The 72,089-nt window shown below is 40.9% G+C and overlaps 1 long non-coding RNA gene across 1 annotated transcript; it reads left to right on the plus strand.

Moving 5' to 3' along the window:
• On the plus strand, positions 25,576–45,099 carry LOC108634073. Its single transcript, XR_001917353.1, has 3 exons — positions 25,576–25,744; positions 39,669–39,785; positions 44,404–45,099. It is a non-coding gene; the product is annotated as an uncharacterized LOC108634073 (long non-coding RNA).

Genomic DNA, 72,089 nt, shown 5'->3' on the forward strand with positions numbered 1-72,089 from the left:
GCTTCTGTCTTACTCCGCATCTCCTGAAACTGGCCGGAGCATGGTAATACACCGTCTGACATCTTCCAAATCTCTACAGAAAGGCTTGAGCTTGCTCCTAAGTGTGAAAGTGTGAGTTGTTCAGCCTTGTCCAACCCAAAGACTGGGACCTTTGGGACCCCAGGGACCATTTCCCGCCAGCCTTCTAAGTCCATGGGATTCTTCAGCAAGAATACTTGAGTCTGTTGCCATTCCCTTCACCAGGGAATCTTCCGACCCAGAGATCAGACCCAGGTCTCCTGCATTGCAGGCGGGTTCTTTACCATCTGAGCCACCTAGGTTTGCCGCATTCTGCTGAATTGATCACTTCTTTCAATATCCACAGCCATTTCCTTAAAAAGGTTGGGGGAATGTTGTCTAAGTCTTATGCAACAGGATTTAGCAAAACATATGAATAATTCCTAAATCATTTTGTCTTGGGAGACCAAGAGCCTGAGAATCCTAGATAAATATCAGTCCTCCAGCACCTCATTAAATGAACTCTCACTCAAGGAACTCTCTTCTCCATTTCCTTGGCAGCCTAATGTTCTTGATCACTGATACATCTCCCCTTCCTTCCTAATTATTTCACCTGGAAGTCCTGCTTTTAACATAACTTTCCTGGCTCCTCCAACTTTCCTTATTAATTTTCCCTTAAGTTCTGTATCTTGGAGGCAGCCCATCCATCTTTCCTGGGCTGCATCTCTGCTGACATCCTCTTTCTGCCCTTCGCTCCAAAGTTTGCTCTCTAAGATGCTGCTGGTTCCAACGCATAGTGCCAAGCTGCTTCAAAATAATTTCTGAAAACTTACCATTTTGCTGAAAGTGTGTTTCTTTAGTGAAGTCTCCAGTGACAGATGGTCCATTTCAATTTTCTCCTGCCCGCAGAAAAATCCCTGTAATGACGGACAAGAAATGTAAGGAACGCTCCCTTGGTGGACTTTGGGTTTAGCTTCTTTGCCTGTCTTCTTCACTTGCTGGAAGCCCTTTAGGCGATGGCTGTGTCCTGTAGAGCTGGGTTTGCTCAGTGTTTCATCCACTGTCAGCAGGTATGAGCTAAAATGTGATCATGGAGTAAAGGTATTTAAAGTTCCAGATAACTTAGTGCGGAGTCAGTCATGCGTGCTTAGCTGTCTAATTTAAGTACTTGTGTGTGTGTGTGTGTGTGTGTGTGTGTGTGTGTGTGTGTGTGTGTGTGACTTTCAATGTTCTAAGATGAGTGACCTTTTTACTTAGGATGAATTTTGTGATTTAGATAGAATTACACATACTTCCTTCTTCAGGCTTCCCATGTGGCTCAGTGGGTAAAGAATCTGCCTGCATTGCAGGAGACGTGGGTTCGATCCCTGGGTTGGGAAGATCCTTTGGAGAAGGAAATGGCAACCCACTCCAGTATTCTCGCTTGGAGAATCCCATGGACAGAGGAGCCCTGGCGGGCTACAGTCCATAAGGTCGCAAAGAGTTGGACACGACTGAAGCGGCTGAGTGAGCATGCATTCATGCACACATATTTTCTTTAAACTTTGGCCCAAATTGTGTTGGAAATTTCAGAAGGGTGGTTTTCAGGAGAGAATCCTCTTACTTACAGTTCTGCCCTGTTGAGAGTAGCTAACACTTGATTTTCATCAGTATTTCGGCAGTAATAGGACAGCTACAAATTCATTTGCCCAATCTGTTGATAAACTGAAAACATTCTTTACATTTTGTTTCTGAAAGAAACAAAGGCTGGAGATGGTGAGAAGGAGTAGGGAAAGAAATAAATGTACTTATCTTGAGAAGGTCAAACCCTCAATCACGGCAGCATGGCCGAAAGTGGACAGAAGCCAGTGTGCAAAAGAGAGCAATATTCTTATTCTCAGATTTGCTGCTGCTTTTTTCTTCCATCTGGAAACCTTTCCATCATCATCAGTAGCTTATAAACTCTGATCGTCTGAGACTGCAGAGCCGTGTAAATATATCCAGCATACACAGCCTTTCCTGAGGGATAAGCCTTTCTTTCTTACCCAGGATACATAGCCTTTCTATGAGGATGGATACAAATTGCATAACTATTCTCTTTTCTTAATAGAGTTTTCAGAATGGCTTCTGGGAACCATCAGGTCACGTGTAAAAGGAGGAGTGGCCTTGAGGGAGGGCACTGGTATCCATCACGGCCACAACTTCCCACCCTCCTCTCTTCCCAGGGGAAATCCTGATTCCTTTCTTCTTCCTCCATCTGCAGCTAGCTTCACTTGCAATTTCTGGAGTTTCTGTTTTTAAAATACTTATTAATTCATTTCTCTGTGCTGGGTCTGAATTTTGGCTCTTGGGATCTTTAGTTATGTCATGTGGCATCTGGTTCCCTGACCAGAGATTGAACGCAGTCCCCCTTGCGTTGGGAGTGCAGAGCCTTAGCCACCAGGTCACCAGGAAGGTCCCTGGAATTTCCTGGCTGGGTCTTTTAAACAGTGTTTAGAGGCTTGTGTGCTCGTCTGAAATTGCAGGACAAAAATTCGTGTGTGTCTGTATGTGTACATGCACACAGCTTTCTGGGGGAGAGGCTCAAACGTTTTCATCATGTTTCATCATCCTTGAGGATTCTCAGAACTAAGGAAGGTAATCATGACCTCTTCTTAAACCTGTCGAACTGGTTCCTGCCAGTGAGTTTAGACTAATGCTTCATACAGCCTGTTAACTTGAGGATGGGTTGTCAACGCAAAATGCTGCAGTGGCCAGGTGGGTAAAGTAAGAGGCCATGGTCGGTGATGCACAAGGCAGTACGGAGTGGTGAGGTCTGTGGTCAGTTTGGAGACAGGTGGCCAATTCTCCCACTCCCTAATTCAGGTTAAAACCTTACATTCTGTTCAGTAAATACAACTCAGCCCCCTGTGTTGCCCTGGTGAACCCTTCTGCTTGTTGAGGGCAAGAGAGGAAGGTTGCCTTCTTTCATCCATGTTTTTGTTTATCTGGTAGGAATAGGGTGCCAGGGCAGGTGGGTGGGCAAGGATTTGGTGATGGCAGATCCCATCAAATGCTGTCTCGACATGACTTGCGCATGTGTGCTTAGTTGGTTCACTTGTGTCTGTCTCTTTGCCACCCTGTGGACTAGCCCTCCAGGCTCCTCTGTCCATGGGATTCTCCAGGCAAGAATACTGCAGAGAGTTGCCATTTTCTTCTCCAGGGGATCTTCCTGACCCAAGAATCAAACCCATGTCTCCTGTGTCACAAGCAAATTCTTTACCCACTGAGCCACCTGGGAAGCCTGTCTTGACATAACCAACAAGGATTAAATCCCCTCAAAGTATATCATTAAATCTAGAATGCAGGAGAGAACTCTTTTTTTTTTTAATTTTATTTTTACTTTATTTTACTTTACAATACTGTATTGGTTTTGCCATACATTGACATGAATCCACCACGGGTGTATACAAGCTCCCAATCCTGAATCCCCCTCCTCACCTCCCACCCCATATCATCTCTCTGGATCATCCCCATGCACCAGCCCCAAGCATCCTGTATCTTGTATCGAACATAGACTGGCACTTCGTTTCTTACATGATAGTATACATGTTTCCATGCCATTCTCCCAAATCATCCCACCCTCTCCCTCTCCCTCAGAGTCCAAAAGTCTGTTCTATACATCTGTGTCTCTTTTGCTGTCTCACATACAGGGTCATCATTACCATCTTTCTAAATCTGTATATATGTGTCAGTATACTGTATTGGTGTTTTTCTTTCTGGCTTACTTCACTCTGTATAATCGGCTCGAGTTTCATCCATCTCATTAGAACTGATTCCATGTTCATGGATTGGAAGAATCAATATAGTGAAAATGAGTATACTACCCAAAGCAATCTACAGATTCAATGCAATCCCTATCAAGCTACCAGCAGTATTTTTCACAGAACTAGAACAAATAATTTTAAGATTTGTATGGAAATACAAAAAACCTCGAATAGCCAAAGCAATCTTGAGAAAGAAGAATGGAACTGGAGGAATCAACTTTCCTGACTTCAGGCTCTACTACAAAGCCACAGTCATTAAGACAGTATGGTACTGACACAAAGACAGAAATATAGATCAATGGAACAAAATAGGAAGCCCAGAGATAAATTCACACACCTATGGACACCTTATCTTCGACAAAAGAGGCAAGAATATACAATGGAGTAAAGACAATCTCTTTAACAAGTGGTGCTGGGAAAACTGGTCAACCACTTGTAAAAGAATGAAACTAGATCACTTTCTAACACCGCACACAAAAATAAACTCAAAATGGATTAAAGATCTAAACGTAAGACCAGAAACTATAAAACTCCTAGAAGAGAACATAGGCAAAACACTCTCCGACATAAATCACAGCAGGATCCTCTATGATCCACCTCCCAGAATACTGGAAATAAAAGCAAAAATAAACAAATGGGATCTAATTAAAATTAAAAGCTTCTGCACAACAAAGGAAACTATAAGTAAGGTGAAAAGACAGCCTTCTGAATGGGAGGAGAGAACTCTTAATGTGGCCTCTTACCTGGTCTATACCTACATCTCTGGACTTCCCTGGTGGCTCAGACAGTAAAGCATCTGTCTACAATGCAGGAGACCCGGGTTCAATCCCTGGGTCGGGAAGATCCCCTGGAGAAGGGCATGGCAATCCACTCCAGTATTCTTGCCTGGAGAATCCCATGGACAGAGGAGCCTGGTAGGCTATAGTCCACGGGGTTGCAAAGAGTCAGACAGGACTGAGCGACTTCACTTTCACTTTCACTTTCTGGCTTTCTCAGGATGATCATTCTTGTCTTTTGCTAAGCTTTAGATTTATTTTTTCTCCCTAAGAGCCACTGTTTTTTTTTTCTGTTTTTTTTTTTTTTTTTTTTTTGCACAGTGGAGTGTGTGTTTACATTCTTTCCTCCACCTGGTCAATGCCTATACTTACATTCCTGGCTAATTCTTATACATCTTCTAGGTTTCAGCTTCCAGGTAACTTCCTCAGGTGACAGTTTTATGGCTCTGCAGGTCTAGAGATGGTGAGAACCCTACTCTTTAACCTTGAAGCACTTATAAATAAAGTTGATATGCTTTTGAAAGGGTTGCTTTCCTCACTAGACCATAAGCTCCAGGAGGGCAGGGATTACTTGAATCACTTTAGGTCCTGTAACTTCCAGCTCAGCGCCTGGCACACAGTAGGTACAATACACACTTTTGAGTGAATGAATGAATGGGAGCATCAATATCTAGACGGGAACAGAGACCTGGGGACCAAATGAGCTTGTGGAATCACACACAGATGGTGGGGCATTGTGGGGGTCATCGCACCCTAAGGTCTGATTCTCAGTGTTGTAGGTCCCTGAGCCTGAGGAGTTTGTCTGTCAGCCTTTGGTGATCTATGGACTCACCCAGCCTCATAGGGGAGACCCAGGTTTGAACCAGAATGTTGACCTTGAAATTGATAATAAGACAACTGCCAGGTTGTCAGAAGGCATAGGTCAGCCCACTCAATGCATATCTTTGTTAGGCATCAGTCAGCATAGAGGAACACTAGGACCCTGCATGGATCTTGAGAAAGTACCAGAAAACAGGACTGCACAGGGTAGAGTGTGTGTCTCCAGGAAGGGCCCACCGTGGCCACTGGAGCTGCAAGGTTCACAGTAATTAGAGGATCAGTGGGTCCCTCTTCCCTTTAACAGGGTGGGAAACAAACTGAGGAGTTATTCTTCTCATGGTTGACTCTTTTTCTAGACTCCATGTTAACTATGGCCTAGTAACGAGTGTTGTGTTTCCTCAAAAAAATTTAAAAAACCTAAAAAGGACACTGTTATTCAACAGGTACTAAGCATTCATGTTCAACACTGAGTGTGCGAGCGAGACCGTCCTTTCTGCTTTTGACCTTGGAGTCACAGCGCCTTCTGTGATTTCTGAAGATACCTGGTCTAGTCTGATGTGAGGTGATTTCCACCAGCTTTAGGAGGCTGAACTTACCTTGTGCTTCTGATTTTTATCTGTATTCTAAGTAACTTATTAACAATTACTAACAATTGTTGGTTGAATACATGCTATTGGAAAGACACTGTGTTTTTATGATTTGCTGTTTACAACTTTACTTGGCAAATGGTGATGGAGAAATAGAGGCTCTGATATTATTTAATTTGGGCTGAAGTTCATTGGATATAAATTTTCTAGCAGGTATCAAATCATTTGCAAACAAATAACTTCTTAAAGTAGAAGAGACACAGATGGAATAAATGTCCAAGGAATCAAACCTATGTTCTTTTAGAACTGATGGAGTAATAACCTTCAATATTTCATGTAGCTACTGATAAAAGAATATTCCTTCATCTTTTAATCTCGTGTAAAAGCACTTTGGAATACTTTTTTTTTTCCAGGATTGGGAAGCATCATAAAATTGATAACCCTTAAAGCAACCTTATTGATTTTCTGTCTGAGATATTTAGACAAAAATAGACTGCCAAATTCACCATGCTGATGAGAGTGGGGGTATCACACATATTTAGACTTTTGGAAAGTGCAATTATAGGAGAAATCAACAAGTGTGGATTTGCTTTTTCTTTTTAAACTTACTTATAGCACAAGAGCACAACCTTCAAAGCAGAGGACTGGGACCATATTATGTTTATATGCCTTGAGAAGGCTCTTCAATAGATGCAGAGTCCCTCACTGCTAGGACAGCAGCCCCATGAAGTTTTACTGTGTAGGACAAGGCAGGCTGAGACTCTGCTTTTGGGTAACTACCTTTTGCCATCACACAATAAAAGGTGAGTAGATGTCAGGCAGGCAAAGACAAAGCTATTTGCTATGTTTGTCTCATACATTTTGTGTTATTTTAGACTTGTTCTATGATGCCAGGGTAAAAAGTTGACAAGTCAATATCCAGTTGACTTGTTTTGACTTGTTTTACTGCAAGGAGATCCAACCAGTCCATCCTAAAGGAGATCAGTCCTGGGTGTTCATTGGAAGGACTGATGCGAAGAGCTGACTCATTTGAAAAGACCCTGATGCTGGGAAAGAGTGAAGGCAGGAGGAGAAGGGGATGACAGAGGATGAGATGGGTGGATGGCATCACCAACTTGATGGACAAGCGTTTGGGTAAACTGCGGGATTTGGTGATGGACAGGAAGCCTGGCGTGCTGAGGTTGATGGGGTCGTAAAGAGTCAATACAACTGAGTGACTGAACTGAACTGACTGTTTTGACAGATGGCGAAATATCTGATTTACTTAATTAGCATGGCAGCAGAATAATGCCCCGTCCAGCAACCCACCCTCCTACCCCTTGCAAAAAAAAAAAAAAAAAAAAAGATATCAAATCCTAATTCCTTCAAGCTGTAAGTATTATATTATTTGGAAAAAGCATTTCTTCAGGTGTGATTAAATTAGTAACTTTGAGATGAGACTAGGCTAGATGGTCCTTGATTAACCAGAGAGATTAACCAGGTCTGGTCTGGAGATTGACCAGATGGTCCCTGAATGCAATTACAAGATCCCATAAGAGAGAAGCAGAGATTTAAAGGTATAGAGGGGAAGGTGATGTGAGGGTGGAAGGGAGAATAGGGCACCCTGACCCTGGGCCCTGGAAGGGTGTGGCCGCACTAGGCAGCAGGGGAAACCGGGGCGGGGTGGGCATGAAGTCTGCCCTCGAGCCCCTGCAGAGTTCAGCTCTTCTGACACCTTGTCTGTGGCTCAGTGGCCCTGATTTAGGACTTCTGACCTCCAGAACTCTGAGAGAATACATTTCTGTTGTTCTGTGTCACTTCATTTGTGGGAGCTTGTGACAGCCGCTACAGGAAACGATCACAGCTAGGATCCTACGCAACCGGTTTAGTATCGGAAATCTTGAAACTGTTGCAAGTTCATATGATAGAATTTGGGCTTCATTTTCTGCTCTGCTATTAACGCCGAGCTCATTTTCTATCTCTAATCTATTTTTCAGGTGAGAAAGTTCAGATTCAGAAAAGCTAAAGAAATTTCCTTACCTTTGTTATAGTCAGATTTTTTTTTTTTTTCTGGGGCAAAAGAGGGCATTTGTTATATTACTAAATGTTCCCCTGTGTACATTTCAGCTTTAAAAATGTTATATTATTTTTCTGACATCATGCTCACTTGCTGGTTCCATATTCCTGTACACAATATTTTAGCTCTGTGAAAGACTGTACAATCCGCAGGAAGCTGGAAATATGACCATTAGAATTAAATTACTCCAGGGGATTGCTCTGATGATTCTTACGAAGGCATAGGACAAATATGCTTTTGGGGTTTTGTCGACACTGATTTTAGAGATGTACCCTCTACATGCATGATGACGCCCACCTTTCTCATAGCCTAAAATTGCAATATGAGTTTTAGTGTCCAAAAGCAATTTTGATTTCTTGCAAAGGTAGGAAAAAAAATATGGAAAATGCTAAAAACTGAAAAAAAAAAAAAAGTAGGACATACAGGAATAAATACCCTCAAGGAACTTGTGTTTCTTACTTAAGATGAAGTATAGTACACAATGAAAGAGCTGGATTGTCATAGCAAATCTTTTAGAACTTTAAATTCTACCATGATTCCCCACTACTGTCTGACATAAAACTTCTAGAAAGGCTATAAAATCAACTTCTATTCCAATAAGACAGAATCATTATATTTTTATAACTCTATGGTTGACAATAAAAGAAGTGATAACAATTTTCAAAAATGTAAGTAGATTTTTTGAGGGGTTTTATTAATGCTGATGGGGGTAGAAGGGGCCCCCAGGAGCCACTTGGAGATCTGTAGGTGGACAGGTATAGAACATATATATTAGCAATTAACAATATGGAAATAGTCCTTATGGAACTTGTATGTTACACAAGATACAATTTAAAGTTGGCTAAGTGTCAGTTTCTTACAAGTATTCTTGACTTGTGGATTGAGTTGTGTACTTATTACATAGTTTCAGTGTACCCAGCCTGATTGCTGTTTTATTGGGGATGTATTTTTAGGTCTTACAAAAATAAGTATGATATTGCCTTTTAATAATGATTTCATATTTGCTCCTAGAAGATTTTAAAGGCCCCATTGAGAACATTTGGGATGATGAGTGTTCACGGATGATAACATAATGCTTTTATTAACAAGCGAACCAAGTGAAGCCACGTTGGAAAAATGTACATTGGTAGCCATACCTGCAGTTCACATTTCTTTCTTATAAGTGACTCATCACTGACCACGTGGGGAAAAATTATATCCTACCATCATATCCCAATGGAATAACTGAATGTAGTTGTATTAAAAATTATTTAAATTTCACTTTTGGTAGACTATTATATTTAGTTTTGACTTTGATACTATCTCAGTGAATTTTGAATTTGTGGAAATGGTCAATTTCTCAGAGCTTAATAAGCTAGCATATATTAGTCTCGATTTTCTAATTCTTCAGCATGAATCAACCTCTAGACCTTTCTAAATATTTATAATTTCCAGTCATTCAATTAATTGATGCTTAAATATTAAATGACTTTGGATGGCCTTTATACATGGTTCATTCATTAAACTGAAGCTAAACTTCTATCCTGAATTTGGGTTATTTTATACTCTATTACACTCCAGCTAAATTTTGCTTACTATACTATATCTTCATCAAATTACATATATCTGCAAAATGGACAGCAGAACAGTTATATAACAATGAATGACGTTAAAAACTGATTAAAGTTCATGAAATCACTACTCATATTTCTGCTTGAGTTGCTTTATGAAGATTATTTAATACAAGAAGAATCTACCTACTAATTCCTCATTCTGAAGTGATACATATATGTATGAACTCATCAAATGATCTCCAGTCTCAGATAATAGACCAGTGTTTAGATGTCCATTTCATATATTGATAGACGCACTATGCCGCTTGCTGCAGTATTATTCCATCTATAATAAGAATACTGCTAGTGGTGAGAAATTATTTGTTAGTTAATCAAACTATATTATAAAATTGTTTTCTCCAGCAGCATTCTTCTCTCAAGAGTGGTACCAAAAAAAAAAAAAACCAAGTAAACATATCAATGAAGATGACCTAAGTTCAAAATATAGATGAAAATAAAAAATTAAAGTCTTCTAAAGTATAATTGAGATGAAATCCTCCTCCTGAGAACTGTAGGGTAAAATAATCTCAGATTCTTGGACTAAATTACTCTTCCCAGAGGCAGAGATGACAGGTTCCTAGAAGAGGAGGAACAGATGACAGCCAAAGTATTTAGATTTGGAAGACTGTTCACTGATAAGACTGAATGAGTGTTTTGGGCCATGGTGAAATAAGCATATCATTAGTCATCTCCAGATGAAGCTTGGATTGCTTAGTTTTATGAGACAATTTGAGTGGGTTGCTTGAAAGTTTCACAATAACTGAAAGGAATTAACTGAGGGCATAATATATCTTTGGGTTTCATGTGAGTGGGCCTTTGGACAGAGAATGTAGTGTAAATTAGTTTCATTGCCTTGCTGATTTGATGGATAGATGAGTATAGAGTCTCATTAATGTATGTGGCTAACAGATGTTACTCAAGCTGCCCATGGCATTGGGCACAGATGGGCTGGATATGTAGCCTGCCAACAAGACAATGCAGTCGGTCTTGGTATCCACAGGGGATTGGTTCCAGGACCCCCGTGAATACCAAAATCCCTGAAAGCTCAAGTCCATTATATACAGTGGTGTATGTGGTGTTTGCATGTAACCTATTCACATCCTCCAGTAGACTTTAAATCATCTCTAGATTACTTACAATATCTAATGCAATGTAAATTCTATGCAGATGGTTGTAAATGCTACATAAATAATTGCTGGTGCACATCAAATTCAAGTTTTGCTTTTTGGAAATTTCTAGCATTTTTGTTTGTTTGTTTTGGAGTATTTTCAATCCCTGGTTGGCTGAATCCATAGATGCAGACCTTGTGGATACAGAGGGCGGCTGTAGATGCGCTCAGCCCCCATGGCTCTATTTTCATTTACTGCTGCTGCTGTAAGTCGCTTCAGTCGTGTCCAACTCTGTGCGACCCCATAGATGGCAGCCCACCAGGCTCCCCCGTCCCTGGGATTCTCCAGGCAAGAACACTGGAGTGGGTTGCCATTTCCTTCTCCAATGAATGAAAGTGAAAAGTGAAAGTGAAGTCACTCAGTCGTCTCCGACTCCTAGCAACCCCATGGACTACAGCCCACCAGGCTCCTCCATCCATGGGGTTTGCCAGGCAAGAGTACTGGAGTGGGTTGCCATTGCCTTCTTCATTTACTAGAGAAGCGCAGTTGGTCAACAAATGCTCGAGTCTATCCAAAATAAAAGTTTGAAGTTCAACCACTGGAAAAAATTAAATTCTACAAATGTTACCTGAGTGCATGCTGAGGGTTAGTCATGGTGTGTGGTATGTTTTCAAGCTCTTTATGTTTTACAGACATATGTGCAAGTAACTATGCATGTGTGTGTGCTAAACTGCTTCAGTCACACGTGACTCTTTGTGACTCCATGGGCTGTAGACCACCAGGCTCCTCTGTCGATGGGGTTCTCCAGGAAAGAATACTGAGATGGGTTGCCATGCCTTCCTCCAGGGGATCTTCCCAACCCAGAGTTGGAACATGCATCTCTTATGTCTCCTGCATTGGCAGGCAAGTTCTTTACCACTTGTACCACCAGGAGTGCAACTCAAAATGCAAGGTTCATCATGAAGACAAGGACAAAAATCCCTTTGGAAAAGGGATTATCTTCAGAGCAGAGTTTATAGAGGAGGACGAATCTGCACAGGGCTTTGAGCAATGGTGGGTTTATGCAGGCAAACGTCCTGATGACATTCTGGGAGAAAGGAGCTGGGTGATTGAATGATGGAGGCAGGAACATTGGGCATGTTCAAATAGGTACCTAGATTGCACAAACCTTTGTGAAAGTCCAGGTTTCTGATGCAGAGGCTCCACCACTCCACTAGAACCCAAATATCTGAGTTTGGACACATGAAGACAGTCAGAGGGACAGTTTGACTTGACCCACATCACTTCTAACCCCAGCATCACAGCTCAGAGTCGTAGCTTCTCACCTGTGGTTTTTCCCTCAAGGGAAAGGGAGAGCATGGGAGTGGACGGCCAGCTTGCGCAGGTAGGCGGGGTGCTGATTGAGGTGCCCGTGTCTCTCTCACCCCATGCAGAGCCCTGACTCAGGGGTGGGAGGGAAGAGTCTGAGAGAGCAGCAGATGGGACTCTCAGAGGATGTTAAAGGGACTTGGATGCTGTTATTCTGTTTTAAACTCCAACAGGAAGCCCTGAGATGCCCCTGGGATGCCTTGCCCGTGGATTTTCCCCAACTGGTCCATGTACACCCGCAACATTGCATGGACCTGGCCCACTCCTGACCCTGTGAGCTCTCTGTGTGTGCTCTTGATGGTGACAGAAACCATGAGCTCTGACAGGTGACTGCTGAGTATGTGCAGAAAGCCAGCAGGCCAGGGAGAGGCCACAGACTTCAGCTTCACCTCCACCCTTGAGGGAACAAATGGCAGAATCCTGGGAGAGCACAGAATTCTGCCGAAAGAGAGCGCGAACTGCGTGGGGCAGAAATAGCCTTAGTTGTTCTAAGACACACAGATGGCCTTCAGGTACATGGTAAGATGCTCAGTGTCACTCAGCATTAGGGAAATGCAAGTCAAAACCGTGAGACATGGCCTCACACCTGTCGGAATGGCTGTCATCAAAAAGACCACAAATCACAAGTGTTGGCAAGGAAACAGAGAAAAGGAAACTGTTGTGCACTGTTGGTGGGAATGTAAATTGATGCAGCTGCCATGGAAAAAGAGTACGGAGAGCGCTCCAGAAGCTAAAAATAGAACTATCATATGATCCAATTCCACTTCTAGGTATGCATTCAAAGGAAATGGAGTCGCTGTCATCTACACTCCGATGTTCACAGCAGCATTATTCTCAATAGTGAAGACTGCTGAAGGCAATGGCACCCCACTCCAGTACTCTTGCCTGGAAAATCCCATGGACGGAAGAGCCTGGTAGGCTGCAGTCCATGGGGTCGCTAAGTCGGGCATGACTGAGCAACTTCACTTTCACTTTTCACTTTCATGCATTGGAGAAGGAAATGGCAACCCACTCTGGTGTTCTTGCCTGGTGAATCCCATGGGTGGAGGAGCCTGGTGGGCTGCCGTCTATGGGGTCACACAGAGTCAGACACGACGGAAGCGAATTCACAGCAGCAGCAGCATCTGACCACCTGAGAGCCTGACTGTGGATGGACAGATGAAGAACATGTGGTCTACACACACAGTGGCATACTGTGCGATCACGAGAAAGAAGGACATCCTGCTGTTTGTCACTGTACATATAGACTTTGAGGGCGTTATGCTCACTGAAGTGGTTCAGACAGAGAAAGGCAAATACCACGTGGCATCACTTACACACAGACGCTGAAGAGTCAAAGTGATAGAAACAGGGAGCAGAACGGTGGCTGCCACGGGCTGAGCAGGGGGCATGGAGAGATGCTTGCTCCAAGAGTATAAGCTTCCAGGTATGAGATGCATAAGGTTTGGAGATCTAACAGGCAGCATGGCGACTAGTTGACAACACTGGATTATACACTTGAAAGTGCCAAGAGGGTAGATCTTAAGTGTTCCCACCACAAAAAAGAAATGGTAATTATGTGAGGAGATGGAGGTGCTGACTTGCACTGATGTGATAATCACTTCAAAATATAGACATGTATCAATTCATCACTTTGTATCTCTTAAATGCACATGTTATATGTCAATTATATCTCAAGAAAGCTGGAAGATAAATCCATAATTCTTCCATTATTTTTATATCACCTCTGTGTTCCATGACAAGATCAAGGATGGAATCAAATCCATTTGTTACCACATGGTTTGAACCTCAGAATTACAAAATAAATGTTTCTTAATAATCAACCATGGAGAGCTAGATCAGATATTAAGTGTTTTAGTAGCGGAATACACTGATATTCCAATCCTCAAGTGAGTGTATGGCCAAGTGTAAATGTAAGATTATTTTATAGCAGTTTTACAGCCAGAGATATTTTATTCAATCATTTTCATTGACCTTGGAATTGAAGATTCTGTACTAAGTTGTCATACGAAGGTTATTGTCGCTATGTGAGTTGGAAGAATGGTGTGAAAAGAAGAAAAAGAATTAGTTGAAGAGTAGGATGCATTATTTTATAATATCCACATTATAGCAGGTTTATAATTTGAATGTAAAATCAGTGCTAGATGTCCTTGTAGGCTGTTTACTCATATTTTAAGGGAGAAAGTACAATTCTCGAATGTGTCATGAGATGACATTAACTTTCCCACCCAACAGCCTTTGTTGATTGAATAGTCCTGAATGTTCAGGTGCAACCTCTTGAAAATGAAGCAGAAGTGAAGATCGAAACATAATAGTCTCATTGTCGGTGGATAAATTAAAGAAAAATAAGCTTGTTTTTCTAGGTAACATGTAACTTTGAAAATTTCTGATGCAATATTATAATGCCCAGAATGTTAAAATGGTGGACATATTAAGAATTTTAAGAACTGTCTTGTTCTCACATCTGGCCAGTAAAAGAAAATTTTACTATAAAAACTTGACAGAAAAAAATATAGTACTTTCTCCTATTAATGGTAGTGTGAACTCAAAACTGTTCTTTGCAATTTCCCCCAAATTTAAATGGTTGATAGTATTTTCTATCTCATATTTATTTCATTAAGATATTAGTTGGAAATGTTCTTTCAAAATTTCTCTTGAATGTATCCTTTTCTCTCCATACTTATTTTCACTATTTAAGCTGTGCTGCAATGGTGAAAGTTTCACCATTTCTTTAAAAGCTTGGTTTTAGTAGCCTCCTCCAAGTTCTTCCATTTCCAATGTGTTCTAGGAAATTCTTGACCTAGTTCAAACTTCTGTAACAAAAATACTATAGACTGCTGTCTTATAATCAATAAATGTTCATTTTCCCCGTTTCTGGTGGCTGAAAGTCCAAGGTCAAGGTGCAGGTGTATGTGGTGTCTAGCAAGCGCCCACTCCCCCACCCCCCCACCCCCCACCAGCTTCACAGACAGTGTTTTCTCACAGAACAGAAGGGAGCTGAAGGAGGAGAGCTCCATTCTTATGACCTAATCATCTTCCCATCATGGCCTCCCCAGTACCATCACATAGGGGATTAGGTTTGACATGCAAATTTTGGGAGAACATAAAACATTTACTCTTATACCAGTTTTGCTGGGCTACTGTTTTCCAGCATTGCATATGTCACATTCCTCCTCTGGAATCTTCTATTGCTCCCCATTTTTGGTTCTGTCTCATCTAGTAATTAATTGTTTCTCCACGTTTTTATGGGCTTCCCTGGTGGCTCAGCGTGAGGAACCCACTTGCCAACTCAGGAGACAAGGGTTTGATCCCTGGGTTGGGAAGATCCCCTGGAGTAGGAAATAGAAACCTATTCCAGTATTCTTGCCTGGGAAATCCCATGGACAGAGGAACCTGGGGGCTATAATCCATGGGGTCGCAGAAGAGTCAGATACGACTGAGCAACTAAGCAACAACAGCAACACATTTTTATGCTCCACAATCCAGTTCCACCCCATCCATCTAATGTAATCCTTAGCATTCCTCAGATTTATTCTCATTCACCATGGCAACCCCTGTTGCAAACGTTGTGCCCCCATGTCCGCCCCTCTCTGTGCTGGGTCTGAGCTCTCTTTCCTGTGCAAATCATGCTGTTGGCTGCATTCCCTTTGTCCTCTGGATACGCCCACCTGTCTAGAACTGTTCTGTCCTTCAAAGCCATCTTGTTGCAAGATTGGTCCTGATCCACAAAACACAATCTGCTCTCTGCAGTTCTCTCTTGCTACGGTACTGATGCCAAGGACCCTGTCACACGGCAAGTACAGACTCCAAGCTCCTGGTGACCTTTAAGGATTGAAGGGTCACAGCTGAAGTTCAGTTTTCTTGCCCACCGCAGGACTTTTACGACATCAGGATGAACTGCCTATTATCTTATCTGCAAGAGAGCCTCACAGCTTTGAGTGATGAACTATCTGGGAGTGATAGCTGAGTTCTGAGATTCATGGCGATTGCAATACTCGCAGAATTTCCAGACACAGCTTCACTTTTTCATTTGGTGAAGATGCAGTGAATGAGCTTTACGTGAGATATAAATTTTAAAAATGCAGTGAGCCTTAGGCTTGGAAATATTATAATTTTTAAATGAAAAGTATTGCATTTTGCTGAATATCAAATAAATCTTTGGTAATATATACATATAGGGTTTCCTCGGTGAACCCACCTGCCAATGCAGGAGACGCAGGTTTGATCCGTGGGTCAGGAAGATTCCTCTGGAGAAGGAAATGGCAACTCACTCCAGTATTCTTGCCTGGGAAATCCCATGGACAGAGGAGCCTGGAGGGCTACAGTCCATAGGGCTTATGAAAGAGTCAGACATGACTTAGTGATTAACAACAGCAACAATATATACATATAGAGAAATAATAATCGAAGAGGAAATTTATGTTCTTTACAATTTTTAAAATTTTTATTTTTATTGAAGTATAGTTGCTCTATAATATATATGCAACAGATATTCAATATAGTGATTCACAATTTTTAAAGGTGTACTCCATTTATAGTTATTATAAAGTATTGGCTGTATTTCCTGTGTTGTAAATATATCCTTCTGGCTTATTTTATGCCTAATTGTTTGTACCTCTAACTCCCCTACCCCATCTTCCCCATCACCCCTCCTTCCCTCTTCCCACTGGAAACCCCTGGTTTGTTCTGTATGTCTGTGAGTCTGCAGCTTTTTTGTTACATTCACTGTTGTATTTTTTGGAGGAATTTATATTCTTGAGAATATAAATGTTATTTTGGGGGCTTGGCCAAAAGTTGATCGTGGGATTAATGATTTCTGCAAAACAAATAACTATGAGTTATAATTATTCAAAGGAAAAATGAAAACTGAAAATTTGTCAACTCCTAATATATATTTTTTAAATGAATCAGCTTCTTTTCCTTGTGTCCTATATATTTGTATGTTATTTTAGAAATAACATGTGTTTCTCCTGAACATTTTTAAGTTGCCAGAAATTAGGGGTAATTGGGTTCTCCTGTGAGATACAGTAAAGAACAGTTTTTATATAAAAGGAGAGTTAGAGGTAGAGTGAGCTTTCTGTGGGTCACAAAACTGAAAGGCAATATCAGGCTTCCTTTTTAGCAAATCATATTTCAGTTCCTAATGATACTGTCTTCAGCTTTTCCTAAAATTCCCTTCCCTTGACATGAACAGAAACAGAAGCTAAGGCTTCTTAAGTTTTAAGTTTTAAGGCAATGAAGTCACCTTCCATTTCCAGTGGGAGACTACTGGATTAACAAGAATCGTAGAGCTGCTGATTCACTTTACGGGGACTCAGGTCACCGACTCTGACTTGTCCTCCTTTTGAGGTTTGATGTGCAGAAAAGGAGAAGTCTCTTGTTACAGTTTGAACTGATGATCCCACACATGACTCCCTCCCACCAGTCTCTTCTTTGAGTTTACAGTTTTCTTCCTTGTACCTTAAAAATAGGCTTTTACTTTTTTTTTTTTTTTTGATTGAAGAAATGGTCCTCATCAGCAATTCATTTTGCATCCATTGGCGTGACAGATGCGCTGTATATAGCCGTGTGCCTGCTCAGGAGCGCTTCTCGCCAGGCGGTTCTCCAGGCCTGGATCCCAACCAGCGTCAGAAGCATCGTATATGGATCAGCACAGAAGTGGGATGCAGAAGCTGACAGGTCCTACTCGGAAAGGCGATTTCTTATGCATGTGGTGGGGGTGTTGGCAGGGCGCTGGTCAAGGATCACTGTGGGTTCTGTGGGAATACTTGAAAGCTTCTCAAGTGTAGGTTTTTTTTTTTTTTCTTTCAGATGAACCAAATAACAGGTTGCAGGGGTTTGTGAGAGCTACCTTCTCAACGTTTAGTGCGGCCGTGTGGAGAAAATGGGTATGGGTTCCTGAACTGCTCAGAATGACAAATGAGACTGATGTGTATTCTATTTGGAATTATCATTTTAAAAATGAGTCGTTGGGTCACAAAACGACAGACCTCCACTTATCGGATGGAGTTGGTGGCTTTGAGTTCCTGGAGCTTGACTGTTTTCTATGCACTGGTAATCTAAGGGCACAGGAAGTGTGTCAGGAGTCAGAAGACCTGGGCTTGTGTTCAGCTGTTTAACTAGGAGCAACTTAGTCCTTTGGATCATTTTTACTACCCATAGGCTTGTTGAGAAGATTAAATTAGATGATTAACAAGATTGGAGTGTCTTAAATGTTCAAGGCATCAAGAGCTGAGAAAGCCAAAGGCAAGAACATTTACAGCAAAGTTCTAGTTTCTTAACGTATTAATGTATGAAAACTTTCCTTTCCTACTTGGTAGATTGTCATCTTTTCATTTGGATTAAAAAGTACATCTTGTAAAACTAAATATTGTCTTCCTTTCTCCTCTTGCTTTTAATGCTCCTTCCTTCTTTCTCTTTTTAATTTTTTTTTTTTTTTTGGTGAGCAGTGTATGTGAAAGCATTTCTGTCCTCATAAGAAGACATTAATTCTAAAGGATATGGGATAAATTATTCTTACATTTTGATTATGTTATTTATGACTTCATTTCATTTCACTTAATTTTTAATATTAACATATTCTAAATTATATGGACAATAATACAACAAATGTCTGATCTATATTTTTAACACATTTTTTGGAGTATGTTTGCTTTAGCTGCCTTTATTGAAAGATGTAAAATATTCGAGAGATAGTCGACATCACAGACCCACATCTCATCCTGTTTTTCCTGTGGACCTTCTCTGTTAAAGGGATTCTGCATCCTTTCTATGCAAGGTTCTGGACTTTAGTAACAAAGGAATGTCTCTGTATCCAAAAGAAACTATTTTTCTCTATTTTGAAATAGTGTTCTTGCCTGGAGAATCTCAGGGAGCCTGGTGGGCTGCCATTTATGGGGTCACACAGAGTCGGACATGACTGAAGTGACTTAGCAGCAGCAGCAGCAGCAGCATACACATTCATTCATTCTGTGTTTGTGTGCTAAGTCACTTCAGTCATGTCCAACTCTTGACACAATGGACTGTAGCCTGCCAGGCTCCTCTATCCGTAGAATTCTCCAGGCAAGAATATTGGAATATACTCATTTTCACTATATTGATTCTTCCAATCCACGAACATGGTATATTTCTCTATCTATTTGTGTCATCTTTGATTTCTTTCAACAGTGTTTTGTAGTTTTCTATATATACATCTTTTGTTTCTTTAGGTAAATTTATTCCTAAGTATTTTATTCTTTTCGATGCAGTTGTGAATGGGATTGTTTCCTGAATATCTCTTTCTCTTTTTCATTGTTAGTGTATAGGAATGTAAGGGATTTCTGTGCATCAATTTTATATCCTGCAACTTTACTATATTCACTGATACTACCCAAAGCAATCTATGGATTCAACACAATCACTATCAAGCTACCAACAGTCTTTTTCACAGAACTAGAATAAATAGTTTCACAATTTGTTTGGAAAAACAAAAAATCCTTGAATAGCCAAAGCACTCTTGAGGAAAAAGAATGGAACTGAGGAATCAACCTTCCTGACCTCCAGACTATACTACAAAGCTACAGTCATCAAGACAGTGTGGTACTGGCTCAAAGACAGAAATGTAGATTAATGGAAGAAAATAGAAAGCACAGAGATAAATCCACATAGCTATGGACACCTTGTCTTTGACAAAGGAGGCAAAAATATGCAATGGAAGAAAGACAAGCTCTTTAACAACTGGGGAACACTTTCTAACACCATACACAAAAATAAACTCAAAATGGATTAAAGATCTAAATATAAGACCAGAAACTATAGACCTCTTAGAGGAAAGCATAGGCAGAACACTCTGTGATATAAATCACAGCAAGATCCTCTATGATCCACTTCCCAGAGTAATGGGAATGAAAACAAAAATAAACAAATGAGACCTAATTAAACTTAAAAGCTTTGCACAAGGAAGAAAACTATAAGCAAGGTGAAAAGGCAGCCTTCAGAATGGAAGAAAATAATAGCAAATGAAACAACTGACAAAGAATTAATCTCCAGAATATACAAGCAGTTCATGCAGTTCAATACCAGAAAAATAAATGACCCAATCAAAAAGTGGGCCAAAGAATTAAACAGACATTTCTCCTAAGAAGACATACAGATGGCTAATAAACACATGGAAAGATGCTCAACATCACTCATTATCAGAGAAATGCAAATCAAAACCACAGTGAGGTACCATCTCATACCAATCAGAATGAAAGTGAAAGTGAATTTGCTCAGTCGCTCCGACTCTTTGTGACCCCATAGATTGTAGCCCGCCAGGCTCCTCTGTCCATGGGGTTCTCCAGGCAAGAATACTGGAGTGGGTTGCCATTTCCTTCTCCAGGGGATTTTTCTGACCCAGGGCTGCTATCAAAAAGTGCGCAAACAGTGAATGCTGGAGAGGGTGTGGAGAAAAGGAAACCCTCTTACGCTGTTGGTGGGAATGCAAACTAGTACAGCCACTATGGAGAACAGTGTGGAGATTCCTTAAAAAACTGGAAATAGAACTGCCATAGGACCCAGAAAACCCACTTCTGGGCATACACATGGAGGAAACCAGAATTGAAAGAGACACGTGTACCCCAATATTCATTGCAGCACTGTTTACAATAGCCAGGACATGGAAGCAACCTAGATGTCCATCGGCAGATGAATGGATAAGAAAGCTGGGGTACATATACACAATGGAGTATTCAGTTCAGTTCAATCGCTCAGTCATGTCCGACTCTTTGCAACCCCATGAATCACAGCATGCCAGGCCTCCCTGTCCATCATCATCTCCCGGAGTTCACTCAAACTCACATCCATCGAGTCAGTGATGCCATCCAGCCATCTCATCCTCTGTCGTCCCCTTCTCCTCCTGCCCCCAATCCCTCCCAGCATCAGAGTCTTTTCCAATGAGTCAACTCTTCGCATGAGGTGGCCAAAGTACTGGAGTTTCAGCTTTAGCATCAGTCCTTCCACAGAACACCCAGGACTGATCTCCTTTAGAATGGACTGCTTGGATCTCCTTACAGTCCAAAGGACTCTCAAGAATCTTCTCCAACACCACAGTTCAAAAGCATCAATTCTTCGGCGCTCAGCTTTCTTCACAGTCCAACTCTCACATCCATACATGACCACTGGAAAAACCATAGCTTTGACTAGATGGACCTTTGTTGGCAAAGTAATGTCTCTGCTTTCTAATATGCTATCTAGGTTGGTCATAACTTTCCTTTTAAACAATAGAGTATTACTCAGCAATAAAAAATGACACATTTGAGTCAGTTCTAATGAGGTGGATGAAACTGGAGCCTATGATACAGAGTGAAGTAAGTCAGAAGTAGAAACACAATACAGTATGTTAATACATATATATATATAGAATTTAGAAAGAAAATAATAATGATGCTATATGCAAGACAGCAAAAGAGACACAGATATAAAGAGCAGACTTTTGGACTATATGGGAGAAGGTGAGGGTAGGATGATTTGGGAGAATAGCATTGAAACCTGTATATTACCAGATGTTAAATAGATGACTGGTGCAAGTTCAATTCATGAAGCAGGACACTCAAAGCTGGTGCCCTGGGACAACCCAGAGGGATGGGGTGGGAAGGGGTGTTCAGGATGGGAGGGACACATGTGCACTGCTGGCTGATTCATGTCTATGTATTGCAAAAACCACCACAATACTGTAAAGTAATTAGCCTCCAATTAAAATAAATAAATTACTTTAAAAAAAGATGTTGGAGTGGGTTGCCGTGCCCTTCTCCAGGGGACCTTCCCAACACAGGGATCGACCCTGCATCTCTCATGTCCTGCATTGGCAGGTGGGTTCTTTACCACTAGCTCCATCTGGGAAGTCCTCATGCTGTGTTTACCATTCTCCAATTTGCTTTTTCTTTACCAATGTTAGACTTGTTAAAACATATGCATCTAGTTTGTTAGTATTTACTATCACATATCATTTAATATTATGAACATTCCAGAATTTATCTATTAGTTATTGATGGACTTTGTAAGGTTTCTTTGTAAGTTTCTGTAACTCTTAATGTATCTACAGGAATTTCTCTTGTATGTATGTATGTGAGCTAGCTTCTTTGGATTCTGTGCCTTGCAGTGGAATTGGCTGGGCTGTAGTGGGATTACATGTGCACATGAACTAGCTATTTCCACCTCCGCGTTAAAATGCCTGCAGCAACTCCCAGCCCTGCGGACAGGCCGTGTGTTTACACTCCCTTAAATTTACTCAGTTTTGAAATGTGTGTCAAACTTTTCACTGTGGTTTACTGTGCATTTCCTTAATTACTCATAATTTGATAGTAATTTGACCATGTTTCTATTGGCTATTTAGATTTCATCCTTTGTTCATTTTTTAAATTGTGTTCTTTGTTTAAAAATACTTGTAGGAATTTTAATGTTCTCCATACTAATCTTTTTTGTCAGTCATGTACATTATAAATATCTTCTCTCTGCTTTACATTGTTTTGATTATGACATTGATATGTTTACATATATTTTATAACAGATTCCTTTTTCCTTTTAATGTAGGTAGATTCTTCTTTTATGATTTGCTGTTTTGCATTTGTGTCTTGTTTAAGTGTTCCAGTTCTACCTAAATGTCATAAATATATATTTTCTTATATTCTGTTTTGGAGGGTGTCATAGATATTTAGGTCTTAATAATATAGGTGTCATGTGTATGGTATAAAAAGAAAATCTGTATTAGAAAATACAGTGGTAGCTACTTTAACAAATAAACTCCCAAATCTCAGTGGTCTAACCCAATAAAAGTTTACTTCTTTCAGCTAGGGCTTTGCTGGTGGCTCAGTGGTAAAGAATCCATGTGCAATATTGGAGGCCTGGGTTCAATCCCTGGGTTGGGAAGATATGGAGAAGGGAATGGCTACCCACTCAAGTATTCTTGCCTTGAAAATTCCATAGAGCCTGGAGGGCTACAATCCATGGGGTCACAAAGAGCCAGACATGATTGAGCGACTTACTCTCTTTCAGCTAAGTCCAAAACGGGTGTTTCTGATAGTCAGGAGTCCCTCCTCTAAGACTTGCCTCAGAAACCTGGGCTCCTTCCACACTGTGAAGTGAGTGAAAGTCACTCATTTGTGTCCAGCTCTTTGAGACCCCATGAAAACTGTAGCCTACCAGGCTCCTCTGTCCATGGAATTCTCCAGGCAAGAATACAGTGGCTCTGCTATTTGACAGTGGGCTTCAAGGCTGCCAGAGGAGTGGGGAAACCACAGTGATAGCCCAGAAATCTTCTGTGGATCAGGCCTGGGGGTGTGTTGATCCTGTCCACCTTCCATCAGCCAGAGCTCAGGTACAAGGTCATATCTAAATTCAAGAGGGGCTAAGAAAGGCCATTTAGCCATGTGCCCATGAAGAAGAGAAATCCCTCCCCCCTGCAATGATAGGCAAATGCTCCACCACCACTTTTTAAAATAACCTCACTTAATTATAATAGCACCTCTATTATATATGACATTCCTATCTGTATGTGGGGTTACTTTTTGACTTTTGGTTCATTTGTCTGTTTGCCTGTTCTTAAACTTTGAAGTGAAGTCACTTAGTCATGTCTGACTCTTCGCTACCCCATGGGCTGTAGCCTATCAGGCTCCTCTGTCCATGGGATTTTCTAGGCAATTGTCCTGGAGTGGATTGCTATTTCCTGCTCCAGGGGATCTTCCCAACCCAGGGTTCGAACCCGGGTCTCCCGCATTGTAGACAGACACTTTGCAGTCTGAGCCACCGGGGAAGTCTGTTCTTATTAATAAAAGTTTATGATTAGTTTTGACAGCTAAAAGAATAAGTCTCAGTTTACTTTTATTCAGAGTGCATGTGTTGCATACCTAGAGAATTACAAAAATGTGAATTCCAAAGTGGTAATAATATACTTGTCTTTGTGGGTTTTTTTTTTTTTTTTTTGAGTCTTTGCATGATCTGTATACATTTTTTTTTTTTTTGCACTATCTGTTTCACATGTCTTTGACAGTTGTTTCAGAGTCTTCCCCAGGCTGGAAGTGTTTCACCTGTAGGATGAATTTCCTCTGAATCTGATAGCCAACAACTAGACCACTATTTGTTCAGTTTCAAAAGGTGTCAAAGTCACCTCTAGTAACACTTTGTTATTATCTTTAAAAGTAAATGGAACATCTTAAAACCCTAGGAAGGCATCACTTTTAGACAGTTCAGAGGCCCTGGCTTCTTAGACTCCTTAATAATAAGTAGATTAACAGCAAGGGCAAAACAAAGATTATGCCATGTCTTAAAATAGACATGATTACAGATACATTGGCAGGGATTTGCAGTGAGGCGTTTAAATACAAAAATCTTAATCTTTCCTAATTTATTTCCTTTGAATGTGAGAATAGATAAGGAAAACACTCTCCTAAAGAAGAGTGTTTTGTTTACAAGTGGTTTAAGATACACTGAATGTGGAAAAAAGCAGATGTTCTCAGCATCAGAAGAAGATGGGATGGTGTTTCCAAACTTTTGTTTTACTGTTTGTTTCCCCCCACCCCCCACTCCCCCCCCACCCCCCACTTTCCGGCCATACCCCATGGCATGTGAGATCTTAGTTCGCCCACCAGGGATCAAACCCGTGCCCCAGCGCTAGAAGGCAAAGTCTTAACCACTGGACCATCAGGGAAGCCCTGGGACTTCCTGTTTTGACGGGATAATGGCTCATGGGCATGGAAAAGAAGGAAGGTGACTGGTAGGCGGCCACGGAGGACTGAATGTCCTGCGCTGCCCACATCTTTCCCTGTCTGGTGTTCTCTCTCCTTGCATTCCCACCAGAAGTGTCAGGAGCTAAAGTGAAGAATAAGGACTGAGTTCCCACACCGCACATATGTTTTTAACTCTCTCCTATGACTGCCTCCTAAGCTTCTCACTTCCTTAAGCTTCCACAGGTTGCGCTTTCCTGCCTGGTTACAATCCACGTGCTCCGTCACCTCCCAAAGGGTCCTGCCTTTAGAACTTTGTTTAGCTCGCTGGCAGTTGAAGCCGTGAAGACAGGCGGGCAGGTTGGCTACGGAACGTGAGGGAGGTTCCACACACAGGCGAGCCTACAGGGCAGTTTTTGTGAGCGGTGGGGGCTGCGGCTGATTCTCTAGTTGGTAAGGTGGTGCTGCCTTGGTATATCTCACCTCACTTTCTGTAAGCAAACACTGCTGGATACTGGGTACGCCACCCTCCACTTGCTTACATATTCATTAGTTGATACAAATGTACATTTCAAAATAATTGAACAACTATTCAGGAAGTACCTACTATAAGCCAAGTTATGCAAAGTGCTGGGATTCAGTGTTGAATGTTAAACAGTGTAGATATGGTCTCTGCTCTGATGGAGCTTAAAGTTTAATGAAGGAGGGAACCAGTCACACACACACACACACACGCGCACAGATACACTGATAAGGTTGTGAAGGAAAACAGCAAGGTACAGTAGATGAAGTGTTGGGGGCAGAGGTGACCTTCTTAGGAAAATGACTGTGTCTGGAGTGGAGGACAGAGCCCTGAGCAAAGGTTGTGGGTTCCACAAGGGCTCTCAGGAGGGATGAGGAGCATGGAACATTCTAGAAACTGAGAGAGCCCACCATAGTTTTAGGGTAGAGACTGCGTGGGAACTGGTGCCCAGTGAGGTAAGAGATGTAATAAGAATTTTAAGATGCAGAGATTTAGAGAATGTTAGAAACCTAAGATTCCTGTTTCTCCTTTAGAGCAGCTGTAATGAGATCAGATTAGGGGACACAGTGGTAGGTTTGGTTAAACTGAAGTCGCATGAAGGGGTTGGACTCCAGAAGGTGGCAATGACTGTAGAGCAGATAGACAGGTGTTAATGGACAGATCTGGGAGGGGAGGTGGGAGAGGGTGACTCAGAGAAGAAATGCTTGACAGTGAAGCAGAGTTAAAATGCAGCTAAAAATCAAAGCTTTACGAATGAATGCTATTTACTGCAAAGCTGCCCGATAAAAGAGTAATGACGTTCTTGTTGAAGTTGGGAAATAGAAAGCAATTCTTTTTCTTATTGAGATTTCATGTAAGTGGAAAAAGGTTGCACAGACTATAAGGAAATATCAAGACACTGCAGTCAATTCTGATACTTTCAACAACAAAATTCTATTCTCTGCTGCCATTTCTATTTTGGGATCTAATTAATTATAAACATAGATACCAGATTGAACTCACATGTAGGCAGCTTAAGAAATAAAATATGACAGGCAGAATAGGACACTGCAATTATAATCTACCTTTCAAAGCACTTTGAGGATGAAAGTCAAGTGATTTCTGTCCTAGGAGGGCTTGAAAAATTATTTGGGAGCAAACCCTTAAGAACTTTCCATCTAAAATAAGGATATATTCAGAACATTTATTTACATAATTTAAAATATACAAAACAGTATTTTATAGTAATATAAGTACATAAAGAATTTGTATCTTTATGTAAAATAATACTTGAAAGCATGCAAAAATACCAAATTGAGGTTAGGGGTTGCTTCTTGGGAGTGAGAAAATGCAGGGAGCTAGGTATATGGCAGTGACTGGCTCTAGCTATACTTTAAGTTAAAACCTAATAAATATATCAATCATATAGATCAAAATGTTAATAACTAGATCTAAGATTCTAAGACTCTAGGATGGTGTCTATTATTTTGCATATTTTCTGGATGGTTGAAATATCTTATTATTAAACATTTAAAAATTTAAAAAAAGAATTTTTGTGTTTATCATAGTGTGGTGAGAGGAATGATCACAGGGCTTGGAGAGGCCATAAATTCTGTTTTCAAACTTCTTGTGGACAAACTTTTTAATCATCACATTTTTATATTTGTTTATTTCTTCTCTTTGAAAAGACATATTGAACTATACGAGTGATTGAAATATTTGCTGCTTTAAATAGTAAATTATGATACAGTAATTTCATGAAGATGATCACTGGTATTAAGTTATAAGACTTGAATTTTTTGGCTATTTTACTTTCTTTTGTTTTGATGAGGAGAAGAGTATTAAAGCATGTTGTGTGGTCAGAAAAGTACTGGATTTTTAAGCCAGAAAACTGGATCTTGTTTGTCCTCTTATACAAAGTAAGTAGGGCTTTCCAGGTGGTTCAGAGGTGAAAAAATCCTCCTGCCAATGAAGGAAATGTGGGTTTGATCCCTGGGTTGAGAAGATCCCCTGGAAGAGGAAATGGCAACCTACTGCGGGATTCTTGCCTGGAAAATCTCATGGACAGAGTAGCCGGGTGGGCTGCAGTCCCTGGGGTCACAGAGGGTGGGACATGACTGAGGGCCTGCAACACAACAACAAAGTGTATTAATTTGACCAAATCGAATGCCTTCTGTTGGCTTTATTTTCTTTAGCTGTAAGGAAAAAAAGATTGGAAATCAATGTGTTTATGTTGTTGACGTTATTCAATCGCTAAGTCATGTCCGACTTGTCTGATGCTTTGTTACAGTCCAGCTTTTACGTCCCTGGGTTATGTTCCTATTTTGCTTATGATGATACCACTTTATCTCATGGTAACAATACTGTACCACATGACCATACTTCGTAAATTTTTAAAATATATAAATGAATTATAATAATTATTTTAATATATAAAATAAATACTTTTTATTGACAAAAATGTAGACATGTAAGTGAACAAGTAATAAATGTGTCATTTGACCAGAGTTCAGATCAAGAATTGGAAGATCGCCAGTGCACTATCTGACCCCACCTTCTGATCACTGCCTGGCCACTCAGGTGATTTTCACCCCAAATTCCAACAACGTAGATGAGCTTTGTAGATATTAGTACTTACATAAACTGACAGCTCAGTGTGTGCCTGATGTTTTTGCTCATCAGTTTATTAGCGGAATCATCCATATATTTTGAAGTTGTGAACTGCTATTATTAAGACATAACAAAGACTGGCAAGCTGTTTTTTTTTTTTTTTTTTTGAGGTGCAGTTGTAAATGTTTACAATAACTTACAATACAAGTGACTGTAAATATTTTCAGCCTTTTGGGCTCTTTTGCTTTAAATGAAGAACCCAGAGAAATACTACAACTTTATCTATTAATCTAATAATTACTAAAAAGGGAATGCTCAAAGTAATTCATTAGGGTTCAAGAAGAATATATTAGACCTTAATTGATATTTACCTCTGTATGCTTACTTTTATTTTTATGATTTTTATTTATTATCTGGAAAAGAACAACAAAATAATTATCTTTTTTCCAAGTCTGTTCCAAAAAGAGAAAACACAATGTTACAAATGTAAAGAAAATGTAACTGCAGATTTGGGGATTTAAAATGTTGTAGGAACATTTTATGACAATATATTGTATTTTTTCATATTATAATTATGCTAATTACATAATTACTGGTCATTTACAATCATTATTTGCTATATATATATTACATATGATTATCAGCGTAGATCTAAGACTGGTTATTATTATCCCTTTAAAATTAAGTCTTAGAGAGGTTAAGTGACCTACTTTCATTGACAATATAGCAAAATCACGAATCAAACTCAGGCTGTCAAATTCCAGTACCACTTTGCAATAGTGTCTTTTAAAAGAAATAAATGGTTAACTGATAAGGAAAAAATAGCGCTTTTTCTGGTCAAACTGACTCCTTTTACTGAAGAGATTCACCATTCTGTGATCCTAAGTGCCTGAAAACCAAGTCAATAGGTCCTGATGCAGATTGATTTGTGTTCATTACAGATTTCCTTGGGGGCATCACTCTGTGTTGTTTCTATGAACTCTTGTTAGTATTAAGGGAAGATTTAATTGGTTGTTTCTCTGTCTAAGTTAAAAGTGCAAGGTAATATTGAATATGAGATTGAAGTTTGTTTTCCCAAAGGAGAAAGAGAGAGAGATTGCCTCAAATGAAATATTATTGACCCATTTTTTTCCTTTCCTTAGTAATCCATGTATCGAAGTGAATGGTGACTAGTATTTCATCTTTATACAGAAAAGCATAGAAAGTCAGAACTATATTAAATTAGATGAAATGAGTTTACAGTTTTTTCTTCCTGTGTCAAAATGAAAAAAAGGGCATTTCCCAGGCAAGAATATTGGAGTGGGTAGGCATTAGCTTCTCCAGGGGATCTTCCTGACCCAGGGATCAAACCTACATCTCCTGCATTGCAGGTGGATTCTTTACCATCTGAGCCACCAGGGAAGCCCTTTAAAATAAGACAGGCTCTTAAATACATGCGTAACTATGAGATATTCCACTGACTTTCACATGTGGCGTAAAGAAAATACTTATTTCTTCATCATTGCATGTACATGAATTGTTGTGGTAAATACAATAAGCAAGAAATTACTGAAGTGGGTATTTACTCCCTGATCCTAAAGTCCTAGGCTCCCTGTGCTCGAAGCTCACTTGTGTCCAACTCTTCGTGACTCCATCGACTGTAGCGTGCCAGGCGCCCCTGTCCACGCGATTTCTCAGGCAAGAATACAGGAGTGGGTTGCTGTTTCCTCTTTCAAGGGATCTTCCTGACCCAGGGAGTGAACCCGAGTCTCCTGCATTGGCAGGTGAATTCGCTAGTCTCTTTTGGAATTCTAAATGGCGGTTAGAATTATTTGGGAATTATATTGACACTATTAGAACCACCACACAAAAATCCCTGAAGAGGTTTTCTGTTAAGAACGTCTATCTCCATATTGACTTGGTTCGGGGTTAAATTGTGAGATAATCCAGAAAATGGAGATTTAGAACCTTTGTTCTTTGATATAATGGCAATGATGAGAGATCACGTGAGTTCCTATGGACTTTCTGACAGCAGGCTTATTTTTCAGCTTTATCTTTGTACTCTAAGTAGTTAGCGAGTGCATGGCAATTAGTGGAGTGTCAATATATATTTGTTGGAAAAATGTACAAAAATTCACAGAAAGATAATTGTATCATTACATTGAAAACTTCAAACATGGTGATTATATGGTGCAATTTAGAAAGCTGAGCTTTGTTAAGCATAATTTGTGTCTTGGGTGGTTTGTTGGTTTTGCAAGCAATTATTTTCCAGAAATCCCAAGGTGTACAATTGTTACAACTGAGAGCCAAGAAATAGAACTTTCTCAATTCTCAGATGCTGTATTAATGCACATATTCTGTACAACATATATTAAAAATCCCTTTTAGCTCTTCTATGCAGCTCAAAGTTTTACATAAAAAAGTTGACTTGGGAATGAAAATTTATTTTGTTAACTTTCAATGGAAATATTTATACAATTAGTTCATGACATATAAAATATGATAATTCTTATTTTTAAAGTTTAGCTTGTACATTTAGTTTAAAAGTCAAGAGTGTTAAAAGCCTTATAGTAAAACCAGCAGTCATTCACTTTTCTTCCCTCAGCCCCAACTAGACAATATATTTCAATTATTTTTGTTGTTGTGTTTGTTAGGTCTTTATAAGTACTAAGTACTGTGCTTTATTGCTTTCACAGATCTCCATTTTAGGTATTATTTATTGGTTTCCTTTTCTGACGGGTGAAGATTTAGCTCATTTACACAGCCCCCTCCATCACAGTTTTTCTCTTTACATGCTTTTAATATGCCCGCATTGCATTTTTGGAAGCAATAGACAGACTTTTATTAATGTTCCTGATCAAATGAAGTAGTGAGCTCATGCTCACTATTAATTTTTCCTCAAGGAAATATTTGCCTCAATTTTGGTACAGGATTTTTATGTTCCCATCAATTATACACACACACGCACACACACACACACACACACACCATATTTTGGAATGGTTCAACATATCTGCCAAATGTCTGTCCGGAATATTTTCCAACTACTCCAGTGTACCAAATGTTTGACCACTTTCCTCCAGGAAACCTCTTTCTAGAGATTTCCTGTTTCTCCTGGGCCAGGTGCCCTCTAGCACACGATACCACCCTCACCCTAGGCTCAAGCTTCCCATCACTTCTCTCCTTGTAGGGTGTATTCTTGCTCTCGTTTCCTGAATCTTTTTTCTTGGCTCATAACTTCATTTGACGACATCTTTATTGAGAACCTGGTGGGTCTTTGTCTCCTTAAGGCAGAGACTTTGGATACTTTTCTTCTACTACTTCACAGATTTTTTTTTAAAGCTAATTCCTTAGCCTCCTGCTTTGCATTGCTTCAGAAACTGGCAAACATCTTGAGACTAGCTGTATTGATACACACAAGCCTCCAGTTTTTATATTCCAGCTCCTTATGGACACCAAACTCTCTACCATTTTTTCTGCTCCTAGCTGTGACTTCTGCCTAAACCAAACCTTATTTCTCAGTGGCTTGGCAAATGCCCCCAGGGAAAGGCATCTGCAGGTGTTCACCTGACTTTCTAATATTTCTTCCTTCCCTGGACTTTGGGTCCCTTTGGTCTTGTGTATTTGAAAGCTCTCTGACACCTTTAACATCTGATTGTCTCTTTCCTGAGTGGTTTAAATATTGGATGGAAACCAGACTTTTGAGTGGTTTAAGTAAATCCAGACTGAAAGCAATTTAGGACAGCAAAAGAATTCCAGCAATTTCTTTCCTTTTTGTATGCAGTCTAGGTATATAAGTCAAGGCAGTCAGCCCAGTTGGTTAAATCACAGTGCTATTGAGATAGAGATCCCTCAGTGAGTAACTTTGCTTCTAGCAGGAATAAAACATTTTCCTTTAACAAATTGCATGCCAAAAGCTGGAGAGCTATATTCCACCTCTGAGGCAGCAAGACTGGAGGTGTGATTCACAAAACTGAAACTGATGTCAACATGAGGAACCAAGAGAAAATTTATGGTTAGTGAAAATGAGTGGGTGGTACCTTTCCAGATAAGTACCTGAGTGCTGATTCTTCAATGTCAGCATGGACTATTGTTCAGTAGTTCAGTTGTGTCTGACTCTTTGCAACCCATGGACTGCAGCATGCCAGGCTTCCCTGTCCTTCACCATCTCCTGGAGCTTGCTGAAACTCATGTCCATTGAGTTGGTGATGCCATCCAACCATCTCATCCTCTATCACCCCCTTCTCCTCCTCCTCCTTTAATCTTTCCTACTATCAGGGTCTTTTCCAATTAGTTGGTTCTTTGCATTGAGGTGGCCAAAAAATTGGAGCTTCTGCTTCAACATCAGTCCTTCAAATTAATATTCAGGATTGATTTCCTTTAAGACTAACTGGTTTGATCTCCTTGCAGCCCAAGTTAATCTCAAGAGTCTTCTCCAAAACCACAGCTCAAAAACATCAATTCTTCGGCACTCAGCCTTCTTTATGGTTCAACTCTCACATCCATACATGACTACTGGAAAAACCACAGCTTTGATTCTATGCACCTTTGTTGGCTAAGTAATGTCTCTACTTTTTAATATGCTGTCTACGTTTGTTGTAGCTTTCCTTCCAAGAAGCAAGTGTCTTTTAATTTCACGGCTACAGTCACCATTTTGCAGTGATTTTGGACAAAATAAAGTCTGTCATTGTTTTCATTGTTTCCCCATCTATTTGACACGAAGTAATGGGACTGAATGCCCAAATCTTAGTTTTCTGAATGTTGAGTTTTAAGTCAGCTTTTTTACTCTCACCTTTTACCTTCATCAAGAGTTTCTTTAGTTCCTCTTCATTTTCTGCCATAACGGTGGTATTATCTGCATCTCTGAGGTTATTGATATTTCTCCTAGCAATCTTGATTCCAGCTTGTGCTTCATTCAGCCCAGCCATTCAGTGATGTACTCTGGATAATTCTTAAAGAGATGGGAATACCAGACCACCTGACCTGCCTCCTGAGAAATCTGTATGCAAGTCAGGAAGCAACAGTTAGAACTGGGTATGGAACAACAGACTGGTTCCAAATCAGGAAGGAGTATGGAAAGGAGTATGTCAAGGCTGTATATTATCACCCTGCCTATTTAACTTATATGCAGAGTACATGATGAGATATGCTGGGCTGGAAGAAGCACAAGCTGGAATGGAGATTGTCAGGAGACATATCAATAACCTCAGATATAATGATGATACCACCCTTATGGCAGAAAGTGAAGAAGAACTAAAGAGCCTCTTGGTGAAAGTGAAAGAGGAGAGTGAAAAAGTTGGTTTAAAACTCAACATTCAGAAAAGTAAGATTATGGCATCCAGTCCCATCACTTCATGGCAAATAGATGGGGAAACAATAGAAATAGTGACAGACTATTTTGGGGGGCTCTAAAGTCACTGCAGGTGGTGACTGCGGCCATGAAGTTAAAAGACACTTGCTTGTTGGAAGAAAAATTATGACCAACCTAGACAGCATATTAAAAAGCAGAGACATTACTTTACCAACAAAGGTCCATCTAGTCAAGGCTATGGTTTTTCCAGTGGTCATGTATGGATATGAGAGTTGGACTATAAAGAAAGCTGAGAGCTGAAGAATTGATGCTTGAACTGTGGTGTTGGAGAAGACTCTTGAGAGTCCTTTGGACTGCAAGGAGATCCAACCAGTCCATCCTAAAGGTAATTAGTCCTGAATGTTCATTGGAAGGACTGATGCTGAAACTGAAACTCCAATACTTTGGCCACCTGATGCGAAGAGCTGGCTCATTTGAAAAGACCCTGATTCTGGGAAAGATTAAAGGTGGGAAGAGAAGGGTACCACAGGATGAGATGGTTGGATGGCATCACTGACTCAATGTACATGATTTTGAGTAATCTCTGGGAGTTGGTAATGGACAGGGAGGCCTGACGTACTGCAGTCCATGGGATTGCAAAGAGTTGGATATGGCTGAGTGACTGAACTGGCATATAAGTTAAATAAACAGAACTGACAGTATACAGCCTTGACATACTCCTTTCCCAATTTTGAACCAGTCTGTTGCTTCATGTCTGGTTCTAACTATTGCTTCTTGACTGGCATACAGATTTCTCAAGAGGCAGGTACAATGGTCTGGTACTCCCATCTCTCTAAGAATTTTCTACAGTTTGCTGTGATCCACACAGTCAAAGGCTTTAGCATAGTCAACAAAGCAGAAGATTTTTATGGAATTCTCTTGCTTTTTTTTTTTTATGATGCAGTGGATGTTGGCATTGTGATCTCTGGTTCCTCTGCCTTTTCTAAATCCAGCTTGTGTGTCTGGAAGTTCTTTGTTCACATACTGTTGAAACCTAGCTTGATGGATTTTGAGCATTACTTTGCTAGCATGTAAAATGAGTGCAATTGTGCAGTAGTTTGAGCATTCTTTGGCATTGCCCTTCTTTGGGGTTGAAATGAAAAGGAGCTTTTCCAGTTCTGTGGCCACTGCTGAGTTTTCCAAATTTGCTGGCATATTGAGTGTAGCACTTTAACAGCATCATCTCTTAGGATTTGAAATAGCTCAGTGGAATTCATCACCTCCACTAGCTTTGTTCATAGTTATTCTTCCTAAGGCCCACTTGACTTCACACTCCAGGATGTCTGACTCTAGGTGAGTGTTCACACCATCGTGGTTATCTGGGTCATTAAGATCTGCGTATTCTTGCACCCTCTTCTGAATATCTTCTGCTTCTGTTAGGTCCATACCATTTCTGTCCTTTATTTTTCCCTTTTTTTTTTCATGAAATTTTCCCCTGATATCTCTAATTTTCTTGAAGAGATCCCTAGTCTTTCCCTTTTCTGTTGTTTTTCTTATTTCTTAAAATTTTTCACTTCAGAAGGCTTTCTTATCTCTTTTTGCTGTTCTTTGAAACTATGCATTCACATGGGTATATCTTTCCTCTTCTCCTTTGCCTTTTGCTTTTCTTCTTTTCTCAGCTATTTGTAAGGCCTTGTCAGACAACTGTTTTGCCTTTTTGCATTTTTCTCCCCCTTAGGGATGTTTTTGATCACAGCCTCCTGTACATTGTCACGAACCTCTGTCCATAGTTCTTCAGGCACTCTGTCTATCAGATCGAATCCCTTGAATCTGTTTGTCACTTCCATTGTATAATCATAAGGGATTTGGTTTAGGTCATACCCAAATGGCCTAGTGGTTTTCCCTACGTTCTTCAGTTTGTGTCTGAATTTTGCAATAAAGATTTCATGATCTGAGCCACAGTCAGATCCAGGTCTGGTTTTTGCTGACTGTATAGAGCTTCTCCATCTTCGGCTGCAAAGAGTATAATCAATCTGATTTTGGTATTGGCCATCTGGAGATGTCCATGCATAGAATCGTCTCTTCTGTTATTGAAAGAGCATGTTTACTATGACCAGTGTGTTCTCTTGGCAAAACTCTGTTAGCCTTTTCTCCACTTCATTCTGTACTCCAAGGCCATACTTGACTGTTACTCAGGTATCTCTTGACTTCCTACTTTTGCATTCCAGTCCTCTATGATCCAAAGGACATCTTTTTGGATGTTAGTTCTAGGGCCTCCTTTAGGTCTTCATAGAACTGTTCAGCTTCTTCGGCATTAGTGGTTGGCACATAGACTTGGATTATTGTGATATTGAATGGTTTGCCTTGGAAATGAACAGAGATCATCCTGTCATTTTTGAGATTGCACCCAAGCATTTCAGATCTTTTCCTGACTATGATGGCTACTGCATTTCTTCTAAGATATTCTTCCCCACAGTAGTAGATATAATGGTCATCTGAATTAAATTCACCCATTCCAGTAAATTTTAGTTCACTGATTCCTAAAATGTTGATGTACAGTCTTGCCATTTCCTGTTTGACCACTTCCAATTTACCTTGATTCTGACACCTAACATTCCAGGTTCCTGTGCAATATTTTTCTGTACAGCATCGGACTTTACTTCCATCGCCAGACACATTCACAACTGGGCATTGTTTTTGCTTTGGCTCAACCTCTTCATTCCTTCTGGAACTATTTCTCTATTTTTCTCTAATAGCATATTGGGCACTACCAACCTGGGGAGTTCATCTTTCAGTGTCATATACTTTTGCCTTTTTGTACTGTTCATGGGGTTCTCAAGGCAAGAATGCTGAAGCTGTTCACCATTCCCTTCTCCAGTGGATCGTGTTTTGTCAGAATTCTCCACCATGACCCTCCATCTTGGGTGGCCCTACACAGCTTGGCTCATGGTTTCATTGGGTCAGACAAGCCTGTAATCCACGTGATCAGTTTGGTTAGTTTTCTATGATTGTGGTTTTCAGTCACTCTGCCCTCTGATGGATGAGGGTAAAGGGCTTATGGAAGCTTCCTGATGGAAAGGACTGGTCTTGTTCTGGTGGGCAAGGCCTTGCTCAGTAAATCTTTAAGGACTATTTACACTTCAAACAATATGAATCTTGACAACAACTAGCACCTCAAGCATTTTTACTTTATATACATTTGAACTGCATGGTGCTTAGGATGTTCTGGACTAGGATGCTGAACCTGACCCAGATGCTCATATGTCTGGCTTTGATTTGATCCTATGAGTTTGCCTGCAAGGTGAGCTGTTGAATAGATTTTGGCTTTAATGTATTTTTATAACTGCTTATTCTCTGATTTCTTAGTACTCCTCTAAATACTATATATATATATAGCAAATACTATATATAGCAAATCCTTTTTTGGTTGATGGTACTAGACATAATAAACTGCCCTTCTTTATCTGTGATTTAGGCTGAAAATTTTAAAGTTCATTTATAATTTTTTGTTAACCTTTCTGTGCACCTTTATTAGAACAATACAGAAGACCTAAACAGACATTTCTCCAAAGAAGACATACAGGTGGCCAATAAACAGATGAAAAAATGCTCAGTATTGCAAATTATTTGTGCTTGTGCTCAATTGCTTCAGTCATGTCTAACTCTTTGTGATCCTATGGACTGTAGCCCTCCAGGTTCCTCTGTCCATGGGATTTCCCAGGCAAGAATACTGGAGTGGGTTGCCGTGCCCTCCTCCAGGGGATCTTCCAGACCTAGGGACTGAACCCACATCTCTTGCATCTCCTGTATTGCAGGCAGTTCTCTGACACTGAGCCACAGGGGAAGCCCATTGCTAATTATTAGAGAATGGAACACACATACACCCATGGCTGATTCATGTCAGTGTATGGCAAAAAGCACTACAATATTGTAAAGTAATTAACCTCCAATTTAAAAAAATCAATTAAATTAAAAAACACTACATTTGCTACCCCATGGACTGTAGCCCACCTGGCTCCTCTGTCCATGGGATTCTCCAGGTAAGAATATTATAGTGGGTTACCATTCCCTTCTCCAGGAGATCTTCCTGATCCAGAGATCGAACCTGGGTCTCCCTCTCCCACATTGCTATCTGAGCCATCAGGGAAGCCTAACAAAATGTCTGAATATGGTTAAAGCTAGAGATGGTGTGGAGACAGAGGAAACCCTCATACATTATTGGCGGAGATGTAAATTGGTGCGGCCTCTGTGGAAAGCAACATGGAGGTATTTAAAAAACTAAAAATAGAGCTACCGTAAGATCCAGTGATCCCACTCCTGAGTATATATCTGGAAACTTTGAAAACTAATTTGAAAAGATACATGCATCTCAGTGTTCACTGCAACACTATTTATAATAGCCATGAGACAGAAACAACCTAAATGTCCATCGACAAATGAATGGATAAAGAAGGGGCTGTGTGAGTATGTATGTGTGTATATATGCATACACATACATGCACAGTGGAATACTATTCAGCCATAAAAAGAAGGAAGTATTGCCATTTGCAGCAACATTGATGGATCTAGAGAATATTATCCTTAGTGAAGTGAGTCAAAGACAAATATGATATCATATTACTTAAATGTGAAATCTAAAAATGACACAAATGAATCTATATATAAAATAGAAACAGACTCACAGACATAGAAAACAATTGCGTCAGTCATGTCTGACTCTTTGTGATCCTATGGACTGTAGCCCTCAAGGCTCCTCTGTCCATGGGATTTCCCAAGCAAGAATACTGGAGTGGGTTGCCGTGCCCTCCTTACAGTTACCAAACAGGAGAGAGGGAGAGAGGGACAAATCAGGAATTGGGATACAAACTACTATACAGAAAATAGATAAGCAACCAGGATTTACTGTTTAGCACTGGGAATTATACTCAATATCTTAGAATAGCCTATAATGGAATACAATTTAAAAAAGATAACTGAGTCATTTTGCTGTGCACCTGATACTAACACAATATTGTAAGTCAACTACATTTAAAAAATCTGCTAGCTATTAGTTCAGTTCAGTTCACTTCAGTTGCTCAGTCGTGTCCAACTCTTTGCGACCCGATGAATTACAGCATGCCAGCCCTCTCTGTTCATCCCCAACTGCCGGAGTCTATCCAATCCCATGTCCATTATGTTGGTGATGCCATCCAACCATCTCATGCCCTGTTGTCCCCTTCTCCTTTGGCCCTCAATCTTTCCCAACATCAGGGTCTTTTCAAATGAGTCAGCTCTTTGCATCAGGTAGCCAAAGTATTGGAGTTTCAGCTTCAACATCAGTCCTTCCAATGAAAACCCAGGACTGGTCTCCTTTAGGATGGACTGGTTGGATCTCCTTGCAATCCAAGGGACTCTCAAGAGTCTCCTCCAACACCACAGTTCAAAAGCATCAATTCTTTGGTGCTCAGCTTTCTTTACAGTCCAACTCTCACACCCATGCATGACTACTGGAAAAACCATAGCCTTGACTAGATGGACCTTTGTTGGCAAAGTAGTATCTCTGCTTTTTAATATGCTGTCTAGGTTGGTCATAACTTTCCTTCCAAGGAGTAAGCGTCTTTTAATTTCCTGGCTGCAGTCACCATCTGCAGTGATTTTGGAGCCCAGAAAAATAAAGTCAGCCACTGTTTCCCCATCTATTTCCCATGAAGTGATGGGACCGGATGCCATGATCTTAATTTTCTGAATGTTGAGCTTTAAGCCAACTCTTTCACTTTCATCAAGAGGCTCTTTAGTTCTTCTTTACTTTCTGCCATAAAGGTGGTGTCATCTGCATCTGCTATCTATAAACACATGCATATTGAAAGAGTGAGGATAAAGCTGCTGTCAACCATATAGCTGTAATCATTGGGTTAATTGGAGCTTTCCCAGAAAGTAAAATTCCCTGTATTTTCATAGTGAAGGAAGGAAGTGAGTCCTGCACAGTGAGTCAAGGCCTGGTGTCGGACCATGGTAACAGGTGATTTCCCCCAGAGGCTGTGGCTCCAGTACCACGGAGGCCTGGCTTGACCACCTGAGAGCTGGGCTTGGCCTCTGAACAGAGTCTGACTGTGAACTTCCCAAAGACCATAAGACTAGCTGACTGCTTCCTAATGTCCCTGGTACAGGTGGGCACAACTGACTGACTTTCCAGGATAAATCAGAGAAACACCTGAAGAATATCGGGGAGCAGGTAGTATTTTCTTATATATTTCCCATTGCGCATTGGGACTTTGAAAGAAGTACAGGGCATTGGAATTGATTTTTATATATTTAATGTTGCTAGAGTTAATGGCTTATAGATTTTTATAACATTAGGCACAGCGAGAGGTGTCTGCCTTGAGCCGGTTTCCAAGGACTTGGAAATAATGCTTTTTTATTTATTTTTCAGTCAGATGGAGAAAGCTCTCTGTAAGTTATTTTGGTTTACATATATACATGAAATCTTGAAAGATGAGGATTTCAGATAAGCCTCATAAGATTTTTTTTTTTTTAATTTTTAGACCACTGATGCTGGTGTGCTCGGGATCCCGGTGATAGAGATGTGGATGAAACATTCCGTGCATGTTCAACAGAAGTGCCTGTTTTCCAAGCTGATAGAGTATATTTGCATAGAAGAGGTTAGTTTGTGTTTATTCCAAGGTATTTTATTCTGGATCGTTTGTGTAACCACCTCCCGTTTTTCATGCTTTTGGGTTTGGCTTCCCAGGTGGTTCAGTGGTAAAGAATACACTTCCCAAGCAGGAGACTCAGATTCAATCCCTGGGTTGGGAAGATCCCCTGGAGAGGGAAATGGCAACCCACTCCAGTAATCTTGCCTGGAGAATCCCATGACAGAAGAGCCTGGCGGGCTACAGTCCATGGGGTTGCGAGAGTCGGACATGATTTAGCGACTGAGCATGCACTCATGTTCACCTATGTCTGGTGTCTAAAAGTGCAGTTTTTCCGACTCCTTCCCATCCAAATTCTGGGAAATGAGAGGAGTCAAGATTTTACTTTCTGATGCAGGGTTCAGGATCTTGAAACACTAAGTATAAGTTTAGGATTATGGGAAAGAACAGGTTATTTGGAGAAACGCATATCTAAGACTTAAAGGTCTTAAAACTGAAACTAGAGGGTAAAAAAATATGACCCACACAGCAAATCAGATGTTATGGAAACATTGAGCAGGATGGTGAAAGAAAAAAAAACAACTCTGAAATAAAGGAAATGGTAACAACAGAAGAAAGACCCCAGTAATTCCCAGGAACCCTTCACCAGGATAGGCATTGTTTGTTAATTGAGACTTCAGAAGTATTCAAACCTGAGTCCAGAGTGTGGAAAGGCAAAAAGAATGGAAAGTCTCAGAATTATGATAATGAAGGTATTTTGTTTCTTATTTTAGAATGCACGCATGGTCAGTCGCTCAGTCGTGTCTGACTTTGTGACCCCATGGACTACATCCTAGCAGGCTCCTCTGTCCGAGGAATTCTCCAGGCAAGAACACTGGGGTGGGTTGCCATTCCCTTCTCCAGGAGATCTTCCCAATCCAGGGATAGAATCCGGGTCTCCTGTATTGCAGGCAAATTCTTGACCACTGAGCCAGCTGGGAATCCCCAATATTGAGATGCAATTTAAATACAAAATACATACAAATATTAAGGGTATAACTCTATGAACTTACACACACCTAAGCAATACCCAGACCAAGATAGGGATCATTTTCATCATTCTGAAGTTTTCTTGATGCCTCCTCCCATTCACTATTGGGCTATATCGTTAATCAATTTTCTTATTTCTTTCCTTATATTTCTTACTAGAAAATAGTTTGGCCAACTCTGAACTTTATGCGGGTGGGATTATATAGACTTTGTCCAGTGGCTGGACACGGACCTATCTTTCATGTTCAAGTTCACTTCAGTTCAGCCTACTCAGTCATGTCTGACTCTTTGCAACCCCATGGACTGCAGCACACCAGGCTTCCCTGTCCATCACCAACTACCAGAGCTTACTCAAACTCATGTCAATTGAGTCAGTGATGCCATCCAACCATTTCATTCTCTGTCATCCCCTTCTCCTCCTGCCTTCAACCTTTCCCAGCATCAGGGTCAGTTTTCAAATGAGTCAATTCTTCCCATCAGGTGGGAAGTATTGGCTGAAGTGTTCACCTTCCAATGAATATTCAGGACTGATTTCCTTTATGATTGACTGGTTTAATCTCTTTGCAGTCCAAGGGATTCTCAAAAGTCTTCTCCAACACCACAGTTCAAAAGGATCGATTCTTCAGTGCTCACCTTTCTTTATAGTTCAACTCTCACATCCATATGTGACTGCTGGAAAAACCACACCTTTGACTATACAGACTTTTGTCAGCAAAGTAATGTCTCTGCTTTATAATATGCTGTCTAGGTTGGCCATAGCTTTTCTTCCAAGGAACAAACATCTTTTAATTTCATGGTTGCAGTCACTATCTGCAGTGATTTTGGAGCCCAAGAAAATAAAGTCTGTCACTGTTTCCATTGTTTCCCCATCTATTTGCCATGAAGTGATGGGACTGGATGCTATAATCTTAGTATTTTGAAAGTTGAGTTACAAGTCAACTTTTTCACTCTCTCTTTCACTTTCATCAAGAGGCTCTTTAGTTCCTCTTCACCTTCTGCCATATGGGTGGTGTCATCGTTATATCTGAGGTTATTGATATTTCTCCTGGCAATCTTAGCTTGTGCTTCATCCAGCCCAGCATTTCGCATGATGTACTCTGTCTAGAGGTTATTTAATCAGGGTGAGAATATACAGCCTTGATGTACTCCTTTCCTAGTTTGAAACCAGAACAGTGTTCCATGTCTGGTTCTAACTGTTGCTTCTTGACTTGCATACAGATTTTTCAGAAGGCAGGTAAGGTGGTCTGGTATTCCCATCTCTTTAAGAACTTTCCACAGTTTATTGTGATCCACACAGGCAGATGTTTTAGCATAATCAGTGAAGCAGAAGTAGATGTTTGCTTTTTTGATGATCCAGCGGATGTTGGCAATTTGATATCTGGTTCCTCTGCCTTTTCTAAATATACCTTGAACATCTGAAAGTTCTTGGTTCACTGTTGGTACTGTTGAAGCGTATCTTGGAGAATTTTAAGCATCACTTTACTAGGGTGTGAGATGAGTGCAACTGTGAGGTAGTTTGAGCATTCTTTGGCATTGCATTTCTTTGGGATTCGAATGAAAACTGACCTTTTCCAGTCCTGTGGCCACTGCTGAATTTTCCATATTTGCTGGAATATGGAGTGTAGCTTTTTAACAGTGTCATCTTTAGGATATGAAATAACTCAGCTGGAATCCCACCTCCACTCGCTTTATTTGCAGTGATGCTTCCTAAGGCCCACTTGACCTCTTACTCCAGGATGTCTGTCTCTATGTGAGTGATCACACCATTGTGATTATCTGGGTCATTAAGATCTTTTTTTTGATATAGTTCTTCTGTGTATTCTTGCCACCTGTTCTTAATATCTTCTGCTTCTGTTAGGTCCATATCGCTTCTGTCTTTATTATTCCCATGTTTGCATGAAGTTTTCCCTTAGTATCTCTAATTTTCTTGAAGAGATCTCTAGTCTTCCCCCTTTCTATTATTTTCCTTAAATTTCTTTGCATTGATCACTGAGGAAGGCTTTCTTATCTCTCCTTGCTGTTCTTTGGAACTCTGCTTTCAGATGTGTATATCTTTACTTTTCTCCTTTGCCTTTGCTTCTCTTTTCTCAGCTCTTCGTAAGGCCTCCTCAGACAACCATTTTGCCTTTTTGCATTACTTGGGGATGGTTTTGATCACCGCCTCTTGTACAATGTTACAAATCTCTGTCCATAGTTCTTCAGGCACTCTGTCTGTCAGATCTAATCCCTTGAACCTATTTGTTACTTCCATTGTATATAATCATAAGGGATTTGATTTAGGTCATACCTGAATGGTCTAGTGGTTTTCCCTACTTTCTTCAATTTAAGTCTGAATTTTGCAATAAGGCCTTCATGATCTGAGCCACAGTCAACACCCTGTCTTGTTTTTCCTGACTTTATAGACCTTCTGTGTCTTCTGTTGCAAAGAATATAATCAGTCTGATTTTGGTATTGATCATCTAGTGATGTCCATGTAAAGAGTCGTCTCTTGTGTTGCTGGAAGAGGGTGTTTGCTATGACCAGCTCATTCTCTTGGCAAAATTCTGTTAGGCTTTGCCCTGCTTCATTTTGTACTCCAAGTCCAAGCTTGCCTATTGCTCCAGGTATCTCTTGAGTACCTGTATTTTGACTTCATGTTAATATCTTTGGCTCATGTTCAAAGACACTCTTTTCTAGGCTATATACCTAGCAGTAGAATTGCTGGGTCGTAGGTGGACATGTGGTTGACTGTGTGTCCTTACGTGTGATTTCCCCAATCCCATTCTCTGTCTTTACTTCCCAGAATTGAAGAGAGGGGGGAATGCTGCAGTTAGCAGTTACCATGTGCATGAACTTCCTTGTGGTTCTATAGCATGTCTATGTGTGTGGCATGGACATACATGTCTGTGTCCCTAATATACAGAATCCTATATGTTCCTACAAGATGTAGCCTTTTGTAGCTAACATTTCTCACATAACTTTGCATTGTCCTAGCCGGTCCTCCTTTGTTATACATGTAACTCTTGTTCATGTATATTCATTGCTATATTGTATTCAGGGAAATCCAAAAAAGGGGATAGTCATAGCATCTAATGTATTTTAGTACTTTTAAAAAGTTCTAAGCAAATATGACATCATTCTGTTAAATACAAGTATATGAGTATATCTGTGACTTTTATTCAATTATTGAATGTACTTTTTGTATATTTTAACTATTTCACAATTATAAATTATTTTAAAATGTAGATGTGGCCTCATGTCCCCCCTAAAGATAGACATCAGTCCCTGGAACAAGAACAATGATGAGGAAAGGTCACACGCACAACTTGCAGCTCATGAAGGTGAACTGCAGTGACAGCTGACTGAGGGAGTGAAGCCCACATCTTCTATCTTGGCTCTGGTGGTCAGAACCAGGTGCAACGTCATTTTTCTTCTCAAGGACCCCTCTGCTATACTTATATGCTCAGTAGATGCTTATACTTGGAGATATGATATCGCGAGGGAGAAATGTCGTAAGATTTAGAATCCCCAATATATGTATATGTAAAATATATGCTAAATAAAAAACACACAAGGACAGTGAAACCAATTCAGTAAGATGATTTTTTTTTTTTTACAGGCATTAAAAAGAGTTCCAAATGCAGATTCAGAATAAAAGTTGGGGGAGAAGTACAGAGAAGTCCTAAGCGAGTCTGAAGGTTTGTTCAGATGTGGAAAGGACCACTGCAGGATATCAAGATGAGTCTTTGTCTGGGGATTCTGGCAGGCTAAACTATGTCAGAAATTGGAAGGAAGCCAATTTCCTGTCAGAACCAGGAAAACCAGTTCATCCCAGGAGCCCAGCCTGTAACAGAGGTATCTGTACCCACTCTGGTGGTCTGTGTCTGTTTGTCTCAGTTCAAGGAACTGGGTAAACTGCATTGCTGCACTTTACCCTAAATAGGGCCAGGGTCAGCCGTGAGTCACTGCTGAGTGAATCTTCATTATAATCCTAAGTTATAACCACACTGGTGATGATAAAGACTTCCTTTGTGCACTTAAAAACATCAGTTTGCCTTTAGTGATAAAAATGATTGATGGTTATAACCCCCAAAGAGAAACTTTTGGAAATCGTGCTGGTTATTTTCAAAAGGTAACAACTGGATTTTTTAAAAAGTGCCAGAAAATTTGTTGGTGGAAGAATTTTCTTGACTTTCTTTTGTTAATCAAAATGATTCATGAAGAGTTATGGGAAAGTAAGGATACTAAGACAATAAATTGAAAGTGAAATGAAAAATTTGTTCAGCTGAGAGAGTGACTTGTTAAAATCTATAGGGATATGATATATGTGTATATAAATATATAAATTAAGTTTTATGCTTAAACTCCTATTCATTAGAAAAAGAGAGTGACTCTAAAGTAATGTTTTCCAGATGAATTCAAGTGTTTAATGCTGTTACCTTGTTGTTTGCTTTGTCAATAGACAAGATTAGAATAGATTGGAATGTATCCTAAGACAAAGGAATCTTGTTTCTTGAAGCAATTTTCAAGTGTATGAGTCTACATGAATGTATGTACATGGATGTGTACTAAATCTTAATGCAAAATGTATTCTGTTATTCTAATTGAAATATATTTTATGTACAGTAAAGCACATAAACACTAGAGGTATAGCTAATGATATTTACATGTATGTCCACACTTATGCAATCATCCCAGAAAAACTTGAAAATTTCCCTTTTCATAAAATGTTCCCTGTTATTGTTTTACAAGTTTATTGATCTTCCCATTTAAGTCTCTATCTTTCTTGGAACAATTTGCTGGTCTTGATCTTTCATATCTTCCATCCTCGCCACTCAGTGTGGGTGTGAGTTTTTATTTCTTAAAATAAATGTAAAGTAATAGCCAGCATACTTATTAATACTAGCTGAAGCTTTTATTTTAATTATGATATAATTCATATACCATAAAATTCAACCACTTAAAGTATGTAGCATAATAGTTTTTAGTATATTCACAGTATTTTGCAATGATGACCATTATCTGATTCCAGAACATTTTCGTCACTGTGAAAGGAAACATCCTCATTAGCAGCCCTATGTCTCCTTACTCAACCCTGACAGTTACCTATCTACTTCCTGTTTTGATGGATTTGCCTATCCTAGACATCTAAAAGTGAAACTGTGGAATATGCGGCCTTTCCTATCTGACTTACCTCACTTAGCTTAGTGTTTTCAAGGCCATGCAAGTCGCAGCATTTTTTCTTTTTAATGGTCAAATGCTGTTCCATTGCATGGATATGCTTTTCTTTTTTTGGCTTATCTGTTTATCATGACCTTTCGGTCGCTTCTACTTTTGGCCTATTGTGAATAATGCTCCTATGAACATCTGTGCACAGGTTTGTGGGGGAGATGTGTTTTTTATTTTCTTGGTTCTATACCTTGGAGCAGAATTGCTAGATCATATGATAATTCTGTAAGTAAATTTTGAGCAAATGCTAAATTGTTTCCCAAAATGGACTGCACCATTTCGCCAAGAAGTAACCTGTTACTGGATGGCATCACTAACTCGATGGACGTGAGTCTGAGTGAACTCTGGGAGTTGGTGATGGACAGGGAGGCCAGGCGTGCTGCGATTCATGGGGTCGCAAAGAGTCGGACACGACTGAGTGACTGAACTGAACCTGTTACTGGATTTTGGTTCACAGTACCTTTTCTGCATAAACTAATAAGGTGGAACATATCTTTACATGATACATTGTTTTCAAGCATTTTGTTGATTTCCAGAGTTCTAGTAGAGTTCATATTGACAACTTGGCCAGTGTTTGCTTTAGGGAGGAAAGGATAAATTTTTTGGAGGTTTTGACTGCTCCACTATTTCCAATAATATCTTTCTTTTCTCTTACCTCCTGCCTTTTTTAATGTTGAAACTAGCTCACACAAGAGAACAGTAGTTGTCACTTACTGGACTCTGCCCTCCTGTTCTCCTGGGTTCAGGAGAGAAATACCTTCACCAGTCAGCCTGGCTAGGAATTCTGATGCTTGCTCAGACCTTGTCTATGGGGATTCCTATTTCACACCTCTTGTTCCTTCTTGGGCTGGGGGTTTGGAGATGGCATGCCCTCTCCAGATCCCACAGAGTCAGCTGGGTGCCGAGAGTGTCTTTGTTTTCCCTGTGGTAGTCCCTGGATGCTGCCCAAGTTTGTACCCCTTCTCCCAGTACCTCAGGGTTGTGCCAGCTTTCTGCACATGCTGGAGAGACACATGCAAAGTCTGTCACTCACTGACCCTGGGGGCTTGTTTGGGGAGCCAGTCATGGGAAGAGGTGAGGTGCTTGGAGCACTGGGTACCCGCAAGGGGATACCTGATGCGCCAGTTGAGGGGCTCTGCTCTGCCAGGCACAGAGGGCTTAAAGGCTTGGAAATTTGGGTTTTATTCTAAAGATAATGGGAAGCTGCTGGGAGATTATGGGGAATGATGGGGAATGACTGGCTCACATGTGAGATATGTGTGGCAGATGGAGTGAGGAGATGGCATGGGCAAGGGCGGCACTGGGCTTCCCTGGTGGCTCAGATGGTAAGGAATCTGCCTGCAATGCAGGAGATGCAGGTTCCATCCCTGTGCGGGGAAGATCCTCTGGAGAAGGTAATGGCTGCCCGCTCCAATATTCTTGCCTGGAGAAATCCACGGACAAAGGAGCCTGGCCGGCTACAGTCCATGGACTCCAAAGAGTTGGATATGACTGAATGACTAACACACACACACACACACACACACACACAAGGGTGGCAGTATCTGGCAGTGCTACTTAAGATGCTGAGAAGTATCAGGAGCCCTGTGATTGTCCAGGGAAGAGGCAGAGATAATGTCAGCCTGGACCAGAGTGAAGCCAGTGGACATAAAAAAAAGAGTAAGGCAACTAAAAACATTTCTTGGGAATAACATGACCAGGTCTTATTGAGGAATTTAAAAAAGGAAGAATCAAGGGAAAAATCTAGGTTTGTATTTTCAGCAACTTAAATCCACTTAGGTGGCTGATGCCATTGACTGAGGTGGACAAAATCGGGCAGGCAGGAGTTTGAGAACAAGTAAACGTTTTGTTTACTCTCTCACCAATGAAGGCTTGGATTGAACTGGAAATGCTTTTGGGCTCTGATATGAAACAGGGCTTCATTCAGCATGCTCACGTTCAGTCCTGGACATACGGTTGGTTTTCCTCCCCTGCCAGAGGATGCCAGAGTCCTGGAAATCTATTCAGTCACAACCATGCAAAACGTGAGATGTCGACGTTCACTTTATGGAACTCTGTTCCTAGTCACTAAAATAGTGTCTGTATTCACACATCGTGTAGCTATTTCCGTGGAGGCAATTTTTCCTTTAGTTTTCTCTCCTTATTAAATCTTATTCTTCTCCTGAGAACTATTTTGGTCAAGCTCTTTGACCTCAACTCGAGAAGACCAGCTGTACAAGCAGGTGAACCAAAAGGTACTTAGGAGGCTGGAGCCAAGCGAGTGTAGTTGGGGAGGATCCGGTTACAACACATAGGGAGGGGCGGGACTGAATGGGATGCCAGTTGGCTGGCCCTGCTCTAAATCTTTTATCACCAAACCTGCAGGTAAAAGGCAAATCTGTTTTCCTAAAAATGCACAGTCCAGAGTTATTAATGCTCCAGATTGTATTGCTGCCTCTGTGCAGCTGGCATCTTAATTGGCTGTGCTATTTCTGTAGCAGCTGCTGGAAATTCTGCTCTTTCTCCGGCCTCTCGGCCACCTTCACGTCCACAGCACATGAGACGTGTTTTGGGTTTGTAGTTGGCATGAGATGTTGATGGCTGCATTGTTCATTCCCGATGAAGCCTACCTCCAGGAGCCCCTCAGGAGACCAGGGGGAAATGAACTGCCCAAGGGAAAGGCTTTTGAGAAAAACTGGAGAAAGCTGCAGTGGAAGCCTGGGAGGGTCTCCGCAGAAGGTTTGTTTAAGCCTGGCAGTTGCCAAATAGGAGGGCTTCCCAGGTGGCTCAGGGGTAAAGAATCTGCCTGCCAATGTAGGAGGTGCGGGTTCAATCCCTGGGCTGGGAAGGAAGATCCCCTGGAGAAGGAAATGGCAACCCCCTCCAGTTGTTCTTGCTGGGGAAAACCCATGGACTGAGGAGCCGGGAGGGCTACAGTCCATGGGGTCCCAAAGAATCCTACAGGAATGAGCACGCATGCACACCTTGCCAAATAGGACATGGGTCTCACAGGAGCTCATTATTCTGAGTCAGCACACAGGCTCTGTGTTAGGAGAGCTGGGGCTCGTGTGGCATCAGGTGAGGCCACTCTGCAATTGCCTGGGCAGTGAGGCCCACACAGACCAGGTGATGGCGATGCTCGGTGATTGCGCCTCTTCAGGCCTGGAATCCTCACGGGCTCAGCAAGGAGGGAGAAGCTGGACTGGGCCGGGTGCAGCTCTGGTGTGCTTGCTGACCTCTCCTGCTCTGCCTTTGTGAGGTCCCATGAAGCCTGTGTTAGGAGATGAGATCTGTGTTCTGAACCTGCCCCTTCACTTATCATGCTTACTGTACTCGTTACATGAACTTGGGAAGCTTGTTTCTCCAATGGGCCCAGTTCCCTTTCATCTGATGATGTCAGGGGAGACTTTTTCAAAAGTCCATCTGGTCCCTCAGCTCAGTTCCCTTGACTTCTTGGAATTTTTCTGGACCGACTTGGAGAGTCAGTGCCCCGCACACATTTGCATGCAGATGAAAATTCAGAGCGAGTGAGAGGGCTACGCCGCATCTCCCTTTCTGGCTTCAAAGGTAAGAATTGTGCTGACAGGTCTGTCTGCAAAATGGCGCACTCGGGGCTTACAGCTGAGGACCCCATGCCCTGAGATTCCTGCTTCGTTGGGGTGATCATGACTTGACACCAGTTTTCAGCAACCTTAATCTTCCCATTAGTGCCTGTCAAGAACTTTATTTTTAAAGATTGGCCTCTTTGCTCTGAACTCCTTTAAAGGTCAATCAAGTGCATCCTAATGCCTGAATGTGTCCTGGAAGTTTGGATTACTTTCTTTTTCTTAGTAGTTGTTTATTTTTATCAAAATGCAGTTACGTTTCTTATTCTCTGTGAAATGGGTTTTCCCTGTTACATTTTAAGGGAGTCTTTCTCCATTTGTGAAGGAAGCAACTATATCTTTAATCTATAATTTAATCACAAACCAGAGTTTACCATTTAAAATTATGCAGACTGATTTGGGTATTTTAGGTAAATTTTATCAATTGCAAAGAGCCAGTCGTTTCATGTCAGAGAATAAATTAGAGACTAGGAGCTAAGATTCTTGAAATGCAGGAAAAAGTGGACTAGCCCATGAGTGTGTCATGAGGAATCAATTTCCTGGATGATTCTGGAAAGGTCCTTAGGATACTGCATGGCTCTTAGGAAACGGCTAACAGATCTAAGTGCCCAGTGGACTAACACTGTTTACTCTGCTTTATTTGGAAAGTGAATTAAAACCTTTTGGATAGGGTTGAGCACATGAAAGGTAAGTTTGTTGAAATACTGGATTAAAGTAAGATAAAAATTATTCTTGGCAACTAAAAATGGCATCTCCTGAGCTACGCAAAACAAGAGGGGAGATGGCTAAGCTCACAGACTCCTAGCCTCCTCGCTAACGGCTGTGCAGCTGCAGGGACTTACTTGCCCTCTCTGTGCCTTGCTGGTCTGGTCTCATTTTAAAATGGGGCGTCTAGTTATAGTACTTTTCTCAGGGTGGGGCGTTGTTGTGAACATTAACTAAACTCTTAGAAAAAGTACTAAAAATGGTACTTGGTGTATATTAAAACAATGAGCAGGCTACTACCGAGTTTTGACAGGAATGGATAGTCAATATTTTCCAGATTAACAAATCCGTGGGTACTAAACTGGAATGTGAGGCCTGTGAATTCATTCACTACTTTGTGAGAACAGTCTTTAAGAATCTACCACAGCGTTCCAGTTACTCACGTGTCACACCTCCATCCATTTTGTAATTAGAAAATGTCTCGGGCGGCCTGCGTGCACGTGACGCAGTCTCTGAGGTCACCGGAAGTGCCTCCGCGATCACAGGCTTTTCTCCTGCGGGCGTAGTGGGCGGGCTTCGCCCTCTCCTCCACGCATGCGCTGACGGCCAGGCGTCTGTTCCGTGCTGGATGCACGGGATTCGCATGTGAAGGCTGGTCTTGGATGTCAGAGAAGTAAGTTCATGTGTTGAGGGAAAACTGATAATACGGGGATGTGTTTTATAAAGTTTAGAAAGATTTATAACCTAAAAGGAATGAAAAAAAAAAAAAAGAATCGACCCTTGAAGGAACAAGCGTTTGGTATATGAGGAAACCCTGCCTGTGGAAGACTGCGTTGCTTAGTTAGCCGTGTGTTAATGAACGATTATTCAGGGAAAATAATGAAAGCCATATTTATTACTAATAGAGCAAAATGAGGCTCAATCTAACAAGTCTGGTGAGTTACTTAGGCTCTTTCATGCCTGCAGCTTCATGAGACGGCAACAATCTGCATTGAACATTTTCGCAATAAAACGCAAGCATCAGCCCAGTATAACTACTTGCTGCTATCCATGTTTCCTGCCCTTTTCCAAGGCTGGGAGGTACCGTCTCTGCCAGGAAGCCTTTCTGATTGCAGTTAACTGTGTTAGTTCTCTCTGCTCGAAGCCTCAAGGCATTCCCTTGTATTTCTCTTATATTCTCATTTTTTTTTTTTTTTTTGAGGTAGTGGTTTTTGAAACTCGCATCCTGTCTACCAAATGAAAATGCCTTAATGGTCAGGGATTTTGTTCTTCCGAGGTATGAATGACACGATGCCCAGTTGCAGACTGTATCTGGCAGACAGAAGTCAATCCATAGTGGTGGTTCATTGGCTAAGTCATGTCTGAGTCTTTGGTATCCCATGGACTGTACCTGCCAGGCTCCTGTGTTCATGGGATTCTCCAGGCAAGAATACTGGAGTGGGTTGCCATTTCCTTCTCCAAAGTTAATCCATAGGTGCGTGTAATACTAGTGGATGTTCAGTGTGAAATCAAGGATGAGAATTAAGATTAGCCATGTGAGAAGAAAGACCACTAGTGATTTGCATTAAAGAAATGAATCCCATGAGGAAAAATAGAAGGTAGATACAGTTTCTGATAATTAGGAGTTTGGCTGTGACCAGTATGGCCTTCCTTTTGAAAAGCTGGGTAGGACACCTTCAGGTGGAGCATACGGGTGACATTCTTGGGCTCTGGGCCCTGGTTCATTCTGGGCCCCTTGCTATGGAGCAATGGCGGTTGACCCAGAATGGCTTCAGTGGAGGGTGGAAAAGTGACTGGAGGACCAAGGGTTCAAGGTCTTACGCTGTCAGGTCTCATGAGTGACAACAAATACAGAAACTTTTAAAAGGAAAAGTAGGAAAAAATATTTAGTTTAATTCGGCAGAAGGATAAACTGTAGACTAATACAATTGAACTTTTGAACTGTGGTGTTGGAGAAGACTCTGAGAGTCCTTTGGACTCCAAGGAGATCCAACCAGTCCATCCTAAAGGAAATCAGTCCTTAATATTCATTGGAAGGACTGATCCTGAAGATGAAACCCCAATACTTTGGCCACCTGATGGGAAGAGCTAACTCATTTGAAAAGACCCTGATGCTGGGAAAGATTGAAGGTGGGAGAAGAATGGGATGACAGAGGATGAGATGGTTGGATGGCATCACTGACTCAATGGACGTGAGTTTGAGTAAACTCTGGGAGTTGGTGATAGACAAGGAGGCCTGGTGTGCTGCAGTCCATAGGGTCGCAAAGAGTCAGATATGACTGAGCAACTGAACTGAATAAAATTGATCTCTTATATTCTCTTATTTTCTCATGTTTTTTGAGGTAGTAGTTTGTGAAACTAATAAAATTAGGACATATCTTTTAAGAGAGGCTGGTAAAAGTGGGTGAAGTATCTTGATAGCTTCGAACCAAAGAGGGCTAGTCAGTGTAAAATACATGATGAAACAGAAAAGACTGACAGGCGAAAACAGGCTTTCAGTTTCATCTGCTTTTGCAAAGATGTTGGATTCTAATTTTTCTGCTTCTTTTCTTTCTTGGCTGTGAGTCCTGTACCACTTGAAGAATCTGCAGAGAGAGATGGAATTCTCCCTGAGAAAATGTACACATATGAGCACACTTTGGACTGCAATTCAGGGGATCATATCTGGGAACCTTACCATGAACCTTCAAGGTCCCTTGGACCCGCAGTGATAGCGCCTGCCCTTCCATGGCTGCCAGGCTGCTCCTTGCCCAGGCTGGCTCTGGACCCTGGCCCAGGCACCCCTCCAAGGGTCTGTGATGTCCCCTGGTCTCCAGCCAGCAGGCTTCACACGGCTCTGCACATTTCCTTATCTAAGACGGCAGCAAGCCCATGCTGAAGTGCTTAGGCAGAACTAAGTTCCTTTTGATTTTCTTTTCACACAATTTTTCACTGTCATCAGCAAGCACAGTGCCCTCTCTGAGGATTGTGGAACCTTGGCGGGGGATTACATAGGGACCAATCAGGCCTTTGGCATTTTGTGCCTCTGACTTGCCATCTTGGGTCCATTTGGACGGAGGAAGCAGAGCCCTCCTGCTTGCCAAGTTTTGGATTAGTTTCTTTACTAATGAGGTGGCGCTGACAGTCTACTTCGAGGAGCCAGCATTTGCCAAACAAAGCAGTTGAATTTTAAGGCATTGCATAGAGTTATGAGGAAGAGAACGCTGTCAGGGCACTCTGAGTTTAATGAGAGTGGGGGAATGTTGGAGAAGCAGAAGTGAGTGAGGTGTGGGGACCCATATTAATTAGGCACCAGCTGTATACCAGGCAGTTGTGAGTCACCCTGAGGGAGAAATAGTTTTCCCCATCCCATACAAATAGTTATCCCCATCTGTTATTCCCATACAGATGAGAATGTAGTTGACAGAAGGCCAGTAGTCTTCCTCAGAGGCACTGTGTCCACGTTGAGGAGGATTGGGATTGAGACTGAGCTGGAGTTTGGGCTTGGGAGCAGCTTGTCTGAGGATTGCCTTTTTGAGGTCAAAGAAACAACCAGAAGCAGCTTTAATAAATAATTTCAATTTTAGTAAAACTATAGTATTTAAACAAATCTGCTCTAGGCACAGGGTCAGATACATTGAAAGGTGGACTGGGATATGTAGCTGCTGTTGCTGCTGCTAAGTCACTTCAGTCGTGTCCAACTCTGTGCAACCCCATAGACTGCAGCCCACCAGGCTCCCCCGTCCCTGGGATTCTCCAGGCAAGAACACTGGAGTGGGTTGCCATTTCCTTCTCCAATGCATGAAAGTGAAGTCGTTCAGTCATGTCTGACTCTTAGTGACCCCTTGGACTGCAGCCTACTAGGCTCCTCCATCCATGGGATTTTCCAGGGAAGAGTGCTGGAGTGGGTTGTCATTGCCTTCTCCAGGGATATGTGCAATATTTGATGAAACTTATTCTAAATTTGTGTGCATTCTCGTATTTTAACAGTAAAAAATAACATCTAACACTGGTATGAGAATGTTGATACTGGGTGTATAAAATGGATCAATTTTTCTGAAAAGCAGGTAGGCAATATCAATATACATCCAAAAAAACACCTAAGCAATTCTGTTTCTGGTTTTCTATTTTGGAAAAGTGTTCACCTGATACATTGTTCATTAGCACAGTGTTCATCATAGCATCACTGGCAATAAAGAAATATTGAAGAGAAAATTAAAATAAGGGAATGGTTATATAATTAATGGGTTTCCCCAGTGACTCAGTGGTAAAGAATCCACCTGCAACGTAGCAGCCACAGGAGACATGGGATCGATCCCTGGGTTGGAAAGATTCCCTGGAGGAGTGCATAGCAACCCACTCCAATATTCTTGCCTGGAGAATTCCATGGACAGAGGAGCCTAGTGGTTTATACAGTCCATGGGGTTGCAAAGAGTAGGACACAACTAGAGCGACTGGGCATGCATACACGCAGATAATTAATAACAATTAATAACTGAAAAGAAAGGCATATCTATACTCTGATATACTTTCCAGTAGTAAAAAGACTGATGTATGCCTGAGTACTTGTAAACACACTAACATATAATTCTATTTTCAGCATCTTAGCCCATCCCAACCCCTATGCAGTTCCAGTGTATATAAAATAATAATTCTATTTTCAGAAAGATACAAAATATCATCCCAAATATTAAAATATTCTTAAGGAACAAAGTAAGTTTTTTCAAAAAAGGGGTTTAGTATACTTGCATTTATGTGAAAACAAAAGATTTGCATATGTGCAGATATACATCTAAACACCTGTCAGATGTTCTGGAAACATTTACATCAAAATGGTAATGGAATTTGCCGTTAGAGAGGGCAGTGGTATTGGTGTGAGGAGTGATGAATGCAAATTTTTATTTTTCATTTGTATTTTTCTGTGTGAATTACTTGGGAATGTATTAGTATGTTCTTTAGATAATAGTTTCTCTAAATTCAAGAATGACATTCCTCTAGGCAGTAGTAAAATTAAAATTCCATATGTTAATTAGTACAGCCAGTAGAACTAGGACTTTTGAACAGGCACCTTGGAAACCTCTGCTGAGTGATAATGTCTTTGTGGGTACACAGTTCGTGTTAATTGCAGTCTACCAATGATATGTGTGTAAATCAGCAAGATTAAATGTGTGCATTCTGGGGTGCTCAGCGTGGACTTTGTGAAATAGAAGTTCATTGAGAATTAACAAGGTAAATTAGTTAAAATCATTACGTTCATACCTAAACTAAACTGTGAAAACGAATGCAACACATTTCCTGGTGGGAGATGCAGGTGGTTGTCCTCTGACTATAGGAGAGCTTAGCTTTATAATGTCACAAAGTGGCATTAAAATATAAAATCTTTAAACGATAGAAAATAAAGACTCTGAAGTCCAGTGAAATAATTGGTGGAGGTGGTCTCCTGTAAGAGCCCCATGGGCCTATGCTTCTAGTACTTTCTTAGTGGTTGACCTGAGCTGGTTGACTTTCAATCACCATTTGAAATCAATAGCTCCTAATCTCAGGAAATAAATCAATATTGAACTCTTGCTCACAGATACCCTGATTTCCCATTAGGAGAAGGGATGAGTCGGTGCCTGGAACTCCCTTTTTTGCAATAACTTTTCAGGTCATGAATATAACATGAAGAGAGGAGAGGGAAAGATTAACCTACGTTAGGCTGAAAAAGCAAACCCCTGTGCTCAGCACTATGGCACACTGCTTGGTGTAAGAGACGATAAATAGATTCAGTGTACATTTTGAGGTTCAAGTTTTAATAAGTCCTCTGCCTCCTTTAACCCCCATATTTCAGCATCCACATGCATCACCTCTTACAACCTGAGCACTAATCTGACCACTCTTGCCCTAAGCATTTTCTGTGTTATTGTATATGAATGATAATTTCAGGCAGGTTACCTAATAATAGCCCTCTGAATACTTGGTAATGTCTTATTGACCTTAATCTTATTTGGTGTGCGATCCCAGAATACGTTGGTGAATGGTCTATTACTGGAAGGTTTTATTTGATTTTTAAATAAATGTTAGGGTGTCTAACTAGAAGGTACTGCACAACCTAAACAAAAACATTTTTCTCAAGGTTATTCTCAGGCCACTGGAGCTGGTGGAGTAAATTTGACCACATGTGGTAATAGTGGTTCTCAAAGGCTAATCCCTGGCATCTGTGTTAAAAATGCAATGACATGGGCTCACTCCAGAGCCCCTGATTCAGGCAGTTTGTGGGAAAGAGGAGGTGAGCGCGGTGGTCTGTCACCTGACCAGCCCCTCCTGGCAGTTCTCACATGTGTTCAAGTGTGAGCATCATAGCTGTGAATATTAGACCATGGGGCATGTTGAAAGATTGATTGATTGCTCTCATCTGCATTCTATTAAGGGCTATTCAGACCAACGCTAAAACATAACATGAGCCATGTGTAATTTCAAATTTTCCAGCACTCACATTAACATAAAAACCAGATGAATTTAATTTTAATAACATCTTATCTGGATATACTCAAAATATCATTTTAACACGTAACCAGTATAAACCTATTTGCACTGGGTGTTGTACATTTTCTTGGTACTGCATCTCGGAAATGGAGTGCATTTTGCGTTTGCAACTTAGTTCAGTCCACCTGCAGTTTAAGTGCTCAACAGCCAGACGTGGCTGATGGCTGCCACGTGGGAACACTGATTAAAGTGCAGTGGCAGTTACAGCCCTTGTCTGAGGGGAATCTAGGCATCAATTACATACTTTATTGTGAACCAGAAGTATTGGGTTGAGAGAAGAATTATTTCTTAAATTGAATCCCAGGTCCCCAGCCATCTCTTCTCTCAGCCATCTGTTCCAACGGGCAGCAGATAGAGCCTCAGAGTATCATAGCATAGGAGAATCAAAGTATCATAGCAAAGTATTTTTGCTGACCAGTCCCCATATGCGCCCTGCTGAGACTGAATATCTGTGTGTCCCCTGCCCCAAGCAAAATACATAGGTTGAATCTTAACCCCCTGTGATGGTTTTGGTCGGGGGACTAGATGAGTAGTTCATGAGGATGGAGCCATCATGAATACAATTAGTGCCCTTACAAAGGAGACCCCAGAGAGCCCCTTCACCCCTTCCTCCACTGAGGACCCATTGAGAAGACACAGTCTAGGTCCAGGAGGTGGGCCCTCTCCAGACACACAATCTGGCGGTACCGTGATTGGACTTCGCACACTCCAGAGCTGTGGGAAATACATTTCTCCTGTTCACAGACTGCTGGGCCTATTGTATTTTGTTATAGCAGCTCGAATAGACTGAGATGTGCCCCTTCTGGTGGGGGAGCCAAAGTCACACCTGGCACTTGGTAAATGGTGGTCGGTGGCATTTATTCCAGCCTAGTGGAAAGTCTAGAATATCTTTCCTCAGGCTTACAGAATGGGCAGAATAAATACCCCATTTTCCAGGAAAAGAAAAACAGGATTACTGGCAAGTACCAGGGGTTGGGTGCTAGAAGCCAGCAGCTGAGGCCAGCATTTTTGCCAATTTGCTTAATCTTACTTCTCTTGATTCCTGTAGTGGGTAATAATTATCTCATGGGGTTGTTGGTACAAGTGAAAACCCTCGTACAGTCTGTGGTCCATCAGGCACCTGTCTCGCACCTCCACAAGTATAGCTTTTTGCTCAAATCTATTTCAGGTCCTATTGGTTACACCCCAACTTGTTGCATGTAGTCTTTGAACCCTCAAATCTGGGCACCTTGGCAAGAGGCTTCAGGGGCCCCAAAGTCCTTGCAGGTGGTCCAGGCAATTTCACCTTGAAGTGGGATGAATGCAAAAATGTTCAGTTTAGTGAGACATCGTTGAGTATCAAGATCCTTCCTGCTGTTTATTGGAAGCGTTAGCCCAGGTTCCTGCCTGATGCACAGTGAAGTCAAACAAACAGAAATGTCAGTGTTCAGAGCAGAGAAAGGTTTGTGTGCAGGGCCATGCAAGGAGACAGGTGGCTCATGCCCCCAAAACCCCGAGCTACCCCCCACCCCCACGTACTTTTAAAAGCCAGGTGATGGCGGTGGAGCTGGGGGGAGTTGCAGGGAGTATAATCAGCTTGTGCACAGTTCTCTGAGGTAAGGGAATCTGATGGTGTCACAGGGAGTATCTTTATCAGCCTCAGGCTCCAGGAGGCCTGGGGCTGAGTGCTCATGGCCATCAGTGGTTAAATCTTCCATTTGGTGGAGGGTTTTTCACATCTGCGAAATGACTCAGGAAATGTGCCTCGAATACTGTTATCTTGGTACTCCAGAGAGGAGCTAAAACAGCAGAGGTGGGGGAAATCCTGTCTCCGCCCGACACCTTGCCCGCAGAGAGCCCCATGGGGTCCTTCTCCTTTTCAAAAGGAAGATGTGTCTATGGCTGCATCTCTGTGGTTGTCTAACTCTTCTCCATTCGTACACCTTGTCTTGCATTTCTTTGTGTGAATATGAAGAATTTTTAGCCTTTCAGCTATCCTATTGCCTGTCTTTGTATTTGTGATCAGTTTCATTTGCAGACTGGAAAGGAAACTTTCTCCATCCTTTAAAAAAATCCTGTGTTTGTTTCATTAGTTGCTATAGTTAATTATACTAATTAGCAACATTCTTTATGCTTAGTTTTATTTATTCTTGGTTTGTGTCAGGAATAGACCACCCACATGCGTGATATTTTCCTTTCTTCAAATTGCTTAATTGGTCTTCATCCTGTCAGTAAGGTTCTGCAGTGATCTCTTCACGCAAGGTTATTCCTGTTCCCTTTCTCAGCCCACCCACCATCTGTGGATTGAGAAGCACCTCAGTCCTCAAGCTTGTGGGTCTCAGCACGTGTCATTTTGCCTTCACAAAAAGTGACGGCTTGGCTTCTTTCATTTCCTGGCTTTCTTGCATCACAGTTTTTAAAGGATCCTTGGACAATCATACTCTTACATTCTCACATCAACATTTTGTCATAAAACCGCCCAGAGCAGCCCCTGCTATGAAGAGAATCTCACTTTTCCCCTCTCCACCTTCATTCTGCCTCCCTGTCGCCTGCATCTCCCTCAATCAGTCTCTCTCTCTGTTTCAAAAAGCAGAGAATTCTTAAATTTTAGAATAAGGAATTGGAAAATTTTATCAGTATTTGTCTTGTCATTGGTTTATATTTATTAATTTTTACTTGAGGCATTTTTAGCCCACTTGGACTTCCAGCCTTTTCAATTCCTTAAACATCATATTAAAAATTTTTTTTATTGAAGTATAGTTGACTTAAAATGTTTCAAGTATACAGCAAAATGATTCAGTTATATATACATATATGTGTTCCTTTTCAAAATCATTTTCCATTATAAGTTATTTTAGTTGCTAACATTTTTTTAAAATTAATTTATTTTACTTTACAATATTGCATTGGTTTTGCCATACATTGACTTGAATCCACCATGAGTGTACATGTGTTCCCCATCCTGAATCCCCCCTCTCCCCTCCGTCTATTATAAATTGTTACAAGAGTGACTATAGATCCCTGTGTTATACAGTAGATCCTTATTGTTTATCTGTTTTATAGAAATAAGTGTGTGTTTGTTAATCCCAAACTATTTTTTTCCCCTCCTCTCATTTTCCCCCTTTGGGAACCATAAGTTTTATTTTCTATGTGTGTGAGTCTATTTCTGTTTTGAAATAAGATCATATGTATCATTTTTTTAGATTCCGCATATAAGTGATAGCATATGATATTTATCTTTCTTTGTCTGACTGACTTTGCTCAATATGATAATCTCTAGGTCCAAACATGTTGCTGCAAATGGCGTTATTACATTCTTTTTTATGCTGAGTAGCATTCCACTGTACGTGTGTGTGTACACACACCCATCTTTATCCAGTCATCCATCAGTGGTTGCATCTGTCTTGAAGGTTGTAAACCATGCTGCTTTGACCGTTGTCGTGCATACATCTTTTCAAATCAAGAGTTTCCATCTTTTCCAGATAAATGCCTAAGAGTGGGCTTGCAGGATGGTATTGTAACTCCATGTTTAGCTTTAAAGGAAACCACACTATTTTCCATAGTTGCTGCACTCATTTACATTTCCACCAACAGTGTAGAAGAGTTCCCTTTTCTCCACACCCGCTCCACCATTTGTTATTTGTAGACTTTTGGTGATGGCTATTCTGACGGGTGTGAGGTGATACGTCACTGTAATTTTGATTTGCATTTTTCTAATAATTAGTTGCATTTCTCTAATAATTAGTGTTGTTGGCCATTTATAGGTCATCTTTGGAAAAATATCTGTAAGTTCTAACTGGCAGATTTTTGATGCCAGTATTACTGTCCTGCTACCTCTTCATGTATTCCTGTTCATTGCAGTGGTGATGCACTTGGGCAAGCTCCAGGAGATGGTTAGGGACAGGCAGGCCTGGTATGCTGTAGTCCATGGGGTCTCAGAGTCAGAGACGACTGGGCAACTGAACACAACACCTCTTCAATGGTATACTTTTGTTCCTAGTTTGTCATTTTGTGTTTTTCTAGTTCTTTTTTTTAAAAAACTGGACTACAGTGCCCAGGGTTTTATCTTGATTGACTACAGTCTAAATTTAATTTCTTTTCAGATTGATGGAAATGATACGAAACAAGGTAGGGATTCTTTATCTTGTAAGAAACAAATTTACATGCTATTAAGTTTCAGAATAGGTCTCTTGGCTGTCCCTAATATTATTGATTTCAGCTTTCTTTGTCTGTCCCATACTAGATGATGAATTTATAGAGGAAAACAAAGGCACATACTTTCCCCTGCCTGTACCAAAGCATTTTCAAGACAATCTGCAGCTTTATATCCATAGAGTAATTTCAGATAGTACAATATTCATCGTTTAGATATCCAGTGTTAAAATGGCACTTTGCAAATATTTTCTAGCTGCTGAAATTGCAAATATACATGGTCTTAAGCACTATGTGTTCTTGCCTGGAGAATTCCATAGACAGAGGAACCTGGTGGGCTCCAGTCTTTGGGGTGGCAAAGAGTCAGGCATGACTGAGCGACCAAGCACAGCACAGTGCGGCTACTAGTCAAAATGGACTCCACGTGTGACGCACGTGGAAAGGAAACTTTGTGAATAACTGAAGCTCCACCAAGGGGATGAAACCCTCATGCCATGTGGAATACAGTCACCTTGTGAGGTGTGTGTGCATATGTATTCATGCATGTGCTTTGCATGTAACTTCTATTACTGCCTTATTAAAGCATTGTGAAAGCCTTCCACTGTGCTAATGGAAATCATCTTCTATATATTGTTTTAAATCCTTATTTTTGGCTCATTTGCTACTCTTTTTTGCCTTGTGCCCGTCTGTTTTGGAAAGGTTTTGGCTTTTTATAAGGATTTTTCAAGACTTCTTCCAAAGATTTCTCAGTCTTTGTGTTCAAAGGCTAAATTTTAATTATAATCTTTATCAGCACTTATTAAAGGAGGTGCTTTTCATTAACAAGCACTGTGGCTTTTCTCACAATTATTCTGTTGGAAAGAGCTTCTCCTCTAGGTGCCTGGTGCTTCAGCTTGGCTGTGAGTTGGTATGTCTGATCAGAGGTCTCTGTGTCCTTGGATGTCTACCTTTAAAAACATTGAAACAATTTAAAGTGCTGCAGCTTTGAGTTGGAGGATACTTTTAGATTGAATTAAAGCAGGAGTTGGCAGAATAATGGGCTCCACCATATGTCCACTGTAACCTGACCGAACATCTAGCTGCAGTAGCCTGGAGTTTTGCAAGATGATGATTGCATATCCAGTCATGATTTCCGTGTCAGTAGATGGTTGTTTGTGGATATGTAGCTGTGGCTGAGAGTTGGACCATAAAGAAGGCAGAGCACCAATGCCTTTGAACTGTGGATTGGAGGACTCTTGAGAGTCCCTTGGACTGCAAGGGGATCCAACCAATCCATCCTAAAGGAAGTCAACCCTGAATATTCATTAGAAGAACTGATGCTGAAACTGGAGCTCCAATATTTTGGTCACCTAATGCGAAGAGCTGACTGACCGGAAAAGACCCTGATGCTGGGAAAGATTGAAGGCAGGAGGAGAAGAGGGTGACAGAGGATGAGATGGTGGATAGCATCACTGATTTAATGGACATGAACTTGGGCAAACTCCAGGAGACGGTGAGAGACAGAGGCCAGGCGTGCTGCAGTCCATGGGGTCGCAAAGAGGCAGATACAAGTTGGCAACTGAACAACAGCAACAAAGCCGTGGCTGCATTTCACATTCTGATTTGTGTATGTATATGTGTGATTGTGTGTGTGGGTTAAGGGATTTTTTAAATTCATGATATGGGGGCCCAAGGCAGATGATGTAACAGGCTCAAAGAGAAAGTCAAAGTAGTCAAGTTTATAAAAGGGAATGTTTATTTGTTTTTATTAAAGTATAGTTGATTTATAATATGTAAGTTTCAGGTGTACAGCATGACACTTCAGTTATATATATGTGTGTGTATGTATTTTTCTTCTTCAGATTCTCTCCCCTTAATTACACAATATGGAGTGTTTGTTCCCTATGGTATCCTGATGCTGCTGCTTAGTAGCTTCAGTTGTGACCGACTTTGTGTGACCCTGTGGACTGCAGCCCACCAGGCTCCTCTGTCCATGGGATTCTCCAGGCAAGGGTACTGGAGTGCATTGCCATGCCCTTCTGCAGGGGATCTTCCTGACCCAGGGATTGAACCTGGGTCTTCTGCAGTGCAGGCAATAGGGAGGGCAGATGTGTATGCTTATGGCTGATTCATGTTATTGTATGACAGAAACCAACACAACTTTGTAAAACAGTTATCCTCCAATTAAAAAAAAAAGAATCCACTGCAAAAAAATCATCCTTTCAAAATGCAGCTTATGAAATTTATTCAAATATTTTATTATGAATTAGAACCATGAGATTTTACTCTTTTCAAATCTCATTTTGAAATGCAAAAATAGGTTTTCTAATGAAGAAACCCATTGACCTTTGAATTAAAGCAAGATGCCATGAATGGTCAATAATCTTCCATGATGGAATTCTCAATGAGATGCTTTTCATGAAATAAAAATTGTATTAACCGAGGTTAATCTCCATCTGCAACTTACCTTCATTTTCTTTGAAGTACTTATGTATTCTGTATCTTTTCTATTCAGTATCTGTATGATTTTACTGTATATAGGCTAGCTCCTCTTTCTTAATACTAATTTTATGAGTTTACTTGAACAATAGAAGCAGGAAGTTGGTGATATTTAAAACCTCTGTTAATGCATTCAACAGCATTTATTGGGCCTCACTGAGTACCAGTCACTGTGGTAGCTGCCTAGGATATAACTGTAGCCCATGCCTTTCACGTGTTCTCAAGGACCTAACGGTCTGGTAAGGTGAAGTGACATGGCCACAGTTACTTTCAGTGTGGGTGGACGTTAATCAGGTGAACTGGCGGTGACACGGGGCAGAGGGAGGAGGAGTAGAGAGCTTCAACGAGGGGACAGTTGAAAACGTGTGTTTCATGGATGGTGGGGCTGCAGAGACATGAAGGCGTGACGTGGACACACACCACAGCGTGTGTGAGGCAGCCTGTGCTCTCCACCGAGGCTGGAGCTGGGGGTGTGGGGCAGGGCTGCAGTAGAGGAGGGCCTGCTCTTAGGAGAGGGTGGAGGGGGAGGCAGGTCTGATCTTGGAAGCCGGAGTGCCGAGCTGAGGAGTTTGGACTTTATGCTGTAGATGGAGGGGAAGGGGCTGGAGTGTTTTAAATAAAGGACTGTCACAACAAGCATGTGTTTTAAACATTTGACTCTGCCTGTTGTAGTTACTCGCTTAGAAGGGACCACGAATGGAGGCAGGTTCTCAGGCCGGCTCACGCTAGAGGCAGACAGCTTCCCTGAAACAGTGGGCGTGGGATGGAGATAAGATAGTCTTGGGGCTGGGGGCTGTTGAGATGCAAGGATGTGTTGGCCACTGGATTTAAGGACATGGTGGAGTCTAGGTTTTTGATGTCTCTCTAGGGGGAGTGATAGGTTGCCTGTACCACACAACTCTGTGTGTGTGAGTTCAGTCACTTAGTTGTGTCTGACTCTTTGTGAACCCGTAGACTGTAAGCCCGCCAGGATCCTCTGTCCATGGAATTTTCCAGGCAAGAATACTGGAGTGGGTTGCTGTTTCCTCCTTCAGGGGATCTTCCCTATCCAGGGATCAAACGCACATCTCTTATGTCTCTTGCATTGGCAGGTGGGTTCTTTACCACTGCACCACCTGGGAAGCCCCTGCACCACTCTAGGGGACCATTTAATACTGCCTGTTACGTGAATGGTACCAGGGAGTTAGAAGAGCCCTATACAACTGTACATGGTGGCCCTGAATTTGAAGGACACAATTCAGAAAAGGAAAACATCAGTAAAAGAGATTTGGCAATAGGTGCAGTCCATGGGGTCGCTAAGAGTCAGACACAACTGAGCGACTTCGCTTTCACTGTTCACTTTCATGCATTGGAGAAGGAAATGGCAACCCACTCCAGTGTTCTTGCCTGGAGAATCCCAGGGACCGGGGAGCTTGGTGGGCTGCCGTCTTTGGGGTCGCACAGAGTTGGACACGACTGAAGCGACTTAGCAGCAGCAGCAGCAGCAGTAGTACATTCAGGTTTTGGACTTGATAGCCTATGTGTTAATCATATGCTGTCCTTAGTCTTTCAGTCGTGTCCGACTCTTTGCAACTCCATGGACTGTAGCCCACCAGGCTTTCCTGTCCATGGGATTTCCCAGGCAAGAATACTGGAATAGGTTGCCATGCCCTCCTCCAGGGGATCTTCCCAATCCAGGGATTGAATCCAGGTCTCCCGCATTGCAGGTGGATTCTTTACTGTCTGAGCCACCAGGAAAGTCCAAGAATATTGGAGTGGGTAGCCCATTCCTTCTCCAGGGGGTCTTCCTGATCCAGGAATCAAACTGGGATCCCCTGCATTGCAGGTGGATTCTTTATTGTCTGAGCCACCAGGAAAGTCCAAGAATATTGGAGTGGGTAGCCCATTCCTTCTCCAGGGGGTCTTCCTGATCCAGGAATCAAACTGGGATCCCCTGCATTGCAGGTGGATTTTTTACCAGCTAGCTACCAGGGAAGCCTGTTAATCATATAAACAACATACACTTTTTGCAGTACGTTGTTGTATTTGATGCTCTTGGAAACCTCGGTTGGGGTCTCCCTTGTGGAGCTATATAGCACTGCCCAGGTCACAGATGGTTATAGGGGTCTGAACAGGAGAAGCAGATTGTGAAAACCGCCTAAACATACAGAACGATGGCCTGTATATCTGAATGACAAGTCTGTGCAGCCTTGGCATCTGCCTGTGTCTGTGGTGGACTCCATGAGTCAATCTCTCTTTGACTCTAAACTCAAAGTCCATCTTGGAATCATTCTTAGCTCAGTGCTATATGAAACCTATTTTTTATATTAAATATCAAAATGTTTCAGGTACATGTTGCAGTAGACTGGTGCATGATCATCCATCTTCAAAAGCAGTGTATTTCTAAGTTTCTTATAACTTCATATTGTCAAAAAAGTCCAACCTCACCAGCTAACTGTTTTCAGTAAAGTGAAATTTACTATCCAGTGTATGACTGTTTTTGCCAGTGTATTATGAGTAGTAGTTATTATTTTGAGACAATGTGCTCAAAATTCTTATGTGAACATTAATCAATTTTTAAAAGTAACACATTCTTTTTTTTTTTTTTTTAAAGAACTTCCAAGGGTAATACTTATAATAGCTTCAGGAGTTTAGAAACATTTGAATTTCTACCTCGTAAGAGAAGAATATGATGACATCATGAAAACATGCTCATAAACTGACTCCTTAGAATTCTACCACGTATTAATCTCCATAAAGTGATTGTCTGGGTCATGGTAGAAGGGGAGAAAGATGACTCCAGAGCAGTTTTCAAATTTTGTGCAACTGTGTCTGTAAGGTAACATATTAAATCCATCATAAGGGAAGAAAAGGAAGGGCAGTCTTTGCTTAGGGTGTGTACATACCCTGATTCTCTGAACCAGGCCTGTGGTTGGCCCCTTGTGTCTTGAGGGCAGAGGGACATATACTTATGTAGCTAAGAGCATCATCAGATAGTTTTTAGCCTTAAGATAGATCACAAGATGATTGTGATTCTGGAGAATTCATTTATATGAGAAAAATCCCATCATTCATCCAAGGTCAAAATTTATGTGGTGATAAGCATAAGAACAGGACAATGTAAGCTGAATTTAGTCACAGAACTAAAGAACTTTCAGTATTAAAAAAAAAATATGACAAAATATGCTGCCCTCTAGATAATGCTTCATATGATTCATGGTGCTTTCAATTGAGTCACACAGCTATGGGATGAGGTATTATTATACATACTTCTGCAGACTTGAAAGTCATTCACTTAGTGACCCAGGGACATCAATCAAGAGATTTGATGTACAAATTCAAAGTGATGTAAATCCGTTTGCCTTTAATGGCTCTATCACTTACACTTCAAATACATACTCACAGAAATGCACATATACACGTAGATACAGATGGGTGTGCGGATGGTCAATGGATGGATGGGTGGGTGTGTGAATGGAGGGTCAGTGGATGGATTACTGGTTATGACACAAACCACTGGAAGCTGCCTCGTTGCACGGGGTCTTTCATTGTCAGCTATTGCACAGAATGAGGGAAAGGGAGGTTTAAGACTTGCTTTTTCACTTAGTAGTGTTTTTTTGAAGGAGGGATTTTCTTAAATGGATATTGTCAATTACTACCTTTGTTTATTGTTCATGTATTCTGTTGAAGAAAATTTTGGCATTCACCACATCACTTTCCTTCTGTGTTTGGGTCTAGAATTCCCTTGGAAATTATTTTTCCCACCGTGTGAGGTATAGGAGTCAAAGTTAGTTTTTTCCTTTTTGTCTGTATGTGTTTGCTCCATAACCATTTATTGAAAAAAATCACTCTTTCTCCACTGCACTTCTCTTAGAGTTTTGTCAAACTATAGGAAGCTGTATAGGTGAAGGCCAGTTTGGGGGTTATTTATCATATTTGTTAGTTCTATTTGTCTGTGTAGAGATCATGCATATCTTCTGAAATTTGATACTTTTCAGATGCTATTGTAATGAAGATATTTAAAATTCTTTTCCAGTTCATTAAGTAGCAGTACCACTGATATTTTTAAAAACAGCATTCAAAGATTGCTAATTTTTTTTTCACTAACCCTAATACTTTGTTTCTAGATTCTTTTTTTTTTAATAAAGAAAGTATCATATGGGGAAAATGACTAATTTTTCCCCTATTTCCAGTATTCAGATTTACCATGTTACTGCCTTATTACATTGGCTATCCCCTCAGTAAAGTATTGAATAGTAATAGCAGTAGTGAGTGTCATGATACATTCTCAGTGAGAAAGCTTTCTATCTATAATTCATCATTGAGTATGCTATAGTCTGTAGGCATTTTTCTGCATTTTTTTTTACCAGATTAGATAAATTACTTTTAATTGCTTATCTGTTAATTTTTAAAACCATAACTGGAGTTTGAATTTTATCAAATGCTTTTTCTGCAGTTATCAAGTTGATCATCATGATAAATTTGGGAAGTCCTTTTTATTCCTTCCAAATTAACCAAATAACTTTAATTAGAGTGGCATTATTTTTAGTTACTGGAGGAATTTACTGACGAAGAAACCTAGAGTTTTGTTTTTGAAAATATTTTTAACTACAAATTAATTTGAAAATAGCGTTATAAGCAATCACAGCTTCTATTTCTTTTGTGTCTTATTTTATAAATTATATTTTTCATGGAATTTAGTTCTTTCAAGTAATCTTCAAAACTCTATGCTTGGAGTCATTTATAATAGAACTGTTATATTTTAGTATTCCTTGGACTTCTAGTGATATTCTCTTTTCATTCCTGATATTATAATTTGTGGGTTTTTTCCACTTTTATTTAATATTTTTGCTAGATGTTGGGATTCTCTGATAGCTTAGCTGATAAAGGGATGTGCCTGCAATGCAGGAGACCCTGGTTCAATTACTGGGTTGGGAAGATCTGCTCTAGAAGGGATAGGCTGCCCACTCCAGTATTCTTGGGCTTCCCTGGTGGCTCAGCTGGCAAAAACACTGCCTGCAATGTGGGAGACCTGGATTCGTTCCCTGGGTTGGGAAAATCCCCTGGAGAAGGGAATGGTTACCCACTCCAGTATCCTGGCCTAGGGAATTCCACGGACTATGTAGTCCATGGGGTCACAAAAAGTCAGACCCGACTGGGTGACTTTCCACTTTCACTGCTACATGTTTACTGGTATTTTTTTTTTTCTCCTAAAGAACCAACTTTAATCTTTCTTGAGAGCCTATTTCTCTTCTGAGATTCTCCAAATTTTCATTGTTTTTCTCCATCAAACATATTCATCATAGTTACTTTAAATCCTTTTAAGGTTCATATCTGAATGAAACATCAATCTATTTCTATTATTTTTATTGATGAGTTGGTTTCATGTTGTTTTATCTTAGTGTGCTTATTCATTTTTATTGAATGAGAAAGCTCTTATAAATAATATAGAGGATCCCTGCTTTATCCTCTTCTAGGGAGAAAGAATGGGTCAAAATTAGGAACTGGGCTGGATGGCAGGTGGGCTACACTCTGGACAGGGTGACATGCCACTCCTCGCAGCTGCTGGGGCGTAGAGACATGCCACCTGGGGGCCAAAAGCCTCTTCTGCTTGCAGGCTGTCTCTTGAACTCCAGTTTTTGTCTCTGCCGCACTGTGAAAACTGGAAAACTCCACTTGTTTTGCAAAGCCTAATCCGTTAGAAATATAGTTTCCTGTCCAGGCAGTTTCAAGGTACAGGAGATGTCTTGGGGGAAAATGCCATGCTTTTGTCCATCTCTCAAGCACTCATTTTTTGTCTTTCTGGCTATGGAAGATGGTCAAAATTCGCTGGTTTGTCAACTCTGCAGGGGCAGCAGCCCCCAATTCTTATCATTTTGCTTTGCATCTAAAGCTGGCAAATACCCACGCATCCTGTGACATGACAACATTGGTTAGGATCTGAAGTCCACTAATTCTCACTTTGCTTTATTTCTTCTGTGCTTTCAAATAGTAGTTTGTGTGTGTGTGTATGTGTGGGGAGAATAGTTCATTTTATTTTCTAGTGACTTAGGATTTCCCACAGTTTGCACCAGTCTCCCTAGAAGCAGAAATACATTGTCTTTCCATATATCTCTCAATTTTATTACTAACGTTTTATTGAGGATGTTTTTTCTTTATCATGCCCTCATCAGATTTTAGTAATGAGCTCCTCTGGCCTCCTAACAAGTTAAAATTGGAATTAGTCCACTTTTTTTTTAGTTTCTGTAAATGTTTGGCTTTATTTCTTCCTTGAAGTTTTGGAAGAATTCACCAATGAAGCCCTGTAAGCAAAGAGTTTTCTTTTTAGAGAAGTCTTTAGTTCTATATTTAATTTTTTAATGCATAGAAGAAAATCTCATTCAAAATTCTTAAAATGCTTAGTTTGGTTATTTGTGTTTTCTAAAATTATAGTTGTCAATTTTACCTAAATGTTTTACTTACTGGCAAAGAATTGTTCATATTCTTATAAAAGATTATTATGTATGTTGTTTTTTTCCTATTTCCTGATATTGGTATTGTTACCTTTTAATTTTTTATTAGTCTTACTAAGGGTTTATTAATTTTATTTAAGAAAAAAAACAGTCAGTTGAGCGTTGCTGCCTTTTTCTGGGCTGTATTTGTTTCCTACTTCATTAAACTTTGTTCTTTACAATTGCCTTGTTTTGGTTGCAAACACAGGTAGTGGAGGGAAGATCTTTTTGTTCCAAGTGTGCATAGAGACCTGTGAGGAGGTGGGAATCCAGGTAGCATGGTGGGGGGTGGGAGAAGCCTCTTGTCCTGGTTTGTCTGAGTTTATAGTGGCTCAGATGGTAAAGAATCTGCCTGCAAAGTGGGAACTCTGGATTCAACCCTTGGGTCAGGAAGTTCCCCTGGAGGAGGGCTTGACAACCGACTCCTGTATAGAGCTTCCCTTGTGGCTCAGTCGTTAAAGAATCCCCGTTCAGTGCAGAAGACTGGGTTTGATTCCTGGGTCAAAGGAAACGGCAACCCACTGCAGTACTCTTGCCTGGAAAGTCCTGTGGATGGAGAAGCCTGGCAGGCTACAGTCCAAGGGGTTGCAAAAAGTGGGACATGACTAAGCAACTAACACTTTCACTTTTTCACATTAAAAATAGGTCCTGGCGTTTGTCTGGTATCATTTATTTCCCGGGGTGGGGTGGTTTCGGGAGCTGTCTGGAAGTTCAGCTTCCTCCCGCTCCTTCTCCCACACCTCAGGTCTCACTGTTTAATCCAGGAGCACAGGGGCAAGACCTGTGAGGGCTTATGCAGGAGAATTTAATTCCCATTAACTGCCTGTTTGGACTGTTATAGACGAAACTGATGTGAAATTCTCTCTCAACTGCGTTGTTCCTAAGGGTGTTTAAAATGAAGTGTAGGTACTTAGCAGCTCTGAGTATGAAGACAGGAAACTGAGCAACAGGGAGCCACACCTCTTCCTTTAGTCCTGGAAAAAGCGAATGAGCAAGTATGGTGTGGTCAAATAGAGATCTGCCATCATTCGGCTTACTTGATTGTGTAAATTGACATAACCAACAACAGAATTAAAGTTTAGAAACCATGCGGAAGAAGTTGTGGAAGGCACCTCCTGGTAAGAATCACAGTGCAAACCCAAGTCTGGGAGACTGGAATAAATACCTTTTTATAAAAACAAATATTTCTTTGTAAATTGCGTTTTAGGATCACAAACAGCTCTGTAAAGAAAGTTGCTTACAAATAAAAGGCATCAACTTAAGTTTCTTCTTCAGACATTTGGATAAATTATAGTCAAGGAACTGGATACAATATTTTCAGTAAATCAACTGTGATATCCACTTGCCAATTCAATCCCAGAAGAATCAGCAAAGAGTTCTACCAGTGCCTAATTAAATATTTGGCTTGTTTATTTTCACTGGCTTAGGAGTGAAAGATGAGTTAAGTGTGGATATTTTCTGTTAAATATGTGTGATATCCTCATTAAAATAAAGCATTATCACCGCAAGATGTTCCTTACCTTGTGTAGCTTTGTTTTGGAGAAGGCAATGGCAACCCACTCCATCACTCTTGCCTGGAAAATCCTGTGGATGGAGGAGCCTGGAAGGCTGCAGTCCATGGGGTCACAAAGAGTTGGACTCGACTGAGCGACTTCGCTTTCACTTTTCACTTTCATGCATTGGAGAAGGAAATGGCACCCCACTCCAGTGTTCTTGCCTGGAGAATCCCAGGGATGGGGGAGCCTGGTGGGCTGCCGTCTATGGGGTTGCACAGAGTCAGACACGACTGAAGCGACTTAGCAGCAGCAGCAGCTTTGTTTTAGTGCTATGGCGAGTTGGGTAAAAAATCTCTCTGAAGAAAACTTCTCCTAAAATCTCAAAATCTATTTAGTAAATATTGAAATACTGAAACAAATACACTGTTCAATATGCACTATTTGTTTTGATGTGGAATTTTTGCAGTACATAGGTGAATTAAATGATTATGTTTATGGAAACATGGCCTGTGAATTTGAAAATAGTCTATATGGTGTGGTAAGTAGGAGCTCCAAAATAAAACTGCCCTGACGTTGTCTTAGTGAGAGGAAATACATTTCATTATAATAAATTGTTCTGTGAGTGGAGAATATTGCCAAAAAATTTTGGCCTCTCTTTGGGGTGTGTACTCATATAGTTGTTTTTATGATCCTATAACAATATTTTCT

This window comes from Capra hircus, chromosome 27 (assembly GCF_001704415.2).
Source record: "Capra hircus breed San Clemente chromosome 27, ASM170441v1, whole genome shotgun sequence".
Lineage (NCBI taxonomy): Eukaryota > Metazoa > Chordata > Mammalia > Artiodactyla > Bovidae > Capra > Capra hircus.